General features: G+C 38.8%; 1 protein-coding gene across 1 annotated transcript; it reads right to left on the bottom strand.

Moving 5' to 3' along the window:
• Positions 1-28,594: 28,594 nt before the first annotated feature.
• On the bottom strand, positions 28,595-39,896 carry LOC124183623 (glucose dehydrogenase [FAD, quinone]-like). The gene is made up of 5 exons (XM_046572325.1): positions 39,775-39,896; positions 32,511-33,784; positions 31,954-32,233; positions 31,149-31,566; positions 28,595-28,710 (listed from the first exon to the last, which is right to left on the bottom strand). The coding sequence occupies exons 2-5, from the start codon at positions 33,755-33,757 to the stop codon at positions 28,595-28,597; spliced, it is 2,061 nt and encodes a 686-aa protein (XP_046428281.1). The 5' UTR covers positions 33,758-33,784; positions 39,775-39,896.
• Between the last annotated feature and the right edge of the window lie 32,193 nt (positions 39,897-72,089).

Here is a 72,089-nt window from a genome sequence, read left to right as displayed (position 1 = left end):
GACTAAGCTAATGAACCAAGTACGTTGGTATGCCGGATCCGACTGAAACAGCTGTATGTCGATATTGACGATCAGCCGCTTTTAATGCTACCGTTTCAAATAGTTTACGACTGCTCGGGAAGTGCATTAAGAGGGGAACCTGCTTTACAACGACGAAGAATAGTTCGTACAGAAAAGCAGCAGTTTTCCATTTGAAAATTTTTTTTGTAATTTCGAAATAGGTATGTCATACAACACCCCAAAAGTTTCAAAAGGATTCGTTTCCTCGTTGTCGAGAAAATAAATTGTAAAATCCACCCTTTTTTCAAGCGTTCTGAAGCAGTTTTCCCTTTGAAGAGATTTATACTTCAGTTGAAATCTAGATCTCAAGGGTAATTTCATGAAACCGATGGAATTCTCACTTAATTGAAGGCTGTTACATTTCTCAAACTTTTCTTTAGCATTAGGGGTTTTCAATCTCATACGTTGTCACTCGTTCGATTGGATTGTAGGATCAATCTATTTTCGGAACTTTCAATCCAATTCGAATAATAACACTGGATCTGAAATTGAAGATTATTTCACAGATTTGATGAACTGAATCTTAATTATACAATTCGTACTTTAGTTCGTACCACCTACATGTTCAGTGAATTAGTTGGCTGAAACACTTGGTAAATGCTATACTTTACCGAGATAAATGTCTATGGTTGTGCGGTCATCACATACTCCACAGTTATTTTGATTGTTTATCATTAGCGAAAAATATCATTGCGAATGGAAAGTTGGAAATAAGCTTTGGAGGCAACACCAAAAATCTGTTGTGTATCGCTATTTTTATTTCTATTTTGCGATCGATTTGTTAGACAAAACGACTCGTACTATATTTTTTCCGACAGTTGCAAAAATATGGTGTTGGTGCAATGTTAAAGTCGTTTTGGACCATATTAAACTATAAGAATGTAATATCCTAAACAAGCACAACAATGTTTAAATCTTCAGAAAATGTGTTATTGGTAATTATATTTAGATTAAATTGCTAATTGTATGAAATTTTGATATAATTCCGACAATATTCAAACGTTATTGTAACTATACTCATTTCATTGTAATATATCTTGATTCCTATATAAGATGTTCAAGTTTTGCCCAGTGTCATTGTTTACAGTACCTACCATGTTTGTCTGAATGACATACAAAATTCATGATGTTCATCAGTGGGAAGAAAATTTTAATACATTTGTAAAACCGTTTCTGAATAAATCAAATTTTAAAAATATTTCACGTTGTCGAATCAATCGAAAACAGCTAGTACATAAAATAATATTTAAGTAAGTTGAACAAAAATATTTGACTTCGAAAAGTATATTTACACAAACTGAGTACTTTTGACCATTTTAATCATTCGCACAGTTTTTAATTCCAAGTCGAAATTACTTATTACTTAAATTACTTATTTGTATTGTATATATCCGTACGTAAAAAGTCTCTTGTTTCGATTTAAAAGATAAGAATGGCCACTCAATGGTCCATTTTGCTGAAATTTGTATAAATCATGTGCAGATGGAGAAGCAGTTGCAAAAGAAATTTGTGCACGAAGAGCATGGACGACTTCAAGTGAAAGTGAACAAGATTCTGTCACGACGTAGTTTGACTGATGCAATTCGTTTGATGGCTGACTGATATAGATGATATTCTAAGATTAATTCGTTGCAGAGGACGTGTTTTTGTTCACTTCCTCACTTTAAAAGCATATTGTCATTGAAAAATTCATGGCAAAAGTGATTCGGATGCGACAGTTCATGTTTTTCAGTTGACTTTTTACAGTTCTGACTCACACATGAGGCAATTTGAAACGATACTGCTCTCATACTGCTGCTTCTGAAATATCTCAGAACAGGCTAACTACTCTGCGTATTTATTCTAGATTAAAAGTGATCGCTTTATTTCTGCTAATATTTGGCTCGGCATGAATTGCACTGCTGTAGCACAGAGTATTATCACTGAATACTATCAATTTTGAATTATGGAATGTTTTTGGGATTTATTCAATTGCCAAATCTCAAACTGACACCTTGGTGCTGGTGGCTAAATTCAACCTTTAATTATAAATGAATAATACAGATAAGTTAGAGGTCTAGGCTAATTGTTACAAGAAAAACAGGTGGGATTGTTCAGGAATCCAAGCTTCAAAAGCTTGTGAGTTGATTGTATTGTAACCTGAGTACCCGAATAGTTAGACTAAGGTGTATTAGACCAGTTAGACTTTGGGCATATAGAACGTTCTCTATGTAACGTGCCTTCTATGGCTGAAGCCAATTGGCGTTACTCAGTGATAAGACACCTGACAGGGAATATGTAAAATCTTATCATCCGTTGATACATCTTATATTTAGCTATCGCTAACTCCTGTGTGAATTTTACTTGGGCCAGACGAGCATAACCCTCGTAAATATTACCATAATTACTACAGATGTGGCAGACTTCACTTGTAATTGGGGTCTAACAGGTCATGCAGATTGACAATTTAACCGATCTTTGCAGATCGTTAACGTTTCATTCTTTGCTGATTATGTCGTATCAAATGACGGCTTGCGGTCGCAGAGAATGCCCTGAAATCTATTCGTTTGTTGTATCACTCTAAAGTTCAGTTGGAGTAAAACTTAGATGTCATTGCCGTTCGTGTTTGACACATGAAGTTTTCAATTCCTGATCCAATTTCACGTTGACACGATTTAAAGCGATGCTTGCCGGTTCTGAATTATCTTAAAACAATGCAAATTCGTACGATTTATGGAAAGCTGATTTCCTAATTCATTCTAATCGTAAGACAAAAAACTTTATCACACACACACATATACATACATACATACACACATCCATACGTTCATCCGAAAACGGTCGGAGGTGATCCTCTAGATCATGAAGCGTCGAAATCTAGTGAAAATTCAACTTTTCACTTTTGGTATGATTACGACTGACTGTCTTTTTTTTCTAAAAACAGAGAAACACGAAGTTAACAAATGTTAGCAATGTTAAAACAGTGTTCAGTAGGACGACCGGAGAGCAGCTAGTGGTTATGCAACGAAACAAAGGAACAAAATGCTCCACGGTGTTTTATTTTACTTCGCTTTATTTCTCTTAGTAGTATAGCAAGGCGGGTTCTACACGCAGATTCCGGTTACCGACACTTACCGACCGAGCCGACCAGTCCGCCTATACATTCTCCCCAGACTCAAACCCTTTTCCGCTCCGCGCAGCCCAGACTCAAACCCTTTTCCGCGATGACGTCACAGTCTGCCGTACCGAAGGTCAATTACCGACAGTTGTATCCATCGAGGGTCAAAATCGTGCTGTTTTACCTACAATCTTACCGACAGTTGTATCGATCAAGGGTCAAAATCGTGCTGTTTTACCGACAATTTTACCGACCGAAGGTCTGTAGTGCTCGCCTGTCCCACGATAGGACTGCTGATGTGTAACATGAACCACTCCGAATTCCTTTCCCACGGTAGGACTGCTGACGTGTAACGTCAACCACCTCACATTCCTTTCCCACCTTATCAGCCCCGTGACATTCCAAAATTAATGGTTCCGAGAATTGTTTGTCTCAACGTCGCACCGAAATCCTTTGACCGCGTACCGCTCGCCGTCGAAACGAACGCATTGTTTTGTCTAACCACCTTATCAACCACGTGACATTCCAAAATTAATGGTTCCGAGAATCGTGTTTCACTTATTCGGTTTGATATCCAAGGTCGACCGATAGTCGCGGTACAGAGCCTGCGGTGTCGGGTTACTATCGCTCTTGGAATGCCAAAAGGTGCGCGCGCATCCGTACAGCTGCCCTATAAAAAGGACGCTTATCACAGCAAACGATCATTACGTCACAAGCTGTCAAGCATACGTGAGAGCTCAAGATGGAATCCGCGAAGTGTTTGAGATTGATCGATATTATGGAATCGGCGTTCAAGATTTTATCGGAAAAATCGTTGCCGACAGAGATTGCGAAATGGATTCGACTCGGAACCCAAAATATCAGGCTTTTGAATAGAATCTTACGCAACAACGCCTCAACGATCGGGGAGAAGACAAGAATTTTGACTACAATTGGAATTCTGAAATCGTTGACAGTCAAATTTCAACAATTGCAGAAAGTGGGTGACGGATTACGGAGCCGGCGAAGAAGCGATCGAGTACGGTGGGAAGATTTGGAATCAGCTTTCGAGAGTAGAATTCGAACTGGATCCATCGTCAATTTGAAGCATAAAGATGTGGAGAGATTTCTAGAAGACGCAAAGGTACTAGCTGTGACGAGACTGAAAAACGCTCTGAAAAAAAGACGGGAGCTTGAAAGCCAACGTTATCCTGGCTTGTAAATTTGAACTCAGAAAAGTTGATCGCACGGTGGAAGAGATCAAATTTTTTAATACGAGAAATGAAATCATCCTCCAGACAACGGATATCAGCGAATGGTTCATCGAAAACGCGACGGAGCGTTTGTTGAAAAAGGTGGAAGATTTCCAGGAAAAGGATTCGGGCTGGTCGCTGACCGAAATAATCAATTTGACTGTGAATATCAACAAGTACGTGCCACTACGAGGCGGTGTCTTCACATACACACCACTACCCAAAGATATTCAAGATAAGAAGGCTGTCGTCAACATCCGTAACAGCGACTCGTATTGCTTCCTCTGGTCGGTCACCGCAGCTCTGTTCCCAGCCGACAACAACCATCCCAACGCGACGAGCTCGTATCCACATTTCAGCTCAGTGCTACGGTATGATGGTATAACGTTTCCTATGTCTCTAGACAAAAACACCATTTCAAAATTTGAGAAGCTTAACGGTCTTTCAATTAACGTTTATGGTATTGAGCAAGGTGATCGGAAAAAAAGTGAAATAGTACCGATTCACCTGAGTCAGAATAAGTCTGATAAACCTGTAATTCATCTTTTGGCGATAGAAACTGAAACCACTGACGATGACGATGATATGGTAAATTATGAAAAAAATAGAATCTTTCATTTTACATGGATTCGAAATCTGTCTCGATTAACAAGTTCCCAAATTTCCAAGCATAAACGTCAAACTTGGTTGTGCGATAGGTGTCTGTCTCATTTCAATTTCGAAAGATGTTTGTTGAAGCACCGCGCTGATTGCATGAATTTAAACAAAACCAAAGTTATTCTACCTACAGATGAGGAAAAAATACTAAAATTCAAAAATTTCAAGCACAAAGAAACCGTTCCATTCTGCATTTACGCGGATCTCGAATGTTTACTGCAACCCACACATGAAAGTTTTGGGGAAAATAGAACAATTTATCAGAAGCATCTTCCGTATAGTATAGCTTACTATCTGCATTGCGCGTTTGACGATTCGCTTTCAAAATTCAAAATTAATCGTGGAGAAACTTGCATCCAATGGTTTGTGAACGAGTTAAAGGAATTGGCACTTTCGTTAGAGGGATACTACAAGACTGTTGTACTGATGGAACCACTAAATTTCAATCAGATCAACGAATTTGATTTGTCGGCGGTCTGTCATATTTGTGAAAAACCGTTTACGCTCACAGACGTGAAACATCGAGATCACTGTCATTTCACAGGAAAGTACCGTGGTGCTGCTCACCGCAGCTGTAATCTAAATTACCAAAATTCGCACACCATCCCAGTGATATTCCACAATCTGTCGGGTTACGATTCACATTTCCTGATCAAAGCACTGGCTACATCGTTCGAGGGCACAACTGAGCTTCTACCCGTAAACAAAGAAAAGTACATTTCCTTCACTAAATTCGTTAAGGGGACAGATATAAAGTTTAGATTCATAGATTCGTACCATTTCATGCCCAGTAGTCTCGATAAATTATCATCGTATCTGGACGATTGCCGAAAAACAATAACACGTAAATTCTGCAGTAGCTTGAACAAATTTCGGTTGTTGACTAGGAAAGGTGTCTTCCCGTACGAATACATAGACAGTTGGGAGAAGCTCGAGGAGAAACATTTACCAGCCAAAGAACAGTTTTATTCAAAATTGAACGACCCGAATATATCAGACGACGATTACGCGCATGCGTGCGACGTATGGCAAACTTTGAACGTCCAAACTTTGGGAGAGTATTCGGACTTGTATTTACAGACGGACGTGTTTTTACTGGCTGACGTTTACCAAAATTTTCGACAGAGCTGTTGGACGACGTACAGACTGGACCCGTTACATTACTACACAGCGCCCGGTCTGTCGTTTGATGCAATGTTAAAATGTACAGACATCGAACTCGAGCTTCTCACCGACATAGACATGGTTATGTTTATCGAAAAGGGTATTCGTGGTGGTGTATCACAGTGTTCGAACAGATACGCAAAGGCCAACAACAGGAACATGGGAGAGGAATTCGATCCTGAGGTCGAAGAATCTTATCTCATGTACTTTGACGTTAATAATTTGTACGGTGCTGCTATGAGCTTTGCTCTGCCATACAGTTCCTTCGAATGGTTATCAGACTTCGGACAATGCGACGTTCTTACCATCTCGGACGATGCGGAGTTTGGTTACGTGCTGGAGGTAGATTTGGAATATCCTGAGGAACTGCATGAAACTCATAAGGATTTACCACTGTGTCCGGAGCACTATGTACCTCCGATTTCGACCAATAAACAGCCAAAATTGACACCCACGCTATTTTCCAAGAAAAACTACGTTGTTCACTACCGCGTTTTGGAACAATGTCTACAATTAGGTTTAAAATTACTCAAAATTCATCGAGTTCTGAAATTCAAGCAAACTCCGTGGCTGAAAAAATATATAGATTTAAATACCGATTTGCGAAAAAAATCTGACAACGAATTTGAGAAAAATTTTTACAAGCTAATGAACAACGCAGTTTTTGGTAAAACTATGGAAAATGTTAGGAAGTATAGAGATGTCAGGTTGATCACGAGATGGGATGGACGGTACGGTGCGAGAGCTACCATAGCCAAGCCTAATTTTCACAGCTGCACCGTGTTCGACAAAGAGATGGTTATCGTCGAAATGAATAAGATGAAAGTTAAGTTGAATAAACCATTGTACGCAGGTTTCTCCATTATGGATCTGGCCAAAACATATATCTATGATTTTCATTATAATTATATCAAACGGAAATTCGGTAACCTAGCAAAATTAATGTACACAGATACGGACAGCTTGATTTACAATTTTACCGTCCCCGATATATACGAACATATAAAGGAGGACTTGCATAAATTTGACACGTCTGATTATCCGCTTGACAACGCTTATGGAATGCCTCGAGCAAACAAAAAAGTTCTCGGTTTAATGAGAGACGAGAACAACGGCAAAATCATGCTCGAATTTGTAGGGTTACGAGCTAAACTGTACGCATTCCGAGTCATGGGAGATGAGACAGACACTAAACGTGCCAAAGGAGTCAGAGGATCAGCGTTAAGAAAAATAACCTTTAACGATTATTTGGACTGTGCGTTGAAACGTGAAAATCTATCCTCAAATCAGCATTTGATCATGAGTCGAAAGCACGAGGTGTACACCGTAGAACAGCAGAAAGTAGCACTGAGCTGGAATGACGACAAGCGGATCGTGTTTTAAAATACAACCGACACGCTTCCGTGGGGCTACAAGCCTAAGCTTTGTAATTTATAACTGTACCATGTCTGTCGATTGTCTAAAAAGACGCATACTTGTTGTGTGTCGGATATAAAATAAAGAGGGACATACGTCTTTTACATAAAAAATTCATTTATTAAAATGTTACATGTCCGATTCGTTTATCCAACTGTTGTGTGTATTGTCAAAACCTAACCATTTAACGTATATTTTTCTTCCACGCTTCTTGAGCACCTTCTTCACCAGATAGATATCCGGATGCTTAACCTTGAGGAGCTCTTGTTCGTAGAAACCACCAGCGATGGGTTGATCTCGGTAGTCTTTGAGCTTGTACGTCACAGGATGAGTATTTTCCACTCGACTTATCGTGAATATTTCAGTCGTCCAATTGGGAGTGTAACCTTTCTCGAAGACATTTTTGAATTTGCTGATTCGAACTTTGTCGCCGGATTTGAACTTTGCCGATACGGTAGGTATCGCTCGAAGCCCTCCGTACGCCTGACGTAACAACAGCCTCTCGTTTGCAACGGTGACATCCGACGGTTTCATTCTTATGGTTCGGTGTTTGACGTTGTTGTAAGCCGAAACCAAATCGGATAAGATATCGAGCCACTTGTAGCTTCCTTGCATGCTGAACCGTGTCCACATTTTACCTTTCAGCGTGCGATTGAAACGTTCACAGATCGAAACCTTCAAATTACTGTACGTGGAGTAAAGTTTGATTCCGTAGCGTGTCATAAGCGATTCGAATTTCGAGTTGTAAAATTCCGTTCCTCTGTCGACGTGTAAATTTTTCGGTACCCGTCCTTGGACAAGCACAGATTCCATTGCCTTCGTAACATCATCTCCAGACTTGCTTTTTATCGGTACAGCCCACGCATACTTTGAAAAGATATCAATGACTGTGAGCATGTACTTGTAGCCTTTGTTTTGTCCAGCGTACGACGTCATATCAACAAGATCCGCCTGCCAGGTCTCGTCGATGCCGCGCACGTCTACACGTCGACGCGGGTAATTCCGGCGTGCAGGCTTATGCAGTTCCGTCACCAGTGCTTGCTTTTCCTCGTTCATATTCCAACGCTATTAGTCTGGTGTCCAATTTGGAAATGATTTCCGCGTTTCGAATCGACAAGTCTCTGCCTGTTTTAAAGTCTGTGTAGAAGGTATCCAAGGCTTTCTCCGTGGTGATCTCCAAAGCTTTGATCATTTGATCGAGGTTGTCGATTCGTTTTTGCAGCACGCCGAATTTTCGTCTCAAGGTTTTTAAAGTTACAGCATTGTTCGGCTCTGCGGGATCCGCGACGTTGCACAGTCTCTTGTTCCGTATATCGTAATGCCCGTCCGCTGTTATTTGAAACCCGACACCCGGAGGACCGCGAGTGTTCGCGGTCATGTTTTTGTTCAGCTGACGTCCAAACACGTCGACGCTCATCTCGTTAATGAATGCAAAAATGACGGGAGCTGCTTAATAAATGATTCCTGCTTCGCGTAGCTCTTCGATAATGGAGATTATTTCGTTATTGTGACTCGGATTTCCCGCTGCCTGAGATGCCAGGAGTAAACGAAGACGCTCCACCAACTCGTTTCGATCATCCCAGAAGACGTATTCCGTTTCAACACCTTGTCGAGTGATCATAGCTCGCGGAAGTAGACCTTCACCCTTTCGGCGAGGTGACGGAGAATAATCCATCAATTCGGCAATGACATTTCTAAATTTGTAACTGTTATCGTTTCGAACAGCCCCGTCGGATGAGTAATACTTCTTATGCGCGTTCGTTGCGAGGATTATGTTTTTAAAATTTTCCCGATCTCCGGCGCTCACAGAAGAACCGTCGGGCTTCTTTTTGAACAAAAGTTCCAGCAAACCCTTCGTTTTCGGGTAACGCGTGTCGCCAATACGAACGTAGTCACTCTCAAAAGATATCAACGAATCACCGATCATCGGTCCGTTTGAGAGGTTGCGTACACCGTACACGTTGTCCAATTCGCCTTTTGTCTTCGCATCTCTCATCAGTGCAAAATACTCGTCCTCGACCGGTGTTTTTACGACTGTTTCATCCCCCGCCGAAGCAAAGGAATCGTCCATTTCCGAGAAAGTTTCATTTTTCGTTTCATTTTTCATCTCCCTTATTTCTTCTTTAATTTCTTCCACCTCTTGTTTGACAGGTTTGGTGTCTTTTGTAACATTCACCACTTCTTGCAACGGAGTCACTACTGGTTTGAAAACGTCACTCAATTTCTGAGTCGTAGATTCCCTGCCCGACTTGAGCAATCTGTGTTTTCGACGGATCGCAGCACTTGCTTGAGCGATCTGATGTAGGACATCTTTTTGCTTGGAAATTTCAGAGCTCTGCATGTTGACGCAACTGAGTCTGCAACGCTACTGCGTCTCTCGCTCGAAAACGGTAAATTTTATTCCTTTTCCAGGCTAACAAAAGAATCGAATCCCCTCCTGTATCATCCTTCGTTGAGCTCACTGTCTTTGTCGATCACCAGAAACCCGTACTTCTCACCGTTCCAGCATGCAGAGCACACACTTTTAAACTCTGTGTAAGACATATCGGTGTTCACATGATCGTTGTATACGTGTCTCAGGTTCATATCGTCTTGTTTGAATAACACGAGTAAGTTTACGTTGTCGCGCACGAGATGTTTGGGAATACGCGCGTACGTCTGACAGAGATAGAAACAGTCAACGTCGTGATGTCTACCCATGCAAAAGTAGGCTCTAATATTGTCCTGCTTCTCGCACGCTACATCGTCAAATATGATTATTGAGTTGGGCCGTGCTTCTTCCGGCGGAATCACTTGCTCACGCTCGGTAAACGCAAAATACTCCGTACTCTCAACATGGTACAGCAATTGCTTCAACAATCGGTATTTAGGTTGGTTGAGAGATTTCGAGTAGATGTAGATATTTTCAAATCTGAGTCCGTTGGGATGGGTTATAAGTGTGAGCAACGCGTTAGTTTTACCACAATTCGACGGTCCACAGAATATCGCACGTACACTGTTCGGGAGTAATTCACCGTGCCGTTTGTGCTTTTCGACATTTTGCTCCGAAAGTTTGTCAAAATTCATCACGGAAAGCTTGGTAGGTTGTTTCTCAAATCGCATCTCGGACATGACTGATCGGATTTGCTATAAATACCCCGTTTTAAAGCACTTTTCTTCAGTCAACGCACGAACATGATCGCGTACAGAGGTAAACGAAGCAGCAGCAGGCGGCAACATCGTGGCAAGGGTCTGGTGAATAGAATCATCAACAAACTTCCGATCGAGTTGCATGTTCCCGGTTACCAATACTGCGGTCCCGGTACGAAGTTGACGAAAAGACTCGCGAGAGGCGATTCCGGTATCAACCCTCTCGATGCAGCGTGTAGGGAACACGATATAGCGTATTCGAAAAATCGTGAGAACCTTGAGGTTAGAAACGAGGCTGATAGGGTGTTGGCTGAGAAAGCTTGGAAACGGGTTCTCGCAAAGGACGCAAATTTGGGTGAGAAGGCAGCCGCTTGGGCAGTAGCTGATACAATAAAAGTAAAATCAAAACTCGGAATGGGAATGCGAAAGTCAAAAAATGTGACCTTGAGAAAAATTGTAAATGCTGCAAAACGTTCTATGGTTCCAAGCAACGATGCAAAAGTAGCTATCGAATCTGCGCTGAAGGGAGCTGAGAACGCCGTTAAAAAAGCGGGTGGTAAAGTGCGAACACCTCGCGTCCTACCGGTACCTTCGAAAGTCGGTGGTTTTCTACCGTTACTGATTCCTATTTTTGCCGGTCTCAGCGCTACGGGTGCGTTAGCCGGTGGTGCGGCCGGTATAGCAAAAGCTGTAAACGATGCGAGCGCGGCTAAACGAGAATTGGAGGAAAGCAAACGACACAACAAAACTATGGAAGCTATCGCGTTGGGCAAAGGACTTCATATGAAACCGTACAAAACAGGTCTTGGTCTCCATCTTTCAAAAAACTAGATGCGATGCTACCACGTCGAGCGTTGACTGATTGGGACTTGTTGAAATATGCAAAAATCTTGAGGGTTCCGCATTTCCGCGGTGTTTTCATGCGAAACGAAATGCCCGAAAACGGTCCACGAAAAAACGAGTCAGCTATAATCAACCTTGACGACAAAGACGGTCCGGGAACACACTGGGTTGCGTACAAGAAACGCGACAATAATATCGATTACTTTGACAGTTTCGGCAACCTTCAACCACCCTCGGACCTCATAAAATACCTCGGCGTTGGTAGCGTCAAATACAATCATGAGAGGTACCAGGATTACGATACATTTGAATGCGGACACTTGTGTCTGAAATTTCTGAGTGGTGAGCTATATAAACATGGTGCGTGATTCGTCAAAGTCAGTCTACCACTCGCAGTCATGGATGATTCGTTAACGTTAACGATTTCGGGAACCTCTTCGATACTCGAGGCACAATATTTTCCACTGATCGAACTTGCTCGTGATAAAAGTTATGCTCTTGGCTTGGTAGAGCTGTTAACCTTTAATTCGATTCCCAACGTTGATGTCGGTCACAATAAAATTTACGTAGCTGACAAAGTGATCACCATACCTACCGGCAGCTACGAGATCGAGGACATAGAGAAGTATCTTCAAAACGTGCTAAGAAATACAGATATCAGGCTCGCCATCAAACCCAACAATAATACATTACGCAGCGAAATCACATGCAACCACACGATTAACTTTGAGCCGAATGATTCCATTGCTCAACTTTTGGGATTTACACCACGTGTACTGGAGGTTGACAAAACTCACGAATCGGACGTGCCTGTAACTATACTCAAGGTCAACGCGTTGCGAGTCGAGTGTAGCATTACAACGGGCGCCTACGTCAATGGACACAAAGTACACACTATTCACGAGTTTTTCCCGACCGTCCCACCAGGATATAAGATCGTGGAAGTACCGTCGCACGTCATTTACCTTCCGATCACCGTCAAGACCATAGATCACGTTCAGCTCCGGTTAGTGGATCAAGACGGAGACCTGGTTAATTTTCGTGGAGAAGTTATCACTGTGAGACTACACATCAAATCGCAATAAACGATGGGAATCGTATATAACAGACTGTCAAAGAGTAGGTATATCAGTAAGTCGACATGCCCCGATCAAGTCAGTCGTCGTTCGATTCCCGAACCGCTAACACCTCGAAACGTGGAGTTCCTGATAGCTCTGGGTCTGAAACTGACACCTTTTGGAAGAGGAATTTCCGACAAATAAAAATCCGATTTTGCTTTTTTATCATCTGCTACGTGCCATGGAGGAGGAAATCTTGAGCATTCGAACACCAGTCGTCTTTGACGAATCCGTTGCGCATTACGAGATTCACGCTCACAAACCTTACGCCTCGTCAACTTTCAACAACAGCGATGAAATTCGAATCACCGTTCAGCATCAGGATTTATGCATATTACCCAGCAAAAGTTCGGTACATATCCACGGACGACTCCTGAAACCTGATGGTACAGCTACTGTGAACACACAGCTCGTAAACAACGCCATCTGTCATCTGTTTGAAGAGATTCGCTACGAAATTAACGCAGTTGAGGTTGATAGAAGCAAGAACGTTGGCTTGACAAGTCTCATGAAGGGTTACGCTTCCCTGCACCCTGGTCAGACTTGGCAGATGGAGAACGCTGGATGGCTCGATGTAGAAGAGAAGAAAAAATTAACCGATGCCGATGGTAACTTTGACGTACTGATACCGCTCAGCATGATATTGGGTTTCGCCGAAGACTACCGCAAGATCGTTGTCAACGCTAAACATGAGTTAATTTTGACGAGATCAAAAACTGACGTCAACGCAATCGTGCAGACTCAGGAGGAGGAATTCAAAATCACGATCAACGCAGTGGAATGGCTAATACCGTATTTGAAACTCGCGGATCAGAAAAAAGTTGACCTACTAAATTTCATTCAGAGAGATCCGCCTGTTTCGATGAGCTTCCGCAGTTGGGAATTGTACGAATATCCCTTACTGCCCACGACATCGAAACACGTTTGGACTGTGAAAACTTCCACTCAGCTTGAAAAACCTCGGTACGTCATTTTGAGTTTCCAAACAAGTAGAAAGAACAAGACCGGCAAGAACGCAAGTCATTTCGATCATTGCAATATCACGGACGTCAAGCTATTCTTAAACTCTCAATCTTATCCGTACGGTAACCTGAACCTCAACATGAGTCGTAATCTCTACGCGCTCCTGTACGAGATGTACGCAAACTTCCAAGCTACCTACTACGACAAGAACCCCGAGCCGTTGCTGACAAAGAGTGAATTCCTTCGAGACGTCCCCTTGTTCGTTATCGACTGTTCGAAACAAAACGAATCTTTGAAGTACGGACCCGTCGACATCCGTCTCGAATTTGAAGCTAAAGCCAACTTTCCCGCTGAAACATCGGCGTACTGCTTGATCGTTCACGATCGTATTGTCGAATACAACCCGCTCAGTGGTGGGGTGAAAAAGTTGGTATAAAAGCTGACCCGTTTCCACCATCTCGCACAGTTCAAAGATGGAGCTCATCGTTGACATACAAGGCTTTCGTAGACCTCTCAACAACACCTTCACGTTAAAAGAATTGGCTGTAATTTCAATCTACTCGGAAGCATCTCCTTCAGTGTTTTTCTTCAAACCACCTTACAAATGGAATTTACTGGATGTCAAATATAAAAGCCAAAATTCTTGGTTAGAACGCGATTTTCACGGCTTACGTTGGAGCTGTGGAACCGTACCTTTTGAGGAAGTTGAGCTGACCATTCAAGACAGGCTGTGCAAAGCTCAAACCGTGTACGTAAAAGAAGAAGAAAAACGAGATTGATTGCTCAAAATCGTTCCGAAAGTTGAAATCATCGATATGTCGGACTTTGACTGCCCGTCGCTTGAAACCCTGCAAAAAACTTCAGCTCTGAGATGCGACCTTCACACCATACCCAACGCAATCTGTGCAGCACGAAACGTTTGCATACTCCAGAATTGGCTACAAAATCATCGTACTGTCCGGATGGCGAGGCTGTACGATTTGTGTTACTGCGCAGAGGCGTCTACAAGAACGGTCCCGCATTCCTGGCGAATATATCACCCTGGTCATGACACTGTTGAATAGTATTATTGTACTATTTTTTTTGTGAAGTAATTGTCAACCGTACTCTAAAAATTGTACTCAATAAAACTTTTAAAGAATATTCATGAAATAATTTTATACCTTCACCTCAGCTCTTAAGAGAGAAATTTTTTCAGAAGCTTATGTAAGATTCGACCTTGCTCTCCATCCTTGACCGAGCTGTACTCAAACCGAGTTTTGCATTCCAAGAGCGATAGTAACCCAACACCGCAGGCTCTGTACCGCGGCTATCGGCCGACCTTGCACTCCGGTCTGAACCCGTCCAAATACTCATCGTAGAGTTGCAGCTCGAAACCCTCCGTCGTCGCTTAGTGATGTTCGGACATTTTCTTAGATTTTGAGACTTAATTCTAGATACAAAACGTACGTAGGATTAAAGGTATACAGGATGGATAAATGAAAAAATATTCATAATTTCAATCTTTTTTGTTTATTAAACGTAAGACTTACACAGAACATTGTTTGAATATTATACGTATACAAATTCGAGTTGACTGTAGGGTCCGCCAAGATAGCGTATATGCAACCGTATCTCCTTACTGGCTGCTGTCACCTTCTGGTACAAATCTTCGTTTTCGTGGAGGGCTTTGTTCAGTCGGTTGGGCAGAAAAATCGTAAAAGCGTCATCTAAGTCCAGAACGATTTTGTCTCCAAATTTCGTTTTGACTCGACGAACACCGCTGACTCTGTATTCGAAGTAAATTTCAAGATCCGAAACTTTTTTCAACGGCAGAAACGTCTCCAGCCGCGCGATTTCGTTCAGTTTTGAGAAGCCCATTGTCGTTACGGTCCAGTTGTAGGTGCTCGAAATCTCTTGTAAGTCGATTAAGGTCGGATCTGATTTTCAGGAGATGTTTTACTTCTCTGATATTCTTGAGGAGCAGTTCTAATCGTTTCTTCAACTCACGTTGTTCCAGAGCACTTCTCATTTGCAAGAAGAACAGCTTCAGACTGACGACGAACTTTTCACTTTTCGCTTTTATAACGTTCCCCCCACCACATAATTTGATGGAGGGTAAGGAATGTCACGGGACTGATATCAAATACGTATGCGCGCGCACCTGACAAGTTTCGACTTGACGGTGAGCGGCACGCGGTCAAAGGATTCCGGTGCGACGTTGGGACAAACAATTCTCGGAACTATTAATTTTGGAATGTCACGGGGCTGATAAGGTGGGAAAGGAATGTGAGGTGGTTGATAAGGTGGGAAAGGAATGTGAGGTGGTTGATGTTACACATCAGCAGTCCTACCGTGGGAAAGGAATGTGGGGTGGTTCATGTTACACATCAGCAAATTCTCGGAACCATTAATTTTGGAATGTCACGTGGTTGATAAGGTGGTTAGACAAAACAATGCGTTCGTTTCGACGGCGAGCGGTATGCGGTCAAAGGATTTCGGTGCGACGTTGAGACAAACAATTCTCGGAACCATTAATTTTAGAATGTCACGTGGTTGATAAGGTGGGAAAGGAATGTGAGGTGGTTGACGTTACACGTCAGCAGTCCTACCATGGGAAAGGAATTCGGAGTGGTTCATGTTACACATCAGCAGTCCTATCGTGGGACAGGCGAGCACTACAGACCTTCGGTCGGTAAGATTGTCGGTAAAACAGCACGATTTTGACCCTTGATCGATACAACTGTCGGTAAGATTGTAGGTAAAACAGCACGATTTTGACCCTCGATGGATACAACTGTCGGTAATTGACCTTCGGTACGGCAGACTGTGACGTCATCGCGGAAAAGGGTTTGAGTCTGGGCTGCGCGGAGCGGAAAAGGGTTTGAGTCTGGGGAGAATGTATAGGCGGACTGGTCGGCTCGGTCGGTAAGTGTCGGTAACCGCAATCTGCGTGTAGAACCCGCCTTGCTATACTACTTCTCTTTCATAGAGGAGGCTCTCGTGAGTGGTAGAGACTCAAACCCGAGACCTCTTATGGTCTCCTTTTCTCGAGTTTTTTCTTGCTCCTGTTTTGAATATGAAATGAAAAAAGTCTCGTTCTCGCTTATGACCTCTTCGCGGTCTACAATATAAACGCTCGACGGCTCACGTAAGTGGTACACGCGTGGCCGTTGAGACTGCAGGGGAAAGAAAAAAGATGTCATTTCTACTTTTTAACGATCCTTTCCCGTAACCGTATATATTATAGGTTTATATTATGTACAGAATAAGAATTTTAGATCAGATTCAACTATGGACCTCTTTGTCTTACACATCGGAACGACACCAAATTTTTGAGCATAATATGACCGAATTCGAATCAAACTTTTCCGGTTTTTCGCGCAGATGCTGTCATGAAGAAAAGTAAAGTTTCAGTATGGAACATTTCTCAAATTTTTTTATCAGTATTAAGGGGTTACACACAGTCAGTGGACTGAAAAAAGCGATTTTTCAAGGATTTTCCCATGGAGAGACATTTCAATTTGTTAATATAAAAATTGATATACATATTGGAGTACCGTCGAGCTTCGTTCTAATATTTTTTATTTGTAAATTCACCCATATATTGGATACATCGAATGTGATACAAAACATTTGATGCCTTCATTATTTGTGATAACAAAATTGTCACCACCTCGGCTTTCCAAAACTTCATGACTGTCTATGAAAATTCTCTACATAGTTGGGCCAAGTTGAGTAAAATTAGCTTTTCATTCATCTTGCGCATCGTTTTATTACACAGGATGGTCTTCTTACGAGAAAAAGTTTACTACAAAACTTCAACGGTTCAAAAGGGGTAAGATGATGCTGACATTTTTTGATTTGTGAATTGCGCGATTTTCGCAATTTTTGGAGTACTAAGTGATTTCAAATAGGGAACACATATTTCGACTATAACTGATTGATAGTGAGATTGAAGACGAATTCAAAATCGTGAAACAAATACATTTGATTTTTCAAAACTGGTAAAAAAAAATTTCTCAAATTTCAAAAAATGAACAGCTATCCTTTTTCAATACAACCACTTTCCGTCGGAATGAAACATCAATCCCCATGGTTTGAAAAAAATACGAATTTCTTTTCGAGATGATAAAGCGTCTCCCATAGCCCTTTAATTTCAAAAAAGTAGTGAAACTTTGGGGATTAATGCCCTGTCGCAGAAAAAAATGGCCAAGTATTACAATTATTGACATTTTTCAAAAAACAAATATTTTTCATACGTCCTTTAATTTTTCTAAACCCAATATTAGCTGGTCATAGTCAAAATATGTGTTCCCTATCGAAAATAATGCAGTTCTCAAAAAGTCTTGAAAGTAGCACAACCTTCCGGGTTTTATATCAAACTTTGTTTCTATCTCTTCTAATTTCCGAGATATTCGCCCGGTGCGATTAAAAAGGACAACCCTGTATACTTATGATTAGTCCGATTCGCAGCACGATCGTTTCGTTCATGAAATTTTTTAAGACCATCATACAACAGTTGAAAGATTAAAATTCCTTTCATGTTATGTATAGCATTATTCTTGCATTTGAATAATCTGAACGAAGTGCTAACGGCCATACTATTCAAAAGTTCACAGAAGCTAGCCCTATCCCAAATACATCCAACTACACATAGGTAAAAAGCGTAGTGCATTCACATATGCACGTATTGAAATGTATTCGTGGAACGGACTCTCTTGTACGCTAGAAAACGAGGCGAGACGGTAACTGTGGGCCACCGTTCAGAAGTACGGACCAAAAATCAGTACCGCAACTCGTGAAAGAGCTTCCGGTTTGCATTCAATTCTGCTGAAGAAAGGAGGAATCAGTTACGGAGGAACGAAACGCTCGTGCTATCCCGTCTTTAAAATGTATAATACCTAGTAATTCAATTGTGGCATAATGATGAATACACACGGGCATGAAAAACTGTATTGATAAAAGCATTACAAGTAAACTCGCACAGCATATAGAGCAGCTGGAATGATGCGTTGATGGAATTTTGAAAGCAAATTGACTTTCAAGTAATTTAGAAAGTAGAAATTTCCAAGACAAAAGATTTCGGGGTTTGTAAGGTTTCTATATGCTTTTTCAAAATGCATTCGATACATGATTACCCTCTCGATTTTCACACAACTAGCCATGTTATTGCATGTGTTCTAAAATTTAATCATTAATAATTTAAGAATTTTTTACGGTAAACAAAACAACCACCAAACGAACAGACCAAAGTTCACGGAGATTATTGACAAATCGTACTGGGAATGATCAATTCATCAGCAATTCAGATGAATGCCACTTTGTTTACAAAAAAAATCGTTAGAATTCCAGTAATTTCTTTGGAATTCAAGATAGAAAATCCATTTGACTCACATCAGTATCCGAAATCTATTGAAAAATTATTAACATGTGAGAGCTTAAACATCTACGGTTCTATGATTGAGGAAGACAATTTCATCGACACTAGCGGCTTACCCGATCAAAAATCTAAAACGTTATCCACTCGGTTTTGCAGTGGATTCTGTTGCCATGTTGAATTGAATACGGGTAATAGTAATTATCGAATGTTAAAGTGATTTTATATAAAGCAAGCATGTTTTACGCATTTTTTCATACCTGTGTTCGGTACGTAAGGTAACTGTTTTAGCGATGGTAAGAGTCACGACTGCACATGCGCAGCAAGTTATGGACATTCTGTTGTTTCACGGATGAATTATTCGTCAGCTTGGACGAAACTGTCGCCAACACATAATTACAATTTCCGCTAAAGATATTATAGAACATTTTATATTTACTGAAGTAGTTGGTAATACAGTAATTGTGGCGATCTCGGTGAAATCAAGAATACAACATGAAAAAAAAAAGAAACAAAAATTTTGCGTTATATACTTTTTTCCTATTGTTGAGGTATCGCTTTGGTCCAAATCTTACGAATATTGAGTGGAGGGTGATACTAAGTGTCCATACCCTGATGCGCAGAGTACAATAAAGCTCATTTATAGATCCTAGGAGTTAAAAGTGGCCTTTTCTGTACTTCGCGCATTCACAGTCGCAAACAAATCTGACATTACGCGACCCTAACCTCAATCTTGTGCTTCGTGAAAAACGAAGGTGTCAAAAGTCGTCTGTGACAAGGAGGCAAAGATCTTTTCATCCCGGGCATTTGCAATATTCGTCTTTGGCTTGCACAAGCATTATGCTCACCTACAACTCATATTGCAAACATACACTTGGCCCAAAAACACTGCGTTTGTTACACGATAAACTTTTCTCGTCTCCAATGCAGTGGTTTGAGAACGGGTCTTATTGAAAACCGGCCGGTTACTTTGTATACTGCAATTATCCAGCCGCAGTGTTTCGAGGTTTGAAACAAAAGATTGCAGGAACACCCTACATATTATTTCCACAGGCATACACAGGTGTGCATTGTAGTATGTATAATATAGATCTATGTAGCTTACCAAGCAGTGCGGCATCCCTGCGCCGTCCTGTTTGTTTTTACACGTGTACCGCAGCTCTAGTTGTATGGTTTGAGGTTGCGTATGCATATGTATATTTGGGGACAATGAATCTGAGACAGCTAATTTTTTACACTAGACAGTTATGTTGGCCACACTGGGAAAGCTACAGCGCCTCAGTCGGCCGAGCGCGAAACAAACTCAATCTCAATAAACGTAACATAACCCATGACCGTCGAATCTAACCTTAGAATACTGCGGGAATAATGACTTGTTGGATTGACATATATTCTACGGTTAGATTCCACGGTCATGGTTTATGTTGCGTTTATTGAGATTGAGTTTTTTTTTCGCGCTCGGTCGACTGTGGCGCTGCAGGTTTCTCTGTGTTGCCAACATAACTGTCTGGTGTAAAAAATTAGACGTATCAGATTCATTGTCTCCAAGTGTACATACATACATACGTGTATATTGCAGGCGTGTAAAAATATATCGGTGCACAGAAGGCTTGGAAACAATTTTACGCGCATGAATTAACCGCGCGCAGCTTTTCTATGGTTGTAGGTACATCACGCAGTTGCTTCCGTGCACATTTTCACGCCTGTCTTTCACTTCTGTAACTGTGTATATAACGCATACACCAGTCTTCGTTTATTTATTTATGTTTTTTCACACATTTCCTTCACCACTCTCGTATCCCTGGTGCCTATACTTCCACCCTCGACTAAATATCGCATGTTGTGTGGTGAAATGCCATCTCGATAATTCATTCGCCGCTTTAGCTGTTGACAGATTAACATCATTTCATCATCGCCTTTCGGACAGATATCGGATGCTCATTTTTAAAGTTGGATAGACATTTTCTGAAATTTCCGCGGCACAGATTTTTCTCAGTACAACGCTACATAATTCAACGTTTTAGAAAGATCTTTTTGAATTCGGTTTATTCACTTTTAAATGGTTGCAGTTTACGGACTGAGAAAGAGTTGTGTATAGGGTATTCCATGCCAAATCACTCAGCATGTGACTTTGATCATTTTGGATTGTTTTTTACAACAACTATTGTTTTTACAAATTATTTAAGATACGTCAAAAGCCGTAAAGTCGTAATTTCTGAGAATACCAACACAAATACAAAAATATATAGTTATGGTGGTCTAATCTACTGGGCCAGACACTTTTTTAATTTTGTGGCTGTATTTTTAATTTTCTACCACTGCTAGTACAAGTTACAAATCATTAAGTCACTTATTAATCGAGTTGTCGTTATTCTTTTCACAACTGACAAAGCTAGGATATATTTCTTTGTCAATAATAGAAGAGAAATTAAACGGATTGGATTTTAGAATAGAAATGAAAAGGTGAAAAAAAAATACGAAATGATCGAATCGGGCTAAGCATCAAATCGTCGACTAGATTTTGGTTTTTTGCGAGCCGTGCACGCCTAGATAACAAGGCGAGGGAATGGCGAAACAGAACTGATACTCGTTGATTTTTCATAACAGTCAATAGCGAAGTGACACATCGCACTGCAGGGCTCGCCCCTCAAGGATATCGAGTTCTCATTCATCCAGAAGCAATTTATTAGTCCTGCGATATAGAACGACACGCTTATGCTAATGGGCCGCAGGGTTTATGTATTATACACGCATGGCTGCTACTTGTCTGAATACCCATTTAATTGAGTAGTCCGATAATCGTGCTGTAACGCAAATTAAGCTGAGCTGTTAATGAGCCTAGCTTAAATATTTTATCAGTTGCCTGTCCCGGTGGATGCGATTTAATTTATTCGTTAGACTTATACCTGGTTCTGTATTTATACGGGTTGAAAACTTGAATTGTACTTCAGGAATCCACGAAACGAAGAGGTGCACCGATTCGTTTTACGACCGGAATAAAGCGCCCAAGAGCGAATGACAGGTAAAGTGCATTCCCGGACCCGCCAGTTAATTCGGGAACCTTGATATTGCCACTTCAGGTTTCCATCGATGGTGAAATCTTCACTACTAAACTATACTTACCATCATTTTGTTTGACGTGAAGCAGTGCACGATAGCCAGTGACTGCTAAAAATTATTTTATCCCTGCAATAAAATAATCGGCTGTTCTGCGCTATTTCGTGCCAAATATTTTTTAATTATCATGCGAGATATTTTCATTCCTGTGTGGTTTTTATGTTGTGATGCAGGTAAAGTTCGGTTTTAACTTGCACGGAATTATTTGCACGATGCAAACTGTGGACGGCAGTCATCATTGCCATGATACAAACATCGATGTATGTGATTCTTAGGCAAATTGAATAGATCGGCCGTGTGACAAGACTGACAACGCATGTATTTATGCATCGAAGGGCCGCGTGTTCAAACTTCACAACGAACTTTATCCTATGTGATGTTAATTCAAATATGTACTGCAAGGAGAAAGTACGTGAGACTTTGTGTTCAATAAATTCTTCAAGTTAAGTAAAGCCAACTTTTTGAAAGTGCCTCGTTACTACACGCTCGATAGTACGGGAAATTATAATGCACATAATTGTGCCACAATGAATTGCACCAGACCAAATTATACTATAAAAAATTATACCATCAAGAATAATACTACAAAAAATGCACAAAACGATACCACCTGAAATTATATCGCACAAAAGCATTTCACACAAAATTAGTTCTATGCATAGATGAGCAGCCTCCAAGTATATTTCTACTTAAAATACTCACAATAAATATCCGAGTCCTGATGTACTTCGTACTTTGCGAAATACAAAATAATAACATGAGTACAAATTTATTTTGTACATTTGGAAATAAAAAATATTCAGTACGAATGTATTTTGTACTTTGTGAAACAGGAAATACTAATTAAAGTTGCACTGTTAATGTCAAGACTCATATGCTAATTTGGCATTTTGTGACGTTCTTAAATACCTGAAAAATATTTTGTGTGAGAAAACTATTCCGTGTAAATTCAAAATAGTAGAAGAATAGTTGCAACGTAAATTTTGCAGGTAAAGAATTGATTTATTTTAAGAAACATATAGCGGTAAAAATTTTAAATACATCAATTAAACAGCTGCTGCTATGATCGATACAACTGCGTAAATTTAAAATGATAAGATCACATATGATTATATTTAACAGAGAAAAATTTAGATGATATTCGTGACCAGGCAGGTGAGTTATGAGGAGAGATTCTCCGCAATACTATTTGTAGATATTAATAAGAAAAAAGAAAGAAATACAATTGGTGTGCCATACCGTTCATGTCAATTGAGCTGAATTTGAAATACATACGATTCTTTGTCACATCGACAATGAAACTGTAAGATTTGAATATCATGAAAAATTTCGAGCCGTTTTTTTCTCTACAGAATCCTCATTTTTTGATAATGGTTAAAGGAAATATACTTGTTATCAGTTTGCAATTCGTCGCAAATAACTGAATAGTTGAAAAAACACCCAACCTTACAATTAGACGATTAGTAGGGAATGTGTTGAAAAATTTATTAATCTAGTCTTAGGTTTGAAGAAGATAATTTTGACAAAATATATATCAAAGCAATTTCAGAATTTTTATAGCATGCATAATTGAGTGTTTTTATTATAGTATAGTCATTTAGCATCTACGATAAGAATTAATTTCTATATTGAGAAATAAATTAAGCGTTTCATCCATTTTTATTTCTCGAACAAATCCAGTTCAGTACTGCAGCTCAACTGGCAGTACAACAGAAATCATCGTGAACGACACTTATCGCATTTATTGAGTTTTTCACTTTCTAACCATATGCTGTCACCTCGTACCAGAATGGAAGTTCAATTTTATCTTTGTTAAGCGACATACCAGTTGAGCGAAGATAAAATGAATGCCTTGAAAGTACCGAGCAATCCCTACTTGATCAACTGACAAGTTATCAGAGGTTTACTAATCACGTTCAATTGTGAATGAAAAATCTGTCTGATTTTGCAAATATTATACATTTAAATACATGAGAATATTTGAAAGTTTCTTATTTCATTCAATATCTCGCAAACTAAAATCTTATGCAACAGTTGGTAAGTATGAACCTTGCGATGTTAGAGTTGCTCGGCCGGTATCTCGCTTCGCTGTAGTAACGTCTGACGGTCCCTGCAGAGGTCTTGACTATGTTCCACTCGGTTAAATACCTCGGTCCCTCAGTCAAGGCAGGTAGGGTCCGGCACGCCAAACTAGATACAGCTTCTCTATTCCGTTTAGTCGTAAGTGAAATGAGAAATTATGAATGGGTTATTTGAAATTATCAAAACCGTGCTAAAAAATATCATTTGATTTTTCGATTTATGCGGTATACGTTCAAATAAGCAGCAAATATTGATTTTTGTAAGTAGGGATTTATTTTTTACATCACTTTTCTTTCTGTGCGCTAGGCTAAGACTAAATCGAATAGACAAGCTGTACCCGTATTCCGGTGACCGCTGTCGAGAACTAAGCTGTAAAAAAGAACATGAAATTTACAATGCATTTACTATACTATACTATGTCACATGGAATTCACAAACCAGCTATCTAAAATGGAAATTTGTATACATGGCAAATACATTATGAATGTAAAAAAATGCGCCAAGTACGTATTTTTAGACTTAGGTGGGTAGAAAGTAGAGCGCAAATACGAGTCGCCAATCTTTGCTGCCAAATGTGAAAATAAAGCCAAGCACTATATATCCGCCTCGCAAGAATGGGTCGTGAGTTTGGATCTCACTGCTTCGTCCAGTGATATCGAAAAATCGTTCCACAGTTACATTAGGGTGATCCTCATTTAGAATGTTGACGAATTTATTCCGGATCACCCCACCAAATCAACTATAAATAATTGAAAATCAATTCACAATTTTTTTCAGATCTTTATCTCAACTGTAACCCGTGCCTGTAAGAGGAAGGATTTCCCAGTTTAAAATACACGTGTTTCGGACACGTTGTTAGTATATATTTTACTGTGAGAGTAATAATGTTCGAAAAAATCCATCAATGTGAGGTTCTGTGAGCATGAGTGCTACTATCTGAGAAAAAATTCACATCATCATACCAGGTAATATAGACAATTGCATTTCTTATAAATAAAAAGAAAAAGTCAAATTTCTAGGGTGTGCAATTCGTCGAGATTGGTTGGTATGGTGATGTGAATTTTTTCTCAGATAGTAGCACTAATACTCACTAAATCTTCGCAATTACAGATTGATTCGAACATCGTCACTCTTACAATAAAATATATGCTAAGAATGTATCTGAAACAAGTGTATTTTAAATGGTGATATCCATACATTTACAGGCACGGGTTAGAATTGATATAAAAATCTGAAAGAATTAGGAAATTGTTTTTGAATTATTTATAGTTGATTTGTAGGGTGGTCTGAAAAAAAATCATCAACACCCTAAGTAGGGATCACCCTAAGTTACATACTTGTCTGAATTAAGGGTGTTCTCTAGTCGATTGCGATATTTTGCATATATCTCCAAATATCGCAGTCCACGTATCTCAAACGCGAAAAAGAGAAAACAACCCCATTCTATACGCAATTCTGAATAAAAACACTACAATTCATTCTCACTTGAAGTAGAAATAAAGAAATGGCATGATATCCAGAATGTACAATTGTGATTTCGTAGAATCCATGCTATTTCTTTATTATATTGGATTAATTAATATGAGACACCCTGTATATATAACGTTAACGTCAAAATCGCTCGAGGCACCCCCGTAAAATCGGTCATTAGTACGAAATTGAACACAGAAGCGGGTACTTCGAGATGCTGAAAATTATGTTGCTTTCAGTCAAAAATATAATACATTGTCATATACATGATTATATTAATATTTCGTAGTTAGTTAAATTTGGTGTAAAATGCCGACAGAAACATTTATGACCGTTCGTCAAACTTGTATTTAATACGTTATATCCAAGGCTTGTACCTAAGTTACATAGTTAGGTCGAATTGCGGTCGTGCTGTTATTTATGATGCATGACAAATGTACGAGAGAATCCTGTACTGACCGTTTATTACGTGCACCGGTCATTATACATATACATATATAATGAATGACTACGAGACAAGAAATATGTCGCATTTGAATAGTTAATACGTAATTACCCGTAATTTTGGTCTTTTCGCTTGTTGTTGGTATCCAGATGTAAAAAATACATTCATGGAATTTCCGCAACTTAGAAACAACCGGGTGGAAGTTCTCATATACCCACGGAAATGAGCTGCAACGTGGTTCGATACAGCAAAATGTATACTATGCATGGCACTTAACGGGAACTTATATTCCCGCCACAAAGCGTGGTTTAATGGTGGCAAATGATAGCGTTACTGAAAATATCAGCCACTGATCGCCAAATAGACTAGATAGTGGACGGGTACCCTGTCTACATGTTACAGCCTGGAACCATTGGAAGGCGGATGAAGGGCCGGGGGGTCGGCGGAAAGGACAAGTTTGGGGCTCTTTAGAAGCGGGAAATTTGATCGGATACACGGTTCAAAGCTTAGTTTATTCACACGTTGACCAAATGTTTTAAGTAAATTAGAAAACTTTATTCAGCATGTGGTTACCTCTACAGTAGTTCGACTGTACATATAACAAAAAAACGCGTATTTTTTTAAAAGACCGGTCATTCGGGATTAAAACCGGCCGATTTAAACAGAATTCTAATGAAAAAAAGGATATTGGTTATGGACGATGAAAATATTATTTCTGACCTTTAAGCTTTTATTTTGTATTTTTAGCATTAATTGAATTGTTTTATTTCAGTAACACATACGGTGTAAATTTATCAGTATCAGTGATCAAATACATTATAAAACAGTGGAAAACAAAAAATGAATCGGCACAAAGAGGTTCATTACTTACAAATAGGCTGTTTGACAACTTAGTAACAATTTTAAGCAAGGGCAAAAGCTAACCTGTGATTTTTTCTCTTGCGGCTTCAACATTTTCCACAATACGAGTACTTTACTATTTTTATTAATTTGCCAACCTTTTTCCTAGTTTCAGGCACTAGGCTTTACTGTTCATCGCAATTCGTTAACTTGCTCACTTCTATTTTATTTTCCGCCACCATCGAGCTGGTTTCAGATTTGAACTGCCTTTGAAACGGACCCGTAAAAATTGAAAATGGCGCTGATCAATTAGGTCCACTCAGCGGCGCCAGTTCACTATCCAGTCAATACAGAGATCAGTGATATCAGCACCGTATCGACGGTCGAATTACAAGTGGAAATATAGGTTACTAGTGGATTAGCCTACACATTACTTCACTGTAACGGAAGGTAAGCTACTTCCCATGGGAATACCAAATGTATTTTGTGGGAAATCGGTATTAAACCAACTGAGCGGTTCCACTTATTCTAATGCGATAAATTGTTTGGCCGGATGTCATCTGCATGCAAAGTTCGAAACAAGCATTTGGGGCGATTTTGACGGTAATGAAGATGCAGAAACGTAATTAGAAGCCTTGGCATTGAACCACGGAATCACGCAACGGTAATAGGAAGGAGCGTAAAAAAGGTGCTCTTTAGACTTGATATCCTGTGGCGCTTAGACCTCCCAGGGCCAGGGCCAAGTGACTAGAAATCACGTTAATTTGAGTGACGCGAAGATTGCTCTAAAAAACTTTCGTGTAACTTCTTGCACTTTTACTAGAGGTTTCGCTCCAATGGCAGAGAACTGGCAGTTTCACAAAACCCTCAAGCAGTTGTATTAAATTGGTCGATCCACGAACCTTCGCACAGCTTTGCAAGAAAAAAAATCGATTTGGATGTATGCAATTTTGAAAAATTATAGCGTACACAGACTGGGTGATAAAAATACTTAAAATTTAGGATCTTTAGACCTTAGACTGTTTACACGAAACTCGTTGATCACTGTCATCACTATTTACAAGTTTTTGCACTCCCTGTCGTTGGCAATAAATATATCCGCATATGTCTTTTGTGTAAGAAATTCTGGTCTTTCTAAATATGAAATCTGTTCTAAGGTAAAATATCCTCAGAAATAAGTGCTAGGAAAAATGTTTTTCATCCCGACTGAACCATAATGTTGAATTTTTTGACCTGAAAAGTGGGACGAAAGTAGCATATTATTCCCTCTTAACTTTTCAGTAAAATGAGATTTGCGGGAAACATGGCCTCAAATTATTTGTTGATTTTTTTCTATTTTTTTTTTTATTTAGCGTCGACAGTTCGCCTTCGGCAAAGAAAGAGTAGTGATGAAGGTTCAAAAAGTTGGTAAAACTGGCCATACGTATTGTTATAAAATTTCAATAATATTTTACCTGCCAAACTCATAAAATGATCACACTTACGTACGAATAAAAGAATTATAATGAGTTTTAATCTAAAATTTTTAAAGTACTCAGTAAACTCGTAACCCTTCCATGAGTGAAGTTGAAATTTATCACATTCCTTGGTTTAAATAAGGATTTAAATATGAGTATACACATTGATATAAGATGATTGTGCGACGTTCAATGGCCTATTTTTTCTATTTAATGACACATCGAATATATGTCCGCCCTCTCCCTCCAGCTCCAGCCGACCTGCACCCATATATTAATCGTATGCATTTTTGAAAATACATTTTCTCATGATTAATCTACGTTCTCAATTTTAAACCCAATATTGCGAAAGATATATGGAGTGCCTATTTTCAAGTTAATAATGTGGCCGGAGTTGAGTCGGAAAACAAATCTTATATGAAACACAGGAATACAAGTCGACAAATCTCTTGGTTCGCTCGGGCAGTAAACCTACATGCGGGAATAATCTCCGTCTTTATTACCTTGTTACATAACGTACTATTTTCTTGAATTCTGAGGCTTGTTTATTCGAAGAGCGATGTGTGTAAAAATACACATTTTGGAAGGCATCTTGATGATTTTGAAGTTTCTAGAGTCTTAAAAATTGAAAAATTTTCATATCTTAGCATGCAATAAAATATATCCAAATGCAGGCGAATCGAAATTTTCATCCCGAAAAGCTAGCCTAAGGTTCGTGAATCGGCTCACACATACAGTGAGTTGCCAGACTGCATTGATGAGTTTTGGTAATTTCATACGTATTTTGAAAGAAAATGGCTGCAACGAAGCTAACAGAATGCCCAAATCGACGATTTATTTGTTTGTGGTAACGATAATACGATAAGAACGATAAATCAAGGCCATCGATTAATCGTACATTCCTAGTTTCTAGTTTTTCAATTCAACGTGTTATTACTGTAAGGACGTAACTATCAATGATTATGTAAATGTAGAAGAGGAGAACAATCAGTAATTTTCTTATGTTTAGGACTTTCTCAAATTTTGTAAACTGCCTTCCTTGTTTTTTTTCTAAATGAAATCTCAAGATTTTATCCTCATTGCACCCTCCCCCCTCCTCGTGGGTAAAGTTGAGAGTAAAAGTAAGATTCCCAACTTCAAAGCGGAGCAAAATATGTTCGCACAAGTTCACACTGTTACACGGGAAATACACTAGATGGGAATCCATTCCAATAAAGAAACAGTAGTTTCATATCCTGAAATATGTATCTTTATTTTATTCCAACCACGAATTTACTAATTTTCAAACTTGAAATAAACTTTCTGTGACGATATTATAAATTCAAAAGTGCCCGCGAAATTTTGCTTAGCACAACCATCTCGATTTAGGCGTCAGGCGGGAGAAACGGCTCAGAATTTGAGAGAGTCTACGGGAAGACACCCAACCAACCGGTTTATAATTCCCCGTAGTGATTGTTTAATCATTGTAAACGATAATTCAAATTAAATTAACACATCGACATCGCCAGTAAATAGCCGTACGAATCTTATCGTGTAAGTCAAAAATAAAAAACAAAACTAAGTCACGAGATCCAAGGAATCAACAATTTTTACAAACTTCTTCGCATTACGGAATCGCCGCGAAGAAAACTTAAGACCGTGGATTCCAAATTGTATCGAAAGATTCGCAAAATCATACGGACAATTACACGACGGAGCTGCTGCCGAGTATTAAATCAAGGGATAAGTGATTTTTAATATATTTATGACTGACCAACTTTTTACATTATCACTACAGACAATTTTATATCCCAGTGTGAATTCCGGCGAATTTTATCTTAATTTATTTGTGAATGTTTGGAATGAATGTGTAATTTTAATCGTTAGAACAATGGACAGGATTTAAAGAATTTTTAAATGTTATTTATATTTTAGTTATATTTCATCTACATTTTATTTATATTTTATTTAAATTTTATTTATTTTTCACTCACGTTTGATTCATGTTATTTATATTTCAATAATGTTTTATTTATATTTAATTTTTTCCATTCATAGTCAATGTCATATTTATTATCGTACTCTTAATTTTTTTTTTTTGTAAGCCTGTCCATTTATTTCATATTTTTTCTTTTATGTTGACAATAGACTCAAATTCTTCACCGTCCCCTTATTGACATATGTTTTGGACCCCCACATTAATCAGAATATAGGCAAAAACAATTATTTACACTTCTATATTTCACATAATCTAAATACTAGCTCACAGTTCTTTGTACTATAAATAAAAGCTCACATGTACACCTACCGAGGTAGATTCTGACTGATACAAGGCTGCTAACGTCGTTTGCCACCATCCATTTAACCTGTATAGCAGGCGACACGGATGGCCTTAAATCGGCCATCCACATCCGGAAGTGTATAATTAGCTCAACAATCGGTGAACATTTCTGACACTCGCCGAACCAGAAATTTAATTACTTGTCAAAAACCGTCGTCACTTTTTGGATAATGACAATCGCGACGAGCTCAATATACATATAATTAAAAAAATATATTGCAGTTCGCCATGTATCGAGTGATTAGTTATTGCTTAGCTTTTATTGTAGAACTCTTTTCTTGTATTCTGAGTTAAATATAGAATGAGTTTTCAAAATAAGCATACACACAATAAGCAAATATGAAATACCGAAATTGTATAGATGACAGAAAAACATTACTTGTGGAGTTGCAATTTGCGTCGGAATCGGCAGATTGGTTCCGTGCACGTGGATAAACACACCAATCTTCCTTAATGAGATCCGCTGCCTTTTCTGCGATCATAATTACTGGAGCGTTGGTATTGCCAGATACTATGTTTGGCATTATTGAAGCGTCCACTACTCGAAGACCTTCCACCCCGCGGACTCGCAGGCGGGGATCAACTACGGCCATTCCATCGTCATCGGGGCCCATTTTACAAGTTGAAGTTGGATGGTAAATCGTCAGCGAATAGAATCGTGAGTAGCAGCGCCAATAGTCGTGAGATGGAAAATTTAAGTGCGCACAGTCGGAAATCAAATTGTGATTAGCTGTTGCGTTAAGTTTCTTCATAGTCGGAGTCTGGCTAAAATTGTAGACAACAACGGCTCCTTCTGCCTGTAATACGCGATATCGATCAATACGTATCAAAACGTATAAATATATTGTCGGTTATAGTATTAGAACTTCACCCTCAGTTTGCATATCAATTTTACAGAGAAGATTGATTTTTTTTCCCGCAACGAGAAAATTTTGACAAAATGAAACTTAATCGATGCTACTGTGAATAAAGAAATGGATAATTTTTTCGTCAACACGTGGCCCGAAAATGAGTAACATCAGCTCTTACCCCGAAGTGAGATTTTTACTTTACAATCGAAGCTCTTTCGGCGAATACCAAATCTTTGGAAATGTTGCAAATGAAGAGAAAAATTGTACTTTCTTTTTCGAATTTAATATACAGCACGGAACCAGACCCTCTGCCACTGAAGATTATTAACTTACCAAAACATCCAAATCATGTGGGTCATCGAAGTAATTTGGAACTATAATCGGAGGGCTTGTAATATTACTATTTCTCAGTTTGATGTAACCTCTGCTCTTTGGGCGCAATAACAATGGTATTACACCGTATGAATCATTACCGATGATATCTGCATTCAAACTGTCGTAGAAGTCTGTTCTCACACCGAAACCGTGCTCAATACCTGCTTTGTTCAAATTATCAGCCGTTGATCCGAAGTACAATTGGATATCTGGATAATCCTCGGAACTGTTTGCATACCTGAAAGCATCAACTGATAAAATAGCACAGATCTATATGTGGTTAAGGCATTGTGCACGTGCGAGGTTGATACGAAAGCTTTTTTCGCGTATATCTATATCAATTGCTATGAAAAGAAAATCTTCAGCAAGACGCTTGGTTCATTGTCTAGTCACAAATCTTACAGATTTTGGACTTAAACTGATTTAACTTGTGTACGTGAAATCTACTGTCGGCGATGTAAAAGTCTACTTGCCATTAAAATATATTCTTGCTAAGTAATTATCAATGCAATTACCTTGTATTTATAAATGCCAGTACTTCGGACAATGAAGCATCGTACAGTGGACCTTCACGTTGGATCAAAAACTGTTCTGCAGCTGAAAATGTCGATGTTGACAGATTATATGGTGGATCAATCAAGTAGGTAAGTCCGCCGAGTGCGACATGGTCCTGAAGATTTTGCCCAACTCCAGGGCTATCGAGAATAACGCGGATTCCAATCTCCTCTAGATCCTTTTTGGGACCAATTCCTGAGAGCATAAGTAGCTGAGGTGATTGTACACTACCCGCAGATAGTATCACCTCATTCTTAGCACGAACGGTGTACCTTACGTTCTCTCGAACAAACTCGACGCCGTAAGCTTTTTTCGTCGTTTCATTTATCAAAATCTTATGAACCATTGAATTTGTGCTGATGTGAAGATTTAATCGATTAGATATGGAGCGAAGGTAAGCTTTCGCCACGCTGCATCTGAGGCCATTTTGAAGAGTGCCTTGTGGATAGGCAGCTCCAGTTTGCGTCTCTCCGTTGGAATCCACTTCGTCGTAACCCATTTCCTGAATGGCCTTCATGAAATAACTTCCAATCGGATGCTTGTATTTGTAAGTTTCCACGGTGAGATATCCCTTGGTTCCGTGATAAGGTGATTCACGAAGATCGGAAATCGAGATGTTCTCTGCTTTTATAAAATATGGCAAAATATCATCGTATCCCCATCCTGGATTGCCCAGGTTTCGCCATATGTCGTAATCCTTACGGTTTGCCCGTACATAAAGCATATAATTGATAGCACTGCTACCACCAAGTGCCTTGCCTCTGGGCCAACTGCACTGATTGTTAATCATGCCTTTGCAATAGTTCGTTGAAGGTTCAGTCTTGAACGCCCAGTCCATGTAAGTACGTTGAATATTAAGGAACATCGCGGGTATCTCAGATATGACCCCTTCGTCGTTGCCAGCTTCCAGTAGCAAAACATTCCAGTCTGCATTCTCTGTTAATCTGTTGGCAAGTACACCGCCTGCAGATCCGCCACCAATTATCACAAAGTCATAAGTGCTAAGCATGTCTTCCGGAGACACAACGCGTACTCTGTTGTCCCTATCGACGATGTCTGGTCGCATGAACATTATCAGAAGTTCTAAAAATGCCATAAACCCAACCATTGATCCGATGGATAAAGCTGTTCGAAGGCCCTCGAAACTCCATTGTATCAGTGGAGCTGATATCGTGGTTTCTATACATCGTGGAATTTCTATCGCCATGGCGTTTTATCGCCAAGAATTCTTTCACTGTATCAAAAACAAAGAATATAGTTATTACTTTTCCCGTAGCTGAAAATGGTATCGTACTATTTATTCCAAATGATCATCGATTGCAAAAATCATTTTCGTACAGTGACAAATCATGTGCATCAGGGTGAGCCAAAAAAACTAACCTATCGAATCTATGGTCTTAAAAGGACCTATTTATTGAGAAAAAAATTCTCTCATTCGGAAAAATTTTTAGCTCAATTTTAAAAGGTGTCGCTGGCCACTTGAAATTTCCCATTTAAATAACACACAAAAAAAAAATTTTCATTTAAAATGCTGTAGTTATTGAACCGTTTGAATTGAAAAAAATTTCCAAGCACATTATGGCAAGGCATTAAATTCTCTAAAAAAAGACCCTGGAGTTGATTTTTTAGACTCCAAATTCGTATATTTACGGGCCGTGAAACTCGTAGAAAAGCGGAAATATGCAGTATAGCGTTAATACAAAATTACGATCAAACTTTAATAAAAAATGAAGAACAAAAACAATGTAGTTTGCAAGTAGTACAATTACATCGCTACCAATATCCTAATTGTAACAAACAAAGTTTTAGCAACAATTGAAAAGAATATTAATATTTAAAAGTGAAATAAAAAATAAATGAGTTGAAACTCTACTTCTTTGACGAATCTAGTTTACAAACAATATTTTTCACACACCTTATTTCATTTTAGTTGAACTTTTTTCATTTAGTATGGATACTTTCAACCATAGAGCCCTAAAACTGCATATTTCTGCTTCTCTTCGACTTTCACGCCTCTTAAGTATGTGTATTTTTGAGTCTAGAAAATCAACTTGGAGGTCTTTCTTTAGAGAATTTAACGGCCCACAAGAATATGGCTTGAAAATTTTTTGCGTGTTCTTTAAATGGAAAATTTCAAATGGCCAGCGACACCTTTTAAAATTGAGCTATAAATTTTTCCAAACGAGAGAATTTTTTTTTCAGGAAATAGGTCCTTTTAAAACCATAGATTCGATAGGCTAGTTTTTATGGCTCACCCTAATGTGCATGTATGTACACTTTGGGACAATGAATCTGAGACGGCTAATTTTTTACACTAGACAGTTATGTTGGCAACACAGGGAAACCTACAGCGCTACAGTCGGCCGAGCACGAAACAAACTCAATCTCAATAAACATATAATAACCCACGACTGTTGAATCTAATCTTAGGATTGTAATCCAACAAATCATTATGCCCGCGGTATTCTAAGTTTCTATCTTTTTCGATTTACTAGAAACTACTCAAATGCCATCTGATTCCGCTATAGTAATTTAAGTTTTATCGTTCATGTATATTATATACTAAAGACAAGTGATCAGCTCTAACCCTAATTTATTTACATCGCAACGCATAACTGTGTTGACCACAAAAAAAAAAAACAGTGTGATTTAAAAAAGTGCTAAAATAAAAGTTTAAAACAATGGATGACTTAAAAAAATTTTAACTCCACCACAATTAATTGATTCAGTTAGAAATGCAACAACAAATTTACCACCAGAAGTGTCAAAAGAAAAATACACGAATGCTTACGACAAATTGATGTCTTGGAGAACTGAAAAAAATACAACTTCATTCTCCGAAAATGTTTTATTAGCTTATTTTAATGATTTATCATCAAATTTTAAAGCCATCATCTCTCTCGCCACAATATTCAATGCTAAAAAAAAACTGATGATTAATCAGAATATTAACATTGAAACATATCATAAACTTATTGCTTTATTAAAAAAAACTCAACGTTGGATTTAAACCTAAAAAAGCCAAAGTTTTCACGTCAGAAGATGTTTCAAATTTCTTGAATACTGCACCCGATACCGAACGATTAGATCAAAAGGTAAAAACTATAATGTCTATATAATTTATTAATTAATTATATTAACTACAAAATATACTAAAATGAATTTTTTTTCAGGTCATAATGATCTTTGGTATAGATGGCGCTTGTAGACGAGAAGAACTATGGAATGTAGACATTAGTAATGTCCAAGAATATGAAAATTCTTTGATCTTAGCAACTTTACCAGACACTAAAACACATAAAACACGTTCTTTCACAATAACAGATAAATTTTGTACCATCGTAAAAAAATATATAAACTGTCGGCCTACAAACTGCAAGTATACTAAGTTTTTCTTAAACTTCCAAAAAGGTAAATGTACAAGACAACCAATCGGTATAAAGAAATTTGGAAGTATGCCTAAAGAAATAGCATCTTTTTTAAATCTATGAGAACCAGAACTATACACGGGCCACAGTTTCCGCCGAACATCTACGACTCTTCTTGCTGATTCTGGAGCTGACCTAACGACAATAAAGAGACACGGAGGGTGGCAATCAAACAAAATAGCAGAAGGATACATAGAAGACTCAATTAAAAATAAAAAAGGATTGGTGAAAAAAATAGGACAAAACATAACTATCAATGGTGCGGAATGTCCAAGTACTTCTACATCATCAACTGATATAACTACTAGTATCCAAGAACAAAGTAACCAAAGTCATGGCTATGAAGAAAACGAAAACTTAGAAATACTTCCATTAAAAAAGGCAAAACCTAACTCAACTGAATTTGTTGATACAAATCAACCATTATCACAAATTAACAATAATTCCACTATTAATGAAAGAGTTGATTTATCATCTAATATTAAATTTCCGGGTAAAAACATTATTCTCACTTTAAACAATTGTTCAAATGTGTCATTTCATTTCCATGATAAATAATTTGCTATTCAAATTAAAAATCTAATATAAAATATAATATTGAAATTTGATTATTAAATAAAAAAGATATTCATACTGTATAAAACTATAATTTTTATGCAATGAAATAAAAATTTAAAATAATTGAAAAAATTATTTTTAAAATTATATTACTCTCAAATTCGACTTCCAGATCAGTTTTTATAAAAAATATTGTATTCTACGTGTGGGATGAGTAGCAAATATGACAGTCGCGATTACGACATTCGCTGTAAGGTTTACGAGACTCATAAACCTTACGCTGCTCATGTCGCAACAACACGACTGTCCGATTATTTGCTACTTATCCCACATGTAGCATAAATAACTATTATCGTCTAGAGATATATTTTTCAGTTCAGTGAAAAAGTGAAAACTGTAATTGCATTGACGCTTCTAATTTTCATTGCTGTCATCATGACATAATAACGACGTTTCATTTCAGAAATATATTTTTCAGATCAAATATCCTCATAACGTGACCCTGATTGGTATTCTTAAACTGATTCTTCCCAGGCAAGATCTGCTTCTATATGCTTTAGGTCTGTTCTAACACATTGGAAGTATTTCATTTCATTATAAAAAAATTTCATTGCAAAGACTTTATAAATGGCTACACTCTAAGGGGTTGGAATTCCGTCTGCAAAATAATTTCCGTCCGTAAGATACGACAAATTCTGTTTCGTTAGCATACTATTCGGTTGACGGCAATGTGACATAACTTGGAAATATTTCCGGCCATTTCCATTTCCAATTTTCGTTGCAAATACATTACGACTGAATGTACTACGAAAACAACCTGAAACGACTGGTTACAATATTTTATTTCTATTCTGGAGCGCTATATCTGGTTAACATATGATTAGGCGCTCCATCAGATATTCGTACGCAAATAAAAATGGTTTACCTTGCTAGCGTGACAGGTGTTCCCGGTACTCTATCCGATAAAACATGACAATTTTTTTCCCATTACTCAGATTTTTTCGTGTAATTTGATGTAAGTGAAATCTTCGTGATGTTTTCAAATTTGAGGTGATTTAAAATTTCTTGTGATGTTTAAATAATTTCAGAATACTTACACTTTTTTACGATGAAGAATGAATTGTCTCAATGTCTTGATAATTTGACACTTGAATTACAAGCTCCCTGTTTGATTCGAAAATAATTCCGATTTTTTCAACAGTTGAACGATCATGAATATGTAAAAATGGTAATGGGTGGAAGAACAGAATCGAGGCCTCAAAATATCGTAGATACGAAACATCCACCAACTTTGGAGTTGGAAATAACATACTATGGGTCTCTCATAACCTTTCGGTAGAAGTGCCGAGTATGTATGACATAATACTTAAACCTACACTGAATTATTCATTATTTTTTCGATGCTTAAGCATTTTTCGAGCGATATAATGGTCAAGAAAAACCATTGCATTGAAAGTACTGTATTGTGTGAAATATATGTTTTTAATTAGACTTACTGTCAGTTACTTACGACATAAGATTAATTTACACGAACGGTGCACTCTCTCAATAGAACTACTCTCATTGCCAATAACAGTGCCGTTTCTTCACTTTCATACTCGGTTGCTGTCCCCTTTTCTCTAATCCAAGATTTTATTTTAAGTAAAACTCTCATTCTCACGTTTTTTTTTTTTAATTATGACATCACAATGACGAATTGGCTCGACATAGATTAAAACAACTTGTGCCCGGTGCTCAAAAGCCATAAAAAATAATTAGCGGCTTGGAGGGGCGGTCTTCTCTGTATTGGTAACTTTTTAGCTAAGTCGTAGGATAATTATATTCCTGAATTTATGGCGGAATGTATTTCCGCTAACAGTCCTGATTTGAACAGAACTCAAAAATTATAAGTTCATCTAATCCTGCTTCCTAAATATGAATCGATGACAAGAATACCGTTGGGAAACATCAGTGAATATTAGGGTAGATGAAGAAAAAATAGAAAAAAATTTCACTCCTATCCTTCTCAAATGGTGGTGTTGACAGAAAAAAGATCCTCCCGAAAGATGAGTTTTCTAGCTCGCAATCAACAAAACAGCGACCTGTTAAGGTTGAGCTAGACAGGGATGATCTTATTTCTAACAAACCCTAACATTTGTGGGCGTAAAAACAAAAAATTTTTTTTTTTTAACCACCCTAATGTATATGTACAGAAAATCATTAGAAGATTAGTAAAAAGCCACTGAATCGTCGGCGTGTGTCTACTGGTGTTTTTACAATGGTATACCTATAGCTGGGAATCAGTGAATTTTTCCTATTTCTAATTTGGGGAGTGAAAAAATAGCTGTAAGTGATTCAGTTTTAGTGATGAAGTAGTAATTTTAAACCCTAATGCCAATAGTCGTATCAGAATTGCGTAATTATAAACCAGTGGACTGCAAGCTGGATGATTCTTTTACTTACCGATTATTAGAGGATGTCGCATTTTCGTGATGTGATGAATTGATTAGGTAGAGTAAAAAGATTGTTAAATAATGTCTCCAACATTATTTATATTACAAGGTAATCGTTATACTTCGTTGAATGATGATAATTAACAGTAAAATTTAGGAATAGAATATTTAAGTTTGTGAATCATTTTAAATCAGCCCGCATTTAAATCGGTTGAGATATCACTAACGATAACTGTAGGTAAAGAGCTACGGTAAATAAAAAAATTCACACAGATGTAAAAACAGAACTGTAATATTTTGGGAGGATAGAAACGAGAGACACGATTATATTTGGGGGGGGGGGGGGGGGGGGGGGGGGGGTATTTAATTTTTATGATTTTTTAAAAAATTTTGAGGTGAAAGTACGATATTTCAGGAATATTCTGTCAAAATTTCAAGTCGATCCGAGAAAAGTTGACGGTATTACAGCATTTTTGGTATGAGCGCCCCAAATGGAATTTTCAGCACTTACGCGGCAGGATAAATCGATTTTCCCACAACTTGCTTTTTAAATGTCGGTGGAGACTGTCACTCAAAATCTACTGAACCGATCGGTTTGATTTTTTACACACTTTTTCTACACATATTTAGCGAGATAACCCTGTCGAGTTTCTTTTTTTTTTTAATTTTAATTTTGATCGAAAATCGGGTTTTTGACTTTAGAATGCCACCACAAATCCAAAAATGAAAAAAAAAATTTTTTTCTCGACAGGGTTACCTAGACAAACTTATAAACTGAAAGAATCGCTTTGGCTTTTGTGTTTTACATAATCCAGTCTTGAGCTCTGATGTCCACCGCAAAAGGCTTTTTTTCCGAGGCGCCGGACAAGAGTTGCTGCCACTGGCTCAAATCTTTATATTTTTTCACGAAAATTTCACAGAGTATTCTCCAAATGTCACTTGACAATACCCCACTGGGATAACATTATTTATACTAATTGTTTCTTCAATAAAAATTCATTTACGACGCGCTCTGTTCACGCGCTCGTCTTCAACTGCTCCTCTCTCAGTCACTAGCGCGATGTACAATCATAATATCGTATAATAGTAATAATATGTTTTCCACGAAAACTCGTATACCACGTATACTACACTCTCCCTCTCCTGATCGAAGATATTTTTCAACGCAGGTATCGGGGAGCCAAAGAGAATTACGATAGTTGATACAAAATAAAAACAACAAAAAACATGTAATGTTCACAATGTTCATACATCGCCTACACATATCACCCACGCACTCACGGTGTATTATGTTTGACAGCCAACCATGCCGATCGACGCGGCCTGTATGATACGTATTATCTTGTTTTTCGCCCGGCTGCGATCCGGCGTTTCTGGGGACTCCTTTAATCATTTGATCGACGCGCGACGTGTCGTTTACAGCTGATGCCGCTATCTGCAACCTGGCATTCATACGTCACGAATGAGGTTAAAATTCTAGTCACTCTGGCCGCAATCCACTTCGGTTTCGCTTTACGGTAATCCCGAATCATCACTCTCTCTCCCACCGAGAAAGCTGTTTCGAGGCTCGGTTGACGATCTTGAATTTGGTCATTTTGTTTGGTCCAAGCCCTGACATTGGTTGCCGGTGGCTGTAGTACCGAACATCTCGTACGCAACTCTCGTCCTAAAAACAGATGAGACGGTGTCTCATTCGATGTGCTATGAGGCGTTGATCGATAATCGATAAGGAACAATATTACTGCCTCGTCGAATGTTTTTCCCGAGTTTACGATGCTTTTAACCTTAATTTTGAACGCATTGACAAAGTTCTCGGCTGCGCCGTTGGTTGCGGGGTGATAGGGTGGAGTGAGAGTATGTTTCATCCCACAACTTTTCAAAAATCGTTTAAAATTTTCGCTAGTAAAAGTCGGTCGATTATCCGTAACGAGTTGCACGGGGAAACCGTAACGGCTGAAAAGCGACTCGAGTATCAGTATTGTCTTTTCCGCTGTTATGGAACCCATGAAAAATGCCTCAGGCCACTTGGAATGACTGTCAATCACCACAAGGACAGTGTGATTAAAAAAGGGTCCGAGGAAATCGGCATGGATTCGATTCCACGGAGTAGTAGGCCAAACCCATGGCGTTAAAGCAGTTTTGGCTGGCTCTTTACGTGTTGTTAGACATTGCTCACACACCTTTACCACATTTTCCAAATCACTATCAATTTTTGGCCACCACACGAAAGATCTGGCCATGGCTTTCAGCTTCGTGATCTTGAAATGACTCGCGTGCAACTCGTACAAAACCGCTGCACGTAGTTTCTGAGGTATTATCACCCTATGACCCCACAGTACACAACCGGCTTCGATGTCTAACGCATCTTGCCTTAAGAAATACGGTTTTAACTCATCGTTTTCGCCCATCGTCGGTGGGAAACCGTCAAATATCATACGTTTCACCTTGCATAATATCGTGTCATTCATCTTCTCGCTTTGAACATTCTTCCAATCAATTGTCGTACACTCTTTCGTCACGAAATTCAAAAAAAAAAAAAAATATGCGCCGTCACCTGACAGATGTTCCTTTTCATCGCTTTTCGTGCTGTCAGGCAATCTGCTCAAACAGTCGGCTACCATGTTTTGTTTTCCCGGAATATATTCAATTTTAGAATTGAACGCAGACAAGGAAATCGCCCAACGTTGCAGCCTGGCTGTTGCCATGATCGGTATCGTAGCGAGTGGCCCAAAAATGCGGACCAATGGTTTACTATCCGTTCTTAGGATGAATTCATGACCGAATAAGTATTCATAGAATTTAGTGATGCCGAAGATTATTGCACACGCTTCTGTATCCAGATGATAATAATTCATTTGCCCCTTGGTTAACGTCTTGCTTGCGAATGCGATTGGTCGCTCTTCGTTATCCGGCCTGACGTGACCGATCATGGCACCTACCGCATATTTAGACGCATCGCAAACTAAGAAAATTGGCAACTGAGCGTTAAAATGTACGAGCAATTTTGACTGTACCAGATCTTGTTTGATTTGATCGAATGCATTCGTACATTCCTGACTCCATACGAAGTTTTCTTTTTTTGAACACGAATAAAGTGGTTTTAATTCTTGTGCGCATTTCGGAATGAATTTTGCAAAATAGTTCACTGCTCCTAGAAATGATCTTAATTGCGTTACGTCCGCCGGTATGGATGCGTTGTTAATCGCATCCACTTTGTCTGGTATCGTACGAATGCCTCCTTTATCTGTGCGAAACCCCAAATACGTAATCTCCTTTTCAAAAAACGAGCATTTGCTCTTCTTGACTTTAAAACCAGCGTTTACTAATGTTTTGAAAACGGCCGCCAATCGTTCTAATTCTGTTTCTACCGTCGGTGCACCGATGATGATATCATCTAAGAACGTTTCTATCCCCGGGATACCTGTGAATAACTGAGAAGGGATTCTCTGGAAAGAGCCTCGGCCGGTCGATACTCCGTAGGGAAAACGCGTATATTTGAAAAGTCCCATGTGTGTAATAACGATTACCAAATCTTGGGCTTGAGCCGTCAGAGGAACTTGTTGGTACGGATCTTTCAAATTGATTTTGCTGAACACAGTGCAGCCTTGCAACGCGGCAAATAGCTGTTCGATCCGTGGCATTGGGAAATGATCAACTTCGAGTACGGGGTTAAAAGTTACCTTAAAATCCCCGCATATACGCACCGATCCGTCCCCCTTGAGCACAGGTACTATAGGTGTTGCCCAATTACTATATTCTACCGGTCTGAGGATATCAGCCGTCACCAGACGTAAAATCTCGTTTTCCACCAAAGGTTTCAGTGCTAAGGGGACTGGTCGAGCTTTTAAGCATTTCGATACGCTCCCCGGTTTGATTTTCAGATCTAAATGTCCCTTCGTGAAGAGACCAGTGCCCGGCTCGAAAATTACGCAGTACTTCTCACAAATTTTTGAAAATTGCCCTTGAAGTTCCTGATCAACAATCTGTTTACACTCGTCAATTCGCTCATTCTTATCTACAAAACTGGGCGGCCGAAGTTGGAAAGCTGCTAACCAGTCACGGCCTAGGAGTGGGTGACCCGCTCCGTCGTATACGTACAGCAAGAGAATTCTTTTTACCCCGAAATTCTACCATAACATTCAGAATTCCCGCTGGATAAACTCTACGTCCGTCGCACGCTTCAAATTTTCTTTTGGTTACAGATAACGCCAAAGTCGGAAACAATTTACCTTTAACTTTCAACGAAAAAGCGGAAATCGCCGACCCGGCGTCTACTTCCATTTTTAATTTTTTTTCATTTACCCATAAGTCAACAAAGCACGGTTCAACACTGTTCTTTCCGTCAACCTCACCGGCTGAGAAAACTCCGTACTCTTCGTCCTCCTCGACCTCATCTACCAAGCTAAAATTTAACTCAAGATCAACCCCGCAATCTGATTCCACGTCCCTTTCAGTTTCTACAGCATTTGCATTCTGGTGTGAATTACCGTCGCACGATGGGCGTCTATAACGATTTCGGTTTCTTGGACACATTCTAAATATATGACCCTGATTCCCACATTCGCTACAATATTTCAGACGTCGAGTACAACTCGCTCTATTGTGTCCGGCTTTACCACAACAATAACAGCTACCGTCACCCGGTGTTGTTGTCAAGGCTGTGCATTATCTCGTTGCTTACCCGGCTCTGCGGGACGTGGAGTCGTGCGAGCTCTTTGTTGACGGGTTGTCACCTCGCCTCGATACCGCGGCCCATATATTGCGTAGAGCAAAAACGCTCGTTTTGATCTCCTCCGTCGCCCCTATTTGAGTTGCTCGAGTTTTCCCCAACTCGATAGCGGTGGCCATTCTCACGATCTCCGTCAGGCTTGGTAACGTCTCTTTTTTTAAAATATCCGATCGAATATTGTTGTTTGTTATGCCTAGCACGAGTTGGTCTTTTAGTTGACTTTCGGCATCCGCAAAGTTACATTTTGTCGCTAACCGACGCAGCTCTGTGGCGTACTGCTGTACATTTTCCCCTGGCTCATGTTTACGCTGGCGAAATGTATAGCGTTCCACCGCTTCCCCTTTACTCGGTTGGAAATGCTCCGAGAGGAGATTTGCTAACTGTTCGTATGTCTTTTCCAGTGAAGATTTTGGAGTACATAAGGTTTTCAAAATTTCGTAAACACCCGGAGATAATTTTTTTATGAGAAGTGGCACTTTTTTTTTCGTTAACAATGTCGTTAACAAGGAAGAAACAATCCAATTGTTCTTTGTAGGCCGACCAACTTGCACCTTCTTTGAATGCATCGATCGTCGTGAGTGCCGAAGTCATCGTAGCACGTGCGTTAATTTTTGGGGGCAACTCTTTATATTGTCGAACTAGCGATCGGAAAATTTCGGCCAACTCGCGTCGTAGCAGATAAATCGATGTCGTGGGACTGAACACAGCATTCACTTAGACCAAAATTGCCACAAGTGACTCTTTATCGAGCCGGTAAATCCAACTAGTTTTTCCAGCTTTCATTTCAGCGTCAAAACTGTACATAACAATATTCTGTAATTTTTTTATGCGGAAATATTGAAAAACAAGCCGGTGACTTGTCCCAGAACGTCTCAGAAAAAAAACAATTTGCGGTGTTCATTAAATCTCGGTCGGAAATTATTTGATATCAAAAACCATTAAAATTTAGTCAAAGTATCATCAAATCCTCCCCTCAATGTTCTTTGATTATTTTTTTTTCATTCAAAAATTTTTGGTGGCCATCTAAAGTGTAAACTGCTATTTTTCACGAAAAAATCTGACATTTTATGGGTGGGAAACCCCCTTAATGTAAAAAAAAAAATTTAACTAAACGTTGGGAGGAGATATTTCATATTTAGAAAATGTGTACCAAGTTTGAAATGAATCGGTCAAGCAGTTTTCAAATGGCAGTAAACACGGACTTTGAAAAAGTAGTTTTGAGAAAAAATCACAAGCGCACGATCGAACGTACAACGACAAACTGACGCTCGTCTCTCGTTTTTAAATATTGTACAGTGTATAGTATGCATACAAATATAAAATATGTCTTTATGGCTTTACTTACCTGTCTTTAATAAATAAAATATTCTCGAAACAGGATAATGGACCAGAACGATAGAAGTGAATAAGCTGTATACCTGCTGTCAGAGCTATAGTGTTAAAGGGCAGGAGACTAAGTAGAAAATAACTTCAAGAGTTTTGCTTAGATCGACTTAAGATTTTGGGAATATATTCTTCAAATGTTTAACAATAAGATAAGACAAAAAAAATTCGATATTTCGAAAGAGCAAAATCTTACCCCCCCCCTTAACGGCCTTTTATTTACGACGCGCTCTGTTCACGCACTTGTCTTCAACTGCCCCTCTCTCAGTCGCTAGCGCGATGTACAATCATAATATCGGATCATAGTAATAACATGTTTTCCACGAAAACTCGTAAACCACGTATACTACAAGAATTATTGATGGTTGAAAAAATAATGTTAATATATTTATTCATATCACTCGTCGAAACATTTGTGACGGTCTCAGTCTGTTTTATGTCATCAGATGATCCATCAAAATATTATCCATTGTCGTAAAACAGGGGTCGTATTGAAGACACTAAAGTTACTATTTTAAATAAATACATGCGTCTAAATTGAGATTATTCATCGTTTTTACTCGTTTCTGACTTTGAAGTTATGCATATCAGTTTAGTTTTAATCATTTCAATACAGAAGACTCAGTATTTCGAAGGTAATTAAATGCAGAAACGAGGGCTTAGCAAATAAGACAAAGTCAACGATTTGCGTCCACTGTTTACTCTGTCAGAGTATTATTAATTTTGGCTTTTCTGGTTGTAGCTGAAGTGCTGTACAAATTTATTGCATAGTTGGTAGGATTCGACAGACTACGAAAATTGATAGGACTTTGATAACTGGACGGGTATACGTTGCGTTCTTATTAATAAAAAAAAAAAAAAATATTGCAACTCAATATGTCACTGCTCCTCTTAATATTAATGAATCTTTTATTGTTAGTGCAATAATGTATTATTATAATGAATGTAAAAATCTATTAATTAATAGACAATTACATCTGCAAACTAGATCTAATCTCCTAACACTACCAAAAATTAATAAGACGATTAGCACTAAAAATGCATACTATATGGCAATTAAGTATTATAATCTGTTACCTAACAATCTAAAGTCACTAGCGTGTAAGCAAAAACCTTAAGGAAAAAACTAAAATGTTGGATTGTTTCCTCTAATTGCTAGTCTTTATTTTAATAACTGTGTACTTTTGAGTGTAATTTGGTACTTTTCACTTTGCTATGCAATATAGACAATAAGTAATAAATTATTTTTTTTGTATTTTTTGTTCTTATAATGTGTATGTTTTATACTAGATGTATTTTTCTGGTTCTATGTACAGATGCTTATGCATCTCTATAGAATTTGTGTACCAGAATAAAATAAGTAAATAAATAAATAAATAAATAAATAAATAAATAAATGAATAAATAAATAAATAAATAAATAAATAAATAAATAAATAAATAAATAGACATATCAAAGTCAGTAAATGAATAAAATACATGCTGCACCGACGAAAAAATTAATCACGCGGCTATTGAGTTTTATAAAACACCACTATAATAAGACAGAATGAAGTGTATAAAAACATACTAATTAAGAAAAAGCTAATTAAACTACGATCAGTTAGCAAGTGTTAAATTTATGCGACAGAGATACTTCACGGAAGAAACCCTCAACTTGGGTGTCAATTTGTACCCCCAACTTACAGATAATGCTGAATTTCCATAAGTAAAAGATTGACGATACGAATTTACACCCAAGTTGAGAATATTTTCCGTGAAGGATCAAGCGAAACAAGTAGCAGGTGTGATGAGTCAGTAGTAAATAGTTAATGTACTAAGAATTTCGTCTCTTCAAGCACCGTTAAAGAATGTATTGCGCAGATGATATGTTTACATTTGAATTCCTACTTCTAATGAGAATCCACGTAAGACGGGCAAAGCCGTCTATTAAATTATATGAGGATGCGCATATCATTAATCACGAGAAGAAAATTGTTGAAGAATGTAAATTCGAAAATTTGGTCATTTCGAAAAATTAACGACGGAGCCAGGAATCGAACCTGGCGTCTAGAGATGCATCGTTAAAATCACCGAATTTACGTAAATAGTTAATTGTGGCCAATGTGATATTACGAAAAAATGTGATAAAAAGCAATAATCCGATCCCTCCGTTGCGTTAGACGCAACCAAAATAGAACACTTACCTTAATTGACGAGTACAAACTAACCGAAGCAGAAGTAGACAGAGCAAATCACAGTACGACGATACGTATTGATTAGCATAAATTTAGTATAAGAAGCGGGACTTGATTTAATCAAACTCATGCGATTAGACGATAAAATCAGAGACAAACAGCGGCGGAAGGAATATAACTAATCGGAGCTAATATGAGAAATATCCGATATTAGAGTAGCAACATCAGGTCTAACCGCTAACAGAGCCGAATGTTGAATAGACGAAGTTCAGCGTCACTTTTCTACGATTCTATGGACTCCCGCTCGCAACTTTACCATGCGTATGAGCATCTGCTATTAGCCGTTGCGCACCGGGCAATTGCAATTGGTGGGGGCTGCGCTACTGAAAATGAACATATACTAAATTATGTAATGTGTTGAATAAAATTGACGTGTAATGTATTACATGATTTATCTTGTAAAAACAAAAAAAAAAATGTATAAAAAGTCACATAATAAATTATAAAAACATGAGTCATCAGATATACTAGATCGAAAATAATGTATCAACTATACAGATGACTACAAAAATCAGCTGCACAGATGACAATATTTCGTTCGTTAATTGTCAATGGACGACTATGCATATAGTATATTGCTCATAATAATCTTCACAGACCAGTATTTGCGTTAATATTGCCCTACATGTACTTGGCTCATTATCGTAGCATTCGGCAGGCGAATCGGTTTGTTCTTCCAATTCTGGTTCATCTAGCTTTATTAGAATTTCGACATTCTGCGTCAAAGAATCTAATAAGGACTCTGGGTCAGCAGGCAATTCATTTTCCAAATAAAACGGATTATTATGACTTCATTTTTAATTAACTTTATTTAACTTATGCGGTAAATTTTTTTTTCGCAACAGTACCCATTCAGTGTACAGTTTGCAAAGCCTTTGCTCTCTGAACAAGAATTTTTTCGTGATCATCTAAGATTGATAAAATATGAAGCTGAAGTTGGTAACGTTAATCTACCGAAACGTCGATACAAAAATTACCATTTTACTGCTTCAGAATAACTGGAGGCGTCGAATTTACAAAGTCTTTTGAAAGTGCGTTAGCTAACGTTGAAAAACAGCAATGGGCAAAACATGAAAACGTTATCAATGGTTATCACTAGGGGTGGGATGCAAAAATTTGCAAAAAATGCATCAGCTAATATTTGACTGGCTCCCGACGTCTGACCCTCACCATGATTGATTTTGTTTAAAATTTTTTCTGCAATTGTCCCAACTCTAGAATAGTACCCTCAATTTTTTCAGATTTTTTATTCAAACGATTAATTACTTCTAAATATTGAGAGTGGTTTTGAAAAGGACCTTTTCTTAAATTCGCAAAACTGCTCAACTGTTTTTTCTTGTCCAAATATTTCAAGACCGGCCCATGATGGACCGATTTTTTTTTTTTTTTTTCAAGATCACTCATAACTTTTTTGATCAGCTAAAACATTGTTCAAACGGACTGAAAATTTCGAAAATATTCTCAAAACTTCTATTTTTTAATTAGGACACTTCTAGACCGGTTTCATTATAATGTTGATAGAAAAAAGTTAAATGTGCTGAGAAAAAAAAAAAAAAATGGAATAAATCGCTCCATAATGGAACTGATCCAGAAATTTTCAGACCATTCAAACAATCTTCCAGCTGACTACAAAAATTTAAAGAGCTGAAAGAAAATGGGGAAAATTGGCCCACCATGGGCCGGGTCTTTAAATATTTGAAATAGAAAATACAGTTGCTGAGGAATTTTTGAGAATTTTAAAACAGATCCTTTTCCAACTAATTTTAAATATTTATAAATAATTGAACAGTTCAATTAAAACTCTGAAAAAATTTAGGGTACTGTTTCAGAGTTGGTACAGCTAAAGAAAATTTTTATGAAAAAAATCAGAAATGGCAAGGGCCAGACGTGGGTCGGGTTTGCATGGAATTCCCCAAATATAAACATGCGCACTCAACAATATTTCTGCAGAAATTATCATTTGGTGACAAACAATTTTCAAGGCAGGAATTTTGGAATAAATTATCGTCACATGATATTGGTCAGATGCTTATAAACTATACGCGGCTAAAACGGTCGGAAGCGTGTGAAACAGAGAGAGAGAATCGAGCGCTAAATAGATCTCTGCAATATACTCTTCTTTATTATCGCGTAGGATAAGAACGAATTTCTAGAACACGCTTCCAGGTCGGACCGATATAGTCCAGTCAAATAGTGATTCAACCTTGGAATGAAAGATGATAAGCTATAAATTTCTATAAACAAATGTAAATCTATTAAAATTCAAGTTTAAATGTGGGAGGGATTTTTTCTGTTATTTTTATTATTAATAGCAAGCGTTCATCTTAATATTCCTATTAGGAAGTAATTAGTGAATAACGATTAATTAGTAAATAGCTGAGGTTTCTGAATATTTATAATATTTTTAATAAGTAATTAACTTTGTGAATTGTACTATGTATTGGATTCCACAGTTGACCTAGTATTCATAATGGTTTCTTGACCTCGGTAATGTTGAAGTAAATATTTTCCTTGGTAATGAAGGTCAGTAACAACACCAAGAAGGAAATTTGGAGCAAAGGAAACAAGATATTTACAAAAAGCCGATTTTTGCGATCTTTAACCTCGAATATCTTGAATAACGTATATGAGATTCTATGAGACTTTTGAGCTAACTTACAAAATCTTAAAGCAAAGATTTATACAAGTTTATAGCTTATTATCTTTCATTCCAAGGTTTACCCCGTTTTTCACCTTTTAATATAGATTTGTTTAAGAAGAAAACCGATGTGATATATAATATGAAGTCTGAACCGTTCTTTGGCTTGAATAAATTATAATTAAAATCGTGTATAAATTACCCGAAACGCGTGAAACTCTTTTTCGATCTAACGCAAATTGCATGGGTCATGTTTAATAGTTTTATTTCAAAATTACGTACATACTTGAAACGTTTCTGTTTCACTTTCAATTTTTTACTGGTACTTCATTTCGAAGATTGCGAAGGTGAAAAAATTGCCTTTGAAATATCACGCGACGAGGCTCGAAACACACCGGAAACGTTGAAATATGTACTATGCGATCGATTCGCGAGGGTCAACCTCGTAATTTGTAGTCTAACCTCGCAGTTAGTTATACGTTAGGCTCGGTGCTTATTTTTAGACTCGGTGAGTATAAGGTTGTAGGTGGATATAAATATAAGATGAGATTAGTGCAGTCGCGCATATTGTTCACCCGGAAGTCGTGGTTAGGCATCCAAGACTATACATTAATGCATTAGGAATTTCGTGTCTTCAAGCACTGTATATAAGAATGTAGTGTGTAGATGACATGTTTACCCTTTTGAATTCTTGCTTCTAATGAGAAGCCACGCAAGACGGGCAAAGCCGTCTATTAAAGGATATGCGGATGTGCATATCATTAATTCCGAGAAGAAAATTGTTGGAGAATGTAAATTCGAAAATTTGGTGAATTCGAAAAATTAACGACGGAGCCAGGAATCGAAATCACCAAATTTTCGAATTTACATTCTTTAACAATTTTCTTCTCGTAATTAATGATATGCACATCCGCATATAATTTAATAGACGGCTTTGCCCGTCTTGCGTGGCTTTTCATTAGAAGCAAGAATTCAAAAGGGAAACATATCATCTACACACTACATTCTTATATACAGTGCTTGAAGGGACGAAATTCTGAATACATACATACCAGGCACACGAAAATGAATTCTAACTCACTGGTGACGAGAGAAATTAATGACAACAGAGTCAGGGCGGCTAGGTGGTCTAGTGGAGTAAGGCTACGGCTAAGCATCTCTAGACGCCAGGTTCGATTCCTGGCTCCGTCGTTAATTTCTCGAAATGACCAAATTTTCGAATTTACGTTCTTCACTATACATTAATATCTCTAAGTACCTAGCCCCTTCACTTTGAAAAGAGAATAATCGATACATGGAAAATTACGAGCTATTTATGAGCTCTCAGAATATTCAAGTCCCGATTTTTGAGCTCAATCATTCGAGCAGGAATTAGTGATGTTGGATGGAAGGGGGAAGGGCTGACTACCTTCGTACCTGCCCCCCCACCCCCTGCCCCCACTGTGGAAAAACATGATAGCAAAAAATTGAAAATACCAAAACTATAAGCAAAATTCATAAGTTCTTTGGATAAACTTATGGGGGGTAATACTCATATGAATATTACTCATACTCCCATGCATCGGATGCACATCCCTGTTCCATGCCGACATGAGGGGTTTGAACTGTGTCAATATCACAGCCTCAGAGGAAAGGACATTTGAACTGGCAAATAAACAGTCCTTTTTTCAATGCTTGAATCGCAAACAAAATGGGTTCAGTTCTCCACTCATGATCTACATTGAGATAATTAAAGAAAATTCCGCCAAGATCGCTGAAATTACATCTGAGGTCGAAAACAACAAAAAAAGATATCTCCGACACTAAAGAGGATCTTCAAACCGTCAAAAATAACGTGGCAACTTTCAAAAACGATGACACTCATACCTCGGAATTTGATAAAAACACACGCGAAATTTGGCTGTCAGAACTGAAATCACGCCAGATCAGAGAATTCAACATTAGTAGGAGTAATATACCTGATACAAATGATATCCGCAGGGACACCAAAGTTATATTCGATGAGATCACACAGGCCGAATTCCCGCTTGATCAAGTTGAAGTTGCCAGGCTTGGAAAATATGATAAGGCTGCAAAAAGACCTCGGCTAGTACGCATGACCTTTCCATCACCCAGTGATGATACTTGGAGCATTTCGTCGGCTGCGCAATAAATTCAAAAACGAGTACGACACCAACACCAATAACCGCAGCAACAATAACAATAATAACAAGAACATTCATTTCAAACGCGATAGAACTCCAGCCGAAACGCAGCTACTTACAAAAAAAAATCAACGAATCGACGCAAAGAACAAGCCGCAGGCGAACAAAATCTCGTTATAAAACATAAAAATGTTATCCTGAAGATAGTTGAAAATGAAACGCCACCGGCTCCAAAAAACTAGAACGCGGACCAAAGGTTTTCTACCAAAATGTACGTAGTGTGAGAGAAAACCCCACGGAATTCCTTAACAACATTCTAAACTCTTCGATTGAATACGATGTTATCATCCTAACAGAGACCTTGCTTGATAAGAACTTTCGAAACCACGAACTATTATCACCAAACTACAATGTCTACAGATGTGATGGAGACCGCATCGTGAGAAAAAAAAAAAAAAAAACCGGAGGCGGTGTTTTCGTCGCAGTGAGTACTCGACTTCGATCCAGTCTGCTGCTGTCTTCTGCTTTCAGTTGTAAACAACTATACATGGAAATGAAATTTGGTAAACGTAGAGTCTTGGTGTGGGATGCATACCTTATCCCCTCGCCAGACTCTCAAGTATACTCCGATTACACAGCTACATGCGAATTGCTTGTTTCGAAATACATGTTCGGCGATTTTATATTTGCTGAAGATTATAACCTATCTAATTGCAAGTGGACTCATACAAATGACCATCTCTCACTCGAATGTAATCATCCTAGTGTCTCTCGCAGAAACTCCTGTAATATTGTATGCAATGCATGTGACTGCCTAAATTTGAGACAACTCAATGATTTTGCAAATTCGTCAGGAAATACACTTGATCTAATTTTCACCTGGTTTACAAAGGCCACAATTTAAACTAGCATCGATCCACTGAGCAAAATCGTCAAACTACACGAAGCCTTTGACATATTACTATACGGCCCAATGTTTGTACCATTGGTGAAGGAAATATGGGGTTTGAACTTCAGAAAAGGTAACTACGATAACATCAATAAAGTTCTTAGTGAAATTAACTGGGAACCTCTTTCCGAGAACCGCCTTATAGATCATATGTGCAATACTTTTAACCAAAAACTGCAAGAATTATAAATAGCTATTGAACATGTGACACATAAGAAAAAAAAATGATAACAGGTTTCCTAATTGGTGTAGCAAAAAGCTGATGAGTCTAATCATTCAAAAGGAAACCTCACATCGCAGATTGAGGCAACAAAACTTCAAACGTGACTGTTTAGAATTCAAGCACCTCGGAGCACAAGTGAAACTGCAATTCAAACGCGATAATGCACAATTCCTGTCAAACTTAAAAAAAAAACCTAAAAAGGGATCCGAAGAATTTCTTCAAATTTTGTTATTTGGTTATCCAGCTTCCTCGCATCTAAACCATGTTTCATCTGACCAGACTGAGAAAATTGCAAGCCTTTGTGCAGATTTTTTCGGCAGTGTCTATAGAAAATACTCTCTTGCTGGCTGTAAATTGCCGATTATTTCGCCAAAAAACACCTGGGACCACTCTTATTCTTGATTTTGATCAACGATATTGAAAACTGCATCAAATTCACCAAGTTTCTACTATTTGCAGATGACCTGAAAATCTACTGCGAAATCAACAGTCCTTCAGAGTTATTCCTACTTCAATACGACCTCAATAGCGTCTGATAATGGTGCGAAGAGAATGGACTTGCGCCTAATACAAAAAAATGCTACTCGATGTTTTTCTTTAGAAATAATACCGATTCTAGATAAACAAATGTGGAATACATGCTAGAAAACCAAATCTTAGAAAGAAAAACCGTAGCCAGCGATCTTGGAGTTATTTTCGGCTATCATCTGACGTTCGATCTCCACATAGACCCCGTCAAAGCAAACTCAATAAGGATGTTGTTTTACATACTGAGAACATCGAAACCTGTATCTGATGTTCGATCAATGATCATACTCTATGACACTTTTGTTAGACCAATATTGGACTACGCGTCCGTTATTTGGTCCCCAAAAACGGACGTTAGTAGCAGTAAATTAGAATACGTACAACACCTCTTTCTAAGAGTTGCATCCTACAAAACAGAGTCACCCATGTCATTTCTTAATCACAATTATGAAAGAAATAGCCAGCAATTAGGATTCAAGTCTCTCGAAAAAACACTTAAATTCACAGATGCAATGTTACTATTCAAAATGTTCAACAATTCAATAGACTGCCCTTCAATTTTGAACATGTATAACTTGAGAGTGCGAAACAGAAGATCGAGACACAATGTACACACATTTGCAATACCGAACCGATATCTAGCCAGATACACCCACAAATCCATCATTATGCGACTGAGTATGTTAGCGAATAGTAACACCGGTTGGATGGATATCTTCAACCAACCGATCAGTCACTTCAAAGCGTTAGCCAGAGAGGCACTCTAGTTATCGAAATCTTAGTTGAAAACACTCTAGTTTTATACTTTGTTAAATTTTCATACAATATATTGTTTTTTTTTTTTTTTTTTTTATATTCTGCATTAACGTTATGTATTTTGGGAATATTAAGTTATTTCTGTTGATAGTTGTAAATGAATAAATAAATAAATAAATATCCCCCCCCCCCCCCCACCTTCCCTGCCCATTGCCCTCCTGCCGCTGCAAAAAATTGGAAAGTTCACTCGGTCCGTTTTGAAATTCAGAAAAAATTAAGATAAGTTTCCAATTTGTTTTGCCAATTTTTCACGAAATTTCGAGTTGGGCTGTCGATATTTACTAAATTTTCTTTTTTTATTTTTTGAAATTACGATTCTGGGACGATGATTCGGCAGCTCAGAAGTTAGAAGAGTTATATTTATGATCGTGCGAGTACATTTCCACCTAATTGAATTTGACGTGAAATCATATTTTGGAAAGTTTGATATTGAGGTAAAGATTTCGGTTTGGGATGTAATTGGAGTTAGACGAGTTATAAACAATGACGCAGTGCGTGAAATTGGGTTATTCGAAAGTGTAGTCGCGTCAGAGGAACCCCCGGTATGTAAAACCGAGCATTTGAGTTGCGCGCTGCGCCAACGTCGTTTTACCGCATTGTTCAGAAATGGGGCACCTTACGCACGCTCCACAGGTTTCAGAATAAAATAAATCTCGCCATCATCACTTTCAGAGAAAGCTCATAATTTCAGTGGGGGCCCATTAATTGGTTACATACGCCTGATTCAAAGTATGATGGAATATCAACTGAAAAACGAACGATCCCACAACCATCAGAGGATTGATGGCTTCATGAGTTTAGTAAAAACTTGTAGGCGAAACAAGCACCGTGCTTCCGGATGTAGAAAGAATCATTGAGCCACGGCAGGGATTAATTTCGCGGTAAAGGTTTTACTCGAACGCACCCCGTCACCGATTGGCCGACGCATCGATCCGCGTCGGTGATCACGGGTATATAATGAGGAGTGCCGACCCCGGAGAGTCATTCGACGACTTCCAGTCACAGCAGTAAGTGCAGCAGTAACATGGAATCGTTCGGCTTTTTGTTGCTCGCCATGGGCGCCAGCGCTCCAGACCTGGACTTTGTCGCCGACCTTCCCCCGGAGGTTTCGCAAAGGATATTCGGATACCTGGACGCCGGTTCCCTGGTCAAGGCCTCGCGCGTCTCTCGGCGATGGGTGGAAGTCTGCCGGGGTGATCCGAACCTACGGAGACGCGCTCGCCGCCACTTTCGCAGGGCGCTACAGGGGGAAATTCGCCCCGCACCTCGACGACTCCCCAAACAACCGGGGAGAATCGGCGATACTCGTCACCCTAGCTTCAAGCTTGTCCAAGCTCCCATCATGGCTAACAGTAAGCGTACTATTGTAAGTAGGGTTAACCGGACTCCAAAAGCGGGCTTGACTACTAGGAATAGATTAAGAATTTAGGTTATAATTGTAGAATTAAATATCACAAAATTTGATAACGTGTAACTTGATTGGAATAATTACATTAATTTTGATAATACTCTTATGTATGACTTACGAATATTTTCGAATGACATTAGCAAATAAACCTCATATTTATTGGATAAACTTTGACCTTCACTGAATTATTCTAAAACCCTGATCTTCTTTCATTTATACGAACTTTTTCCAGCTCGTATTTAATATCCTCTGCTTAAAAAACGAGAAATCTGTTCTACCAGTCCTTGCTGTTTCTTCTTGTCCGAAACTTTTTTATTGTACGGTGACCATTGAATACTCATCGAGCTAGTTTACCCGAAGCTTAGTGTACCTAGTTAGGTGCCTCGTTTTAGAATTGCGACGCGGATGTTTACCTACTCCAATTCCGATCTTCGTTATTTCAATTTGTTTTAAATACTGTCACTATCAGAGAGGATAGATTATTGAAAACGTTTGAAATTTGGAGGGAGGACTTCGGTGAAGTTTTTTAGAAATTTCGGTTCTACATATTTTGATTTTTTATTCAGAAACGAAGCAGTAAAAAAAATCTCTCCAGTAATTTTTACCACCACAAACACACTAATACGTATAAATGTACGATAATAAGAGTTTCTTCTGGCAAATCCTTACCAGAGATGACAAGAAAAATGCTTTCGATTCATACGTGAATAAACCGAGCGATGGAAAGTACTGTAGAAATAAAAATTTCATGTGATTTTCCATTCTCATAATTATACGTTTACTAAGTGTAATACGGATAAAATAAACGTTGCGAAATCGTTCGAAAGCTGTTTGTTTTTTGCATCTACCTGGTGCCTGTACGTAGTTCATTTATGCAACTGTGCATATGTTTGTGTTTATATATTGGCAATAGCGGGTGTATTAGCAGGCCGTCGTCAACGGCTTACGAAATGTTAGAAAAAGATAATGCACAAGTGGAATTATATGAAGATATAATGAGGTGAATTGTGCGACTTTTTTTTTCAACAGAATAAATACATTTCATAGTAGTATACTAAGGGGGGTTCTGAGTACAACCACCTTCTTTACCGACCGAGCCGCTCCGCGCAGCCCGGACTTAAACCCTTTTCCGCGATGACGTCACAGTCCGCGGTACCGGCTTGAGGTCAAAACCGTGCAACCTTACCGACAGTTGTATCGATCGAGGGTCCAAATCGTGCTGTTTTACCGACGATCTTACCGACCGAAGGTCAAAGTTTGTAGTGCTCGCCTGCCAACGGTAGAGGGCGCAGCGGGGGGGCGAGAACTTTTTCACCGTCCCGCGTTCTTTTTCGATGATAGGACCGCTGATGTGTAACATGAACCACTCCGAATTACTTTTCCACGGTAGGACTGCTGATGTGTAACATCAACCACCCCCCACATTCCTTTTCCACGTTGTCAACCACGTGACATACAAATGACCATCTCTCACACGAATGCAATCATCCTAGTGTCTCTCACAGAAACTCCTGTAATATTGTATGCAATGCATGTGACTGCCTAAATTTGAGACAAAACAATGATTTTGCAAATTCGTCAGGAAATACGCTTGATCTAATTTTTACCTGGTTTACAAAGGCCACAATTTAAACTAGCATCGATCCACTGAGCAAAATCGTCAAACTACACGAAGCCTTTGACATATTACTATACGGCCCAATGTTTGTACCATTGGTGAAGGAAATATGGGGTTTGAACTTCAGAAAAGGTAACTACGATAACATCAATGAAGTTCTTAGTGAAATTAACTGGGAACCTCTTTCCGAGAACCGCCTTATAGATCATATGTGCAATACTTTTAACCAAAAACTGCAAGAATTATAAATAGCTATTGAACATGTGACACATAAGAAAAAAAAATGATAACAGGTTTCCTAATTGGTGTAGCAAAAAGCTGATGAGTCTAATCATTCAAAAGGAAACCTCACATCGCAGATTGAGGCAACAAAACTTCAAACGTGACTGTTTAGAATTCAAGCACCTCGGAGCACAAGTGAAACTGCAATTCAAACGCGATAATGCACAATTCCTGTCAAACTTAAAAAAAAAACCTAAAAAGGGATCCGAAGAATTTCTTCAAATTTTGTTATTTGGTTATCCAGCTTCCTCGCATCTAAACCATGTTTCATCTGACCAGACTGAGAAAATTGCAAGCCTTTGTGCAGATTTTTTCGGCAGTGTCTATAGAAAATACTCTCTTGCTGGCTGTAAATTGCCGATTATTTCGCCAAAAAACACCTAGGACCACTCTTATTCTTGATTTTGATCAACGATATTGAAAACTGCATCAAATTCACCAAGTTTCTACTATTTGCAGATGACCTGAAAATCTACTGCGAAATCAACAGTCCTTCAGAGTTATTCCTACTTCAATACGACCTCAATAGCGTCTGATAATGGTGCGAAGAGAATGGACTTGCGCCTAATACAAAAAAATGCTACTCGATGTTTTTCTTTAGAAATAATACCGATTCTAGATAAACAAATGTGGAATACATGCTAGAAAACCAAATCTTAGAAAGAAAAACCGTAGCCAGCGATCTTGGAGTTATTTTCGGCTATCATCTGACGTTCGATCTCCACATAGACCCCGTCAAAGCAAACTCAATAAGGATGTTGTTTTACATACTGAGAACATCGAAACCTGTATCTGATGTTCGATCAATGATCATACTCTATGACACTTTTGTTAGACCAATATTGAACTACGCGTCCGTTATTTGGTCCCCAAAAACGGACGTTAGTAGCAGTAAATTAGAATACGTACAACACCTCTTTCTAAGAGTTGCATCCTACAAAACAGAGTCACCCATGTCATTTCTTAATCACAATTATGAAAGAAATAGCCAGCAATTAGGATTCAAGTCTCTCGAAAAAACACTTAAACTCACAGATGCAATGTTACTATTCAAAATGTTCAACAATTCAATAGACTGCCCTTCAATTTTGAACATGTATAACTTGAGAGTGCGAAACAGAAGATCGAGACACAATGTACACACATTTGCAATACCGAACCGATATCTAGCCAGATACACCCACAAATCCATCATTATGCGACTGAGTATGTTAGCGAATAGTAACACCGGTTGGATGGATATCTTCAACCAACCGATCAGTCACTTCAAAGCGTTAGCCAGAGAGGCACTCTAGTTATCGAAATCTTAGTTGAAAACACTCTAGTTTTATACTTTGTTAAATTTTCATACAATATATTGTTTTTTTTTTTTTTTTTTTTATATTCTGCATTAACGTTATGTATTTTGGGAATATTAAGTTATTTCTGTTGATAGTTGTAAATGAATAAATAAATAAATAAATATCCCCCCCCCCCCACCTTCCCTGCCCATTGCCCTCCTGCCGCTGCAAAAAATTGGAAAGTTCACTCGGTCCGTTTTGAAATTCAGAAAAAATTAAGATAAGTTTCCAATTTGTTTTGCCAATTTTTCACGAAATTTCGAGTTGGGCTGTCGATATTTACTAAATTTTCTTTTTTTATTTTTTGAAATTACGATTCTGGGACGATGATTCGGCAGCTCAGAAGTTAGAAGAGTTATATTTATGATCGTGCGAGTACATTTCCACCTAATTGAATTTGACGTGAAATCATATTTTGGAAAGTTTGATATTGAGGTAAAGATTTCGGTTTGGGATGTAATTGGAGTTAGACGAGTTATAAACAATGACGCAGTGCGTGAAATTGGGTTATTCGAAAGTGTAGTTGCGTCAGAGGAACCCCCGGTATGTAAAACCGAGCATTTGAGTTGCGCGCTGCGCCAACGTCGTTTTACCGCATTGTTCAGAAATGGGGCACCTTACGCACGCTCCACAGGTTTCAGAATAAAATAAATCTCGCCATCATCACTTTCAGAGAAAGCTCATAATTTCAGTGGGGGCCCATTAATTGGTTACATACGCCTGATTCAAAGTATGATGGAATATCAACTGAAAAACGAACGATCCCACAACCATCAGAGGATTGATGGCTTCATGAGTTTAGTAAAAACTTGTAGGCGAAACAAGCACCGTGCTTCCGGATGTAGAAAGAATCATTGAGCCACGGCAGGGATTAATTTCGCGGTAAAGGTTTTACTCGAACGCACCCCGTCACCGATTGGCCGACGCATCGATCCGCGTCGGTGATCACGGGTATATAATGAGGAGTGCCGACCCCGGAGAGTCATTCGACGACTTCCAGTCACAGCAGTAAGTGCAGCAGTAACATGGAATCGTTCGGCTTTTTGTTGCTCGCCATGGGCGCCAGCGCTCCAGACCTGGACTTTGTCGCCGACCTTCCCCCGGAGGTTTCGCAAAGGATATTCGGATACCTGGACGCCGGTTCCCTGGTCAAGGCCTCGCGCGTCTCTCGGCGATGGGTGGAAGTCTGCCGGGGTGATCCGAACCTACGGAGACGCGCTCGCCGCCACTTTCGCAGGGCGCTACAGGGGGAAATTCGCCCCGCACCTCGACGACTCCCCAAACAACCGGGGAGAATCGGCGATACTCGTCACCCTAGCTTCAAGCTTGTCCAAGCTCCCATCATGGCTAACAGTAAGCGTACTATTGTAAGTAGGGTTAACCGGACTCCAAAAGCGGGCTTGACTACTAGGAATAGATTAAGAATTTAGGTTATAATTGTAGAATTAAATATCACAAAATTTGATAACGTGTAACTTGATTGGAATAATTACATTAATTTTGATAATACTCTTATGTATGACTTACGAATATTTTCGAATGACATTAGCAAATAAACCTCATATTTATTGGATAAACTTTGACCTTCACTGAATTATTCTAAAACCCTGATCTTCTTTCATTTATACGAACTTTTTCCAGCTCGTATTTAATATCCTCTGCTTAAAAAACGAGAAATCTGTTCTACCAGTCCTTGCTGTTTCTTCTTGTCCGAAACTTTTTTATTGTACGGTGACCATTGAATACTCATCGAGCTAGTTTACCCGAAGCTTAGTGTACCTAGTTAGGTGCCTCGTTTTAGAATTGCGACGCGGATGTTTACCTACTCCAATTCCGATCTTCGTTATTTCAATTTGTTTTAAATACTGTCACTATCAGAGAGGATAGATTATTGAAAACGTTTGAAATTTGGAGGGAGGACTTCGGTGAAGTTTTTTAGAAATTTCGGTTCTACATATTTTGATTTTTTATTCAGAAACGAAGCAGTAAAAAAAATCTCTCCAGTAATTTTTACCACCACAAACACACTAATACGTATAAATGTACGATAATAAGAGTTTCTTCTGGCAAATCCTTACCAGAGATGACAAGAAAAATGCTTTCGATTCATACGTGAATAAACCGAGCGATGGAAAGTACTGTAGAAATAAAAATTTCATGTGATTTTCCATTCTCATAATTATACGTTTACTAAGTGTAATACGGATAAAATAAACGTTGCGAAATCGTTCGAAAGCTGTTTGTTTTTTGCATCTACCTGGTGCCTGTACGTAGTTCATTTATGCAACTGTGCATATGTTTGTGTTTATATATTGGCAATAGCGGGTGTATTAGCAGGCCGTCGTCAACGGCTTACGAAATGTTAGAAAAAGATAATGCACAAGTGGAATTATATGAAGATATAATGAGGTGAATTGTGCGACTTTTTTTTCAACAGAATGAATACATTTCATAGTAGTATACTAAGGGGGGTTCTGAGTACAACCACCTTCTTTACCGACCGAGCCGCTCCGCGCAGCCCGGACTTAAACCCTTTTCCGCGATGACGTCACAGTCCGCGGTACCGGCTTGAGGTCAAAACCGTGCAACCTTACCGACAGTTGTATCGATCGAGGGTCCAAATCGTGCTGTTTTACCGACGATCTTACCGACCGAAGGTCAAAGTTTGTAGTGCTCGCCTGCCAACGGTAGAGGGCGCAGCGGGGGGGCGAGAACTTTTTCACCGTCCCGCGTTCTTTTTCGATGATAGGACCGCTGATGTGTAACATGAACCACTCCGAATTACTTTTCCACGGTAGGACTGCTGATGTGTAACATCAACCACCCCCCACATTCCTTTTCCACGTTGTCAACCACGTGACATACAAATGACCATCTCTCACACGAATGCAATCATCCTAGTGTCTCTCACAGAAACTCCTGTAATATTGTATGCAATGCATGTGACTGCCTAAATTTGAGACAAAACAATGATTTTGCAAATTCGTCAGGAAATACGCTTGATCTAATTTTTACCTGGTTTACAAAGGCCACAATTTAAACTAGCATCGATCCACTGAGCAAAATCGTCAAACTACACGAAGCCTTTGACATATTACTATACGGCCCAATGTTTGTACCATTGGTGAAGGAAATATGGGGTTTGAACTTCAGAAAAGGTAACTACGATAACATCAATAAAGTTCTTAGTGAAATTAACTGGGAACCTCTTTCCGAGAACCGCCTTATAGATCATATGTGCAATACTTTTAACCAAAAACTGCAAGAATTATAAATAGCTATTGAACATGTGACACATAAGAAAAAAAAATGATAACAGGTTTCCTAATTGGTGTAGCAAAAAGCTGATGAGTCTAATCATTCAAAAGGAAACCTCACATCGCAGATTGAGGCAACAAAACTTCAAACGTGACTGTTTAGAATTCAAGCACCTCGGAGCACAAGTGAAACTGCAATTCAAACGCGATAATGCACAATTCCTGTCAAACTTAAAAAAAAAACCTAAAAAGGGATCCGAAGAATTTCTTCAAATTTTGTTATTTGGTTATCCAGCTTCCTCGCATCTAAACCATGTTTCATCTGACCAGACTGAGAAAATTTCAAGCCTTTGTGCAGATTTTTTCGGCAGTGTCTATAGAAAATACACTCTTGCTGGCTGTAAATTGCCGATTATTTCGCCAAAAAACACCTGGGACCACTCTTATTCTTGATTTTGATCAACGATATTGAAAACTGCATCAAATTCACCAAGTTTCTACTATTTGCAGATGACCTGAAAATCTACTGCGAAATCAACAGTCCTTCAGAGTTATTCCTACTTCAATACGACCTCAATAGCGTCTGATAATGGTGCGAAGAGAATGGACTTGCGCCTAATACAAAAAAATGCTACTCGATGTTTTTCTTTAGAAATAATACCGATTCTAGATAAACAAATGTGGAATACATGCTAGAAAACCAAATCTTAGAAAGAAAAACCGTAGCCAGCGATCTTGGAGTTATTTTCGGCTATCATCTGACGTTCGATCTCCACATAGACCCCGTCAAAGCAAACTCAATAAGGATGTTGTTTTACATACTGAGAACATCGAAACCTGTATCTGATGTTCGATCAATGATCATACTCTATGACACTTTTGTTAGACCAATATTGAACTACGCGTCCGTTATTTGGTCCCCAAAAACGGACGTTAGTAGCAGTAAATTAGAATACGTACAACACCTCTTTCTAAGAGTTGCATCCTACAAAACAGAGTCACCCATGTCATTTCTTAATCACAATTATGAAAGAAATAGCCAGCAATTAGGATTCAAGTCTCTCGAAAAAACACTTAAACTCACAGATGCAATGTTACTATTCAAAATGTTCAACAATTCAATAGACTGCCCTTCAATTTTGAACATGTATAACTTGAGAGTGCGAAACAGAAGATCGAGACACAATGTACACACATTTGCAATACCGAACCGATATCTAGCCAGATACACCCACAAATCCATCATTATGCGACTGAGTATGTTAGCGAATAGTAACACCGGTTGGATGGATATCTTCAACCAACCGATCAGTCACTTCAAAGCGTTAGCCAGAGAGGCACTCTAGTTATCGAAATCTTAGTTGAAAACACTCTAGTTTTATACTTTGTTAAATTTTCATACAATATATTGTTTTTTTTTTTTTTTTTTTTATATTCTGCATTAACGTTATGTATTTTGGGAATATTAAGTTATTTCTGTTGATAGTTGTAAATGAATAAATAAATAAATAAATATCCCCCCCCCCCCCCCACCTTCCCTGCCCATTGCCCTCCTGCCGCTGCAAAAAATTGGAAAGTTCACTCGGTCCGTTTTGAAATTCAGAAAAAATTAAGATAAGTTTCCAATTTGTTTTGCCAATTTTTCACGAAATTTCGAGTTGGGCTGTCGATATTTACTAAATTTTCTTTTTTTATTTTTTGAAATTACGATTCTGGGACGATGATTCGGCAGCTCAGAAGTTAGAAGAGTTATATTTATGATCGTGCGAGTACATTTCCACCTAATTGAATTTGACGTGAAATCATATTTTGGAAAGTTTGATATTGAGGTAAAGATTTCGGTTTGGGATGTAATTGGAGTTAGACGAGTTATAAACAATGACGCAGTGCGTGAAATTGGGTTATTCGAAAGTGTAGTCGCGTCAGAGGAACCCCCGGTATGTAAAACCGAGCATTTGAGTTGCGCGCTGCGCCAACGTCGTTTTACCGCATTGTTCAGAAATGGGGCACCTTACGCACGCTCCACAGGTTTCAGAATAAAATAAATCTCGCCATCATCACTTTCAGAGAAAGCTCATAATTTCAGTGGGGGCCCATTAATTGGTTACATACGCCTGATTCAAAGTATGATGGAATATCAACTGAAAAACGAACGATCCCACAACCATCAGAGGATTGATGGCTTCATGAGTTTAGTAAAAACTTGTAGGCGAAACAAGCACCGTGCTTCCGGATGTAGAAAGAATCATTGAGCCACGGCAGGGATTAATTTCGCGGTAAAGGTTTTACTCGAACGCACCCCGTCACCGATTGGCCGACGCATCGATCCGCGTCGGTGATCACGGGTATATAATGAGGAGTGCCGACCCCGGAGAGTCATTCGACGACTTCCAGTCACAGCAGTAAGTGCAGCAGTAACATGGAATCGTTCGGCTTTTTGTTGCTCGCCATGGGCGCCAGCGCTCCAGACCTGGACTTTGTCGCCGACCTTCCCCCGGAGGTTTCGCAAAGGATATTCGGATACCTGGACGCCGGTTCCCTGGTCAAGGCCTCGCGCGTCTCTCGGCGATGGGTGGAAGTCTGCCGGGGTGATCCGAACCTACGGAGACGCGCTCGCCGCCACTTTCGCAGGGCGCTACAGGGGGAAATTCGCCCCGCACCTCGACGACTCCCCAAACAACCGGGGAGAATCGGCGATACTCGTCACCCTAGCTTCAAGCTTGTCCAAGCTCCCATCATGGCTAACAGTAAGCGTACTATTGTAAGTAGGGTTAACCGGACTCCAAAAGCGGGCTTGACTACTAGGAATAGATTAAGAATTTAGGTTATAATTGTAGAATTAAATATCACAAAATTTGATAACGTGTAACTTGATTGGAATAATTACATTAATTTTGATAATACTCTTATGTATGACTTACGAATATTTTCGAATGACATTAGCAAATAAACCTCATATTTATTGGATAAACTTTGACCTTCACTGAATTATTCTAAAACCCTGATCTTCTTTCATTTATACGAACTTTTTCCAGCTCGTATTTAATATCCTCTGCTTAAAAAACGAGAAATCTGTTCTACCAGTCCTTGCTGTTTCTTCTTGTCCGAAACTTTTTTATTGTACGGTGACCATTGAATACTCATCGAGCTAGTTTACCCGAAGCTTAGTGTACCTAGTTAGGTGCCTCGTTTTAGAATTGCGACGCGGATGTTTACCTACTCCAATTCCGATCTTCGTTATTTCAATTTGTTTTAAATACTGTCACTATCAGAGAGGATAGATTATTGAAAACGTTTGAAATTTGGAGGGAGGACTTCGGTGAAGTTTTTTAGAAATTTCGGTTCTACATATTTTGATTTTTTATTCAGAAACGAAGCAGTAAAAAAAATCTCTCCAGTAATTTTTACCACCACAAACACACTAATACGTATAAATGTACGATAATAAGAGTTTCTTCTGGCAAATCCTTACCAGAGATGACAAGAAAAATGCTTTCGATTCATACGTGAATAAACCGAGCGATGGAAAGTACTGTAGAAATAAAAATTTCATGTGATTTTCCATTCTCATAATTATACGTTTACTAAGTGTAATACGGATAAAATAAACGTTGCGAAATCGTTCGAAAGCTGTTTGTTTTTTGCATCTACCTGGTGCCTGTACGTAGTTCATTTATGCAACTGTGCATATGTTTGTGTTTATATATTGGCAATAGCGGGTGTATTAGCAGGCCGTCGTCAACGGCTTACGAAATGTTAGAAAAAGATAATGCACAAGTGGAATTATATGAAGATATAATGAGGTGAATTGTGCGACTTTTTTTTTCAACAGAATAAATACATTTCATAGTAGTATACTAAGGGGGGTTCTGAGTACAACCACCTTCTTTACCGACCGAGCCGCTCCGCGCAGCCCGGACTTAAACCCTTTTCCGCGATGACGTCACAGTCCGCGGTACCGGCTTGAGGTCAAAACCGTGCAACCTTACCGACAGTTGTATCGATCGAGGGTCCAAATCGTGCTGTTTTACCGACGATCTTACCGACCGAAGGTCAAAGTTTGTAGTGCTCGCCTGCCAACGGTAGAGGGCGCAGCGGGGGGGCGAGAACTTTTTCACCGTCCCGCGTTCTTTTTCGATGATAGGACCGCTGATGTGTAACATGAACCACTCCGAATTACTTTTCCACGGTAGGACTGCTGATGTGTAACATCAACCACCCCCCACATTCCTTTTCCACGTTGTCAACCACGTGACATACAAATGACCATCTCTCACACGAATGCAATCATCCTAGTGTCTCTCACAGAAACTCCTGTAATATTGTATGCAATGCATGTGACTGCCTAAATTTGAGACAAAACAATGATTTTGCAAATTCGTCAGGAAATACGCTTGATCTAATTTTTACCTGGTTTACAAAGGCCACAATTTAAACTAGCATCGATCCACTGAGCAAAATCGTCAAACTACACGAAGCCTTTGACATATTACTATACGGCCCAATGTTTGTACCATTGGTGAAGGAAATATGGAGTTTGAACTTCAGAAAAGGTAACTACGATAACATCAATGAAGTTCTTAGTGAAATTAACTGGAAACCTCTTTCCGAGAACCGCCTTATAGATCATATGTGCAATACTTTTAACCAAAAACTGCAAGAATTATAAATAGCTATTGAACATGTGACACATAAGAAAAAAAAATGATAACAGGTTTCCTAATTGGTGTAGCAAAAAGCTGATGAGTCTAATCATTCAAAAGGAAACCTCACATCGCAGATTGAGGCAACAAAACTTCAAACGTGACTGTTTAGAATTCAAGCACCTCGGAGCACAAGTGAAACTGCAATTCAAACGCGATAATGCACAATTCCTGTCAAACTTAAAAAAAAAACCTAAAAAGGGATCCGAAGAATTTCTTCAAATTTTGTTATTTGGTTATCCAGCTTCCTCGCATCTAAACCATGTTTCATCTGACCAGACTGAGAAAATTGCAAGCCTTTGTGCAGATTTTTTCGGCAGTGTCTATAGAAAATACTCTCTTGCTGGCTGTAAATTGCCGATTATTTCGCCAAAAAACACCTGGGACCACTCTTATTCTTGATTTTGATCAACGATATTGAAAACTGCATCAAATTCACCAAGTTTCTACTATTTGCAGATGACCTGAAAATCTACTGCGAAATCAACAGTCCTTCAGAGTTATTCCTACTTCAATACGACCTCAATAGCGTCTGATAATGGTGCGAAGAGAATGGACTTGCGCCTAATACAAAAAAATGCTACTCGATGTTTTTCTTTAGAAATAATACCGATTCTAGATAAACAAATGTGGAATACATGCTAGAAAACCAAATCTTAGAAAGAAAAACCGTAGCCAGCGATCTTGGAGTTATTTTCGGCTATCATCTGACGTTCGATCTCCACATAGACCCCGTCAAAGCAAACTCAATAAGGATGTTGTTTTACATACTGAGAACATCGAAACCTGTATCTGATGTTCGATCAATGATCATACTCTATGACACTTTTGTTAGACCAATATTGAACTACGCGTCCGTTATTTGGTCCCCAAAAACGGACGTTAGTAGCAGTAAATTAGAATACGTACAACACCTCTTTCTAAGAGTTGCATCCTACAAAACAGAGTCACCCATGTCATTTCTTAATCACAATTATGAAAGAAATAGCCAGCAATTAGGATTCAAGTCTCTCGAAAAAACACTTAAACTCACAGATGCAATGTTACTATTCAAAATGTTCAACAATTCAATAGACTGCCCTTCAATTTTGAACATGTATAACTTGAGAGTGCGAAACAGAAGATCGAGACACAATGTACACACATTTGCAATACCGAACCGATATCTAGCCAGATACACCCACAAATCCATCATTATGCGACTGAGTATGTTAGCGAATAGTAACACCGGTTGGATGGATATCTTCAACCAACCGATCAGTCACTTCAAAGCGTTAGCCAGAGAGGCACTCTAGTTATCGAAATCTTAGTTGAAAACACTCTAGTTTTATACTTTGTTAAATTTTCATACAATATATTGTTTTTTTTTTTTTTTTTTTATATTCTGCATTAACGTTATGTATTTTGGGAATATTAAGTTATTTCTGTTGATAGTTGTAAATGAATAAATAAATAAATAAATATCCCCCCCCCCCACCTTCCCTGCCCATTGCCCTCCTGCCGCTGCAAAAAATTGGAAAGTTCACTCGGTCCGTTTTGAAATTCAGAAAAAATTAAGATAAGTTTCCAATTTGTTTTGCCAATTTTTCACGAAATTTCGAGTTGGGCTGTCGATATTTACTAAATTTTCTTTTTTTATTTTTTGAAATTACGATTCTGGGACGATGATTCGGCAGCTCAGAAGTTAGAAGAGTTATATTTATGATCGTGCGAGTACATTTCCACCTAATTGAATTTGACGTGAAATCATATTTTGGAAAGTTTGATATTGAGGTAAAGATTTCGGTTTGGGATGTAATTGGAGTTAGACGAGTTATAAACAATGACGCAGTGCGTGAAATTGGGTTATTCGAAAGTGTAGTCGCGTCAGAGGAACCCCCGGTATGTAAAACCGAGCATTTGAGTTGCGCGCTGCGCCAACGTCGTTTTACCGCATTGTTCAGAAATGGGGCACCTTACGCACGCTCCACAGGTTTCAGAATAAAATAAATCTCGCCATCATCACTTTCAGAGAAAGCTCATAATTTCAGTGGGGGCCCATTAATTGGTTACATACGCCTGATTCAAAGTATGATGGAATATCAACTGAAAAACGAACGATCCCACAACCATCAGAGGATTGATGGCTTCATGAGTTTAGTAAAAACTTGTAGGCGAAACAAGCACCGTGCTTCCGGATGTAGAAAGAATCATTGAGCCACGGCAGGGATTAATTTCGCGGTAAAGGTTTTACTCGAACGCACCCCGTCACCGATTGGCCGACGCATCGATCCGCGTCGGTGATCACGGGTATATAATGAGGAGTGCCGACCCCGGAGAGTCATTCGACGACTTCCAGTCACAGCAGTAAGTGCAGCAGTAACATGGAATCGTTCGGCTTTTTGTTGCTCGCCATGGGCGCCAGCGCTCCAGACCTGGACTTTGTCGCCGACCTTCCCCCGGAGGTTTCGCAAAGGATATTCGGATACCTGGACGCCGGTTCCCTGGTCAAGGCCTCGCGCGTCTCTCGGCGATGGGTGGAAGTCTGCCGGGGTGATCCGAACCTACGGAGACGCGCTCGCCGCCACTTTCGCAGGGCGCTACAGGGGGAAATTCGCCCCGCACCTCGACGACTCCCCAAACAACCGGGGAGAATCGGCGATACTCGTCACCCTAGCTTCAAGCTTGTCCAAGCTCCCATCATGGCTAACAGTAAGCGTACTATTGTAAGTAGGGTTAACCGGACTCCAAAAGCGGGCTTGACTACTAGGAATAGATTAAGAATTTAGGTTATAATTGTAGAATTAAATATCACAAAATTTGATAACGTGTAACTTGATTGGAATAATTACATTAATTTTGATAATACTCTTATGTATGACTTACGAATATTTTCGAATGACATTAGCAAATAAACCTCATATTTATTGGATAAACTTTGACCTTCACTGAATTATTCTAAAACCCTGATCTTCTTTCATTTATACGAACTTTTTCCAGCTCGTATTTAATATCCTCTGCTTAAAAAACGAGAAATCTGTTCTACCAGTCCTTGCTGTTTCTTCTTGTCCGAAACTTTTTTATTGTACGGTGACCATTGAATACTCATCGAGCTAGTTTACCCGAAGCTTAGTGTACCTAGTTAGGTGCCTCGTTTTAGAATTGCGACGCGGATGTTTACCTACTCCAATTCCGATCTTCGTTATTTCAATTTGTTTTAAATACTGTCACTATCAGAGAGGATAGATTATTGAAAACGTTTGAAATTTGGAGGGAGGACTTCGGTGAAGTTTTTTAGAAATTTCGGTTCTACATATTTTGATTTTTTATTCAGAAACGAAGCAGTAAAAAAAATCTCTCCAGTAATTTTTACCACCACAAACACACTAATACGTATAAATGTACGATAATAAGAGTTTCTTCTGGCAAATCCTTACCAGAGATGACAAGAAACATGCTTTCGATTCATACGTGAATAAACCGAGCGATGGAAAGTACTGTAGAAATAAAAATTTCATGTGATTTTCCATTCTCATAATTATACGTTTACTAAGTGTAATACGGATAAAATAAACGTTGCGAAATCGTTCGAAAGCTGTTTGTTTTTTGCATCTACCTGGTGCCTGTACGTAGTTCATTTATGCAACTGTGCATATGTTTGTGTTTATATATTGGCAATAGCGGGTGTATTAGCAGGCCGTCGTCAACGGCTTACGAAATGTTAGAAAAAGATAATGCACAAGTGGAACTATATGAAGATATAATGAGGTGAATTGTGCGACTTTTTTTTCAACAGAATGAATACATTTCATAGTAGTATACTAAGGGGGGTTCTGAGTACAACCACCTTCTTTACCGACCGAGCCGCTCCGCGCAGCCCGGACTTAAACCCTTTTCCGCGATGACGTCACAGTCCGCGGTACCGGCTTGAGGTCAAAACCGTGCAACCTTACCGACAGTTGTATCGATCGAGGGTCCAAATCGTGCTGTTTTACCGACGATCTTACCGACCGAAGGTCAAAGTTTGTAGTGCTCGCCTGCCAACGGTAGAGGGCGCAGCGGGGGGGCGAGAACTTTTTCACCGTCCCGCGTTCTTTTTCGATGATAGGACCGCTGATGTGTAACATGAACCACTCCGAATTACTTTTCCACGGTAGGACTGCTGATGTGTAACATCAACCACCCCCCACATTCCTTTTCCACGTTGTCAACCACGTGACATACAAATGACCATCTCTCACACGAATGCAATCATCCTAGTGTCTCTCACAGAAACTCCTGTAATATTGTATGCAATGCATGTGACTGCCTAAATTTGAGACAAAACAATGATTTTGCAAATTCGTCAGGAAATACGCTTGATCTAATTTTTACCTGGTTTACAAAGGCCACAATTTAAACTAGCATCGATCCACTGAGCAAAATCGTCAAACTACACGAAGCCTTTGACATATTACTATACGGCCCAATGTTTGTACCATTGGTGAAGGAAATATGGGGTTTGAACTTCAGAAAAGGTAACTACGATAACATCAATAAAGTTCTTAGTGAAATTAACTGGGAACCTCTTTCCGAGAACCGCCTTATAGATCATATGTGCAATACTTTTAACCAAAAACTGCAAGAATTATAAATAGCTATTGAACATGTGACACATAAGAAAAAAAATGATAACAGGTTTCCTAATTGGTGTAGCAAAAAGCTGATGAGTCTAATCATTCAAAAGGAAACCTCACATCGCAGATTGAGGCAACAAAACTTCAAACGTGACTGTTTAGAATTCAAGCACCTCGGAGCACAAGTGAAACTGCAATTCAAACGCGATAATGCACAATTCCTGTCAAACTTAAAAAAAAAACCTAAAAAGGGATCCGAAGAATTTCTTCA

This window comes from Neodiprion fabricii, chromosome 5 (genome assembly GCF_021155785.1).
Source record: "Neodiprion fabricii isolate iyNeoFabr1 chromosome 5, iyNeoFabr1.1, whole genome shotgun sequence".
NCBI classification, from domain to species: Eukaryota; Metazoa; Arthropoda; class Insecta; order Hymenoptera; family Diprionidae; genus Neodiprion; species Neodiprion fabricii.
Note: the sequence above shows the minus strand (reverse complement) of the source record. Positions and strands in the feature narration are given on the sequence as shown.

Coding starts and splice junctions, on each gene's coding strand:
- LOC124183623 (XM_046572325.1), bottom strand. CDS start 33,757: ATGGCGATAGAAATTCCACGATGTATAGAAACCACGATATCAGCTCCA. Junction 32,234..32,510: donor CTGGCATTTATAAATACAAG/GTAATTGCATTG, acceptor TGATGCTTTCAG/GTATGCAAACAGTTCCGAGG. Junction 28,711..31,148: donor CGCAAATTGCAACTCCACAA/GTAATGTTTTTC, acceptor ATATGGGTGCAG/GTCGGCTGGAGCTGGAGGGA.